Below are 72,089 nucleotides of genomic sequence, written 5' to 3' on the forward strand. Positions count from 1 at the left end.
TGTTGCATTCCAAAACAAAACATATATCAATAAAGTTTCATTTCTTGAGAGAGAAGGTGAATGAGAAATAATTCAGACTACAATATGTATCTACAAAGGAACAGGTTGCAGATATCTTTACGAAGCCTTTTCTTAAAAGATACTTTTTACTATCTTAGAGAGAAGTTAGGGGTAACTACCCCTCCCAACAAGAACTAAGATGCATGGATTTACATCAATCCAGTGAACTTCATAGAGATATCTTGTGATTCAGATTGATGAGTGAGGCTTCTACTCAAGGGGAGTAATCAGTGTTGGTGTTCAGATTTGTGGTGAGGGAATCTTGATTCTTGAACCTTTGTCATTGGTGTTAAAGGGGGAGAGAAGAATGTGAAAAACTCTAGAGAATTTTGAGTTTTGTAATTTGAGTTATTTGAGTTGATCTTCGATGGAGATTGCTGAAGGATAATTTCCTTCTTTGCACTATTTATTTTTCACATTCATATGTTTCCATCAATGCCAAAGGGGGAGATTGTTGGATGTTTCTGAGAGTTTGCTGAAATGATGTGTTGTGATTCATGTCGACATATTCTTTTGTGTATTCCAGTGTTGGAGTTAGATTAAATGAGATGGTTTGGTCAGTGTGTTGTAGTTTAGCTAATGCACTTTAATGGATTTCGAGATAAGTATATCTATTTGATTTAGCATAATTTTCAATGGCTTGCATGATGTTCTAATCAAATTATGAGATCCAATATTGAGATTCATATTCAGTTGAACATGTTATTCAATATTGTAGTTTGTGCTCTGAATTGCTCTGGAATTGCTATATCTTTAGTTGCAGATGTATGGGATGTGTTCTAGATGTAGATGTGTGGCCTCAATTTGATTGGTTTATGATTTGGACGTCTGCAAGTGAATCTTCCATGTTGAAAATCAGGTATGTTGTTGTTCTTGAGCTCCAGTGATGAGATGGTGATGATTCTGGTAATTTGAGTTGTTGTGGTTGTATTGGTGCAACTCACATTGCTTGTGAATATTTTTAGATCATGTTATGTGCATATTAGTGTTGTGTATTGATTGTTGTGTGCTTTACTAAATATTTTCTTGGTTTGATGATGTTCTTCATGTTATGTGACATTTTTGGTGGTTGTAGTGTATTACAGATGATCGAGGCGTAATTACTGGAGGTGTGTATTTGCAGTGTTGATTTGTGTCGAGACTATGTCTTAGGTGACATTGTTTTGGTCCACATATATGTTGTTATAGCATGTGCAAATATTATTTTGTAATTTCTATTGAGGGTTTAGCCAACCTTGAAATATAGGTTGATGTGTTGTATAAATAAATGTAATAATCATGTCAGATTGAGAGTTTGTGATCATTGAGTGAGTGTATGATCAAGTTGTATGTGCGAACAAGTGATTTCATCTTTCATAAGTGTTGTAAAGCAAACTGTGTGCTTAATCGGAACTGTATCCAAGTATATACAGATGTCATTTCCACAGTTCATGTAATTTGGATTGTTGTCCAAATGCTTTTGTAAGTCAGTTAGACTTCTTGTAAGGCAGTGAGTCTTCCCTTAAGATTGTAGCAATTCTGGGCTTCTTGTTTAAGTAGTGAACTCTATGCAATGTTCCTGAATGCATGTTCATTCCCCATTGTAATATTTATTTACTCCTAATAGGGTATTATCTCATTGTGGGTAGGTTCCCGCTATGTTTTTTCCCTTAACTAGTTTTTCCATGTCAAAAATCTTGGTGTTATGTGTGATATTGATGTAGTGTTGTTTCATGTTTTAATTGTTAATTATCAAATCTGATTTGTGGTATAAGTTGCAGAAAGTTTTTGTGCAAATTGATCCACCACCCTCTGAGTTTTCTATTGGTTGCCAACAATTGGTATCAGAGCTAGATTATCTAGAAGAAACTTGACCGCTTGAGGAAGATTCGGGATGGCAACCTTTGCTTTCAAGAAGGACAACCCAAGGTTTGATGCAATGAATTATACTCTCTAGAAGAGTTGGATGCAATGTCATTTAAGATGCATAGGAGAAGAGTACTGGAAGATCACTAAGAATGTATATAATGTTCCACATAATGGTCCTACTACTTCAGATGAAGTTCAAGAAGCAGAATACAACATTAGAGCGAAGGAAGATTTGCTAAGTTTCTTGTCTGATTCTGAGATGATGAATGTAAAGGACTTAGAGACTGCACATGAGATTTGGATAAAACTAGAAACTTTACATGACAGAGATAGTCATGTAAAGATTTCTAAGCTACCAAGCTTGAAGGGTAAATATGAGAACCTAAAGATGAGTCAATATGAGAATATCACCTCTTTTATGTAGAAAGTAAACAAGATTGTGTGGGGAATCATATGTGATAGTGGAGTTATAGAAGGGTCTGAGATTGTTGCCAAGGTACTGAGATCCTTGCCTCTTGCCTATAAACATAAAGCTACTGCTATCGATGAGATCCAAACTATAACAAATATAAGAAGAGACATGTTAATAGGTAAACTTGATGCTTTTGAGTTGAGTGAGTTTGGAGACTCCCTTCCTAAGACTGAATCTGCATTCAAAGCTCTTGTTTTTGGGAAGCAAAGATATGATTCGGGAGAAAGTTCTACAAGATTATCTAGATATGAGAGAGATGAAAGAGATGGAAGATGAAGAAAGGGAGCTTGAGGAGCTTGAAGAACTTATTGCCAGAAGATTGCCTAAAGGTGTCAGTAAGTATGAAGGTAAGTTGCTTCTTAAATGCTTTTCATGTAAAAGATAGGAAATTTTGCATCAAGGTTTCCGAAAAGAGATAGAAATCCTAAGAAGACATTTAGGCCATATAGGCCTAACTATCAGAAGAAGTGTTATTATGTTACTAATGAAGGTGTGACAGATGATGAACATTATTATCAAGGAAGATGATCCTGTGACGACAAATTCTACAAGCTACATTAATGAGGATAAAGCTTTAGTTGCTAAAGTAGAAGAGAAAGATGAATGGGTAATTGATAGTGGTTTCTCTCATCATATGATAGGTGATAAGAGTAATTTTTTTAACTTTGAAAAGTATGATGGTGGTTTAGTAAGATTTGGTGATAATAAATATTGTATAATTCATGGTAGAGGTTCTATTTCTCTTGATGGTAAGCACAATATTGATGATGTGTTGTATGTTGATGGATTAAAGCATAATCTTTTTAGTGTTGGTCAAATGGTTGATAAGGGATACAACTTGCAATTCAAGAATGGCAACTATGAGATCTTGAGTAGCTCTAAAACTAAGATTGCATCAGGAACACATACTAAAGGTAATATCTTTCACTTGAATGCTAGCGGTAAAATTTGTTTGATTTCTCTGATTGATAAAAGTTAGTTATGGCATAAAAGGATGTGTCATGTAAACTTTGATTGCATGGTAAACATAAGTTCTACTAGAGTAGCAAGAGATCTACCAGAGTTTATAAAGCCTTCTAATCTGGTATGTAAGAAATGTCTTTTAGGGAAGCAGACAAGAGTTACAAGAGAAAACAACATAATTATAATGGATTGTTGGATCTTGTGCATATTGATTTGTGTGGTCCTTCTAGAACAAGAAGCTTGTAGGGTGACAAGTATTTCATGTTGTTGATTGATAATTATTCAAGAATGATGTGGGTTACCTTCTTAAAGGAGAAATCTAAAGTGTTGGAGAAGTTCAAGATTTTCAAGACTATGGTTGAGACAAAGATTGGTTTGAAGCCAAAGTGTCTGAGATCTAATAGAGGTGGAGAATTTACCTCCATTAAGTTTAATGCATATAGTGAAGAGCATGGAATCAAGAGACAATTATCTACTCCTAGTACACCACCACAAAATGGTGTTGTGGAAAGAAAGAATAGAACAGCGCAAGAAGCTGCAAGAAACATGATGATTAAAGGAAATGTTTCACATATGTTTTGGAGAGAAGTTGTGAGTACTGTAGTATACACTCTTAACTGAGTAAATGTCAAAGTTGGTATTGGTAAGACTCCTTATGAGTTATGGCTTGGTCATGCTCCTCTTGTTAAACATTTCAAAATTTTTGGTAGTAAATACTATATCAAAAGAGATGAAGATCTTGAAAAGTTTGATGCTAGATGTGATGAAGGAATCTTTCTTGGTTATTCAGCTGAAAGTAAGGCCTATTGGTGTTATAATAAAATATTGAGAAAGATTGTTGAAAGTGCTAATGTGAAGGTTGATGAAGGTAATATGTATCAGATTAGATCTTGTGGATATGATTATGATGATCAAGATTCTAGATCAGATAAAGGAAGAAAAATGCAAACCCAATGTCAAGTTCAGACTACTACAGAAAAGCCCGAGAATGAAGATGTAGATGCTAATGAAGAAAGAGTTAAAGAGCCTAAAATTCTAGAAAATTATAAAACTCTCGGGTATGTAAGGTTGAATCATTCAAAAAATCAGATTATTGTTGACAAGAATAAAGGTGTCATGACTAGGAGAAGATTTTTTGAAGAAATGCAGAATAAATTTGAGATGTCTACGATTGGTGAAATAAAAGTTTTTCTAGGATTGCAAATTAGTCAATTGGATAAAGGTATTTTCTTATCTCAGTCTAAGTATGTGAAGGAACTATTGAAGAAATTTGGTTTTGAGGACTCTAAGCATGTTGGTACACCTTTGGTGACCGAATGTAAGCTAATAAAGGATGACAATTCTCTGAAAGCTAATCAAACCAAATATAGATCTATGATTGGTGGTTTTTTATATTTGAATCATACTAGTTTAGATATATTAAATGTTGTGTGTCATATTGCTAGATTTCAAGATGATCCTAAAGAATCTCATTTTACTACTATAAAAAGGATATTCAAATATTTGAAAGGGACAATTGATTTTGGTTTGTGGTATTCTAAGAATGATTATTTCACTTTGAGTGCTTTTACAAATGCTGATTAAGTAGGTGATGTTGATGACTGGAAGAGTACTAGAGGTGGTGCATTCTTCTTAGGTAAGAAGCTGGTCTCTTAGGTAAGTAAGAAGCAAAATGCTATTTCTTTATCTACTGCAAAAGTTGAATACATCATTTTTTTTGCTAGCAACTATACTCAGGTTTTTTGGATGAAGTAGATGTTGAAGGACATAGGAGTTATTTATGATCATCCTATTGCTATATATTGTGACAATTCAAGTGCTATCAATATTTCAAATAATATGGGGCTACATTCCAAAACAAAGAATATATCAATCAAGTGTCATTTCTTGATAGAGAAGGTGAATGAGAAAAAGTCGGAATGGAATATGTATCTACAAAGGAATAGGTTGCAAATATCTTTACGAAGCCTTTGTGTAAAGATATTTTTGACTATCTTAGAGAGAAGTTAGGGATAATTTCCCCTCCTAATAAGAACTAAGATGCATGTATTTGCATCAATTCAATGAACTTCACATAGATATCTTATGATCTGGATTGATGAGTGAGGCTGCTACTCAAGGGGAGTGGTCAGTGTTGGTGTTCAAATTTGTGGTGAGGGAATACTGATTCCTAGATGGTTGTCATTGATGTCAAAAGGGGAGAGATGCATGTGAAAAACCCTAGAGAATTTTAATTTTTGTAATTTGAGTTATGTAAGCTGATCTTTGATGGGGATTGTTGAGGGATAATTTATTTCTTTGCATTGTTTGCTTTTCACATTCATATGTTACCATCAATGCTAAAGGGGGAGATTGTTGGATGTTGTTGAGATTTTTCTAGAATGATGTGTTGTGATTGATGTCAGTATATTCTTCTGTGTATTCGAGTGTTGCAGTCAGATTAAATGAGTTGGTTTGATCAGCTTGTTATAGTTGAGATGATGCGGTTTAATGGATTTTGAGATAAGTATATTTAGTTGTTTCAACATAATTTTTAGTGGTCCGCGTGATTTTCTAATTGAGTTATGAGTTTTGGTATTGAGATTCATATGCAATTGTTCATGTTATTCGGTATTCTAGTTTGTGCTCTAAATTTCTCTGGAATTTCTATTTTAGTTACAGATGTATGGGATGTGTTCTAGACATAGATGTGTATCCTTAGTTCAAATGGTTCATGATTTGGATGTCCACAAGCGAATATTTCATGTTGATAGTCAGTTATTATGTTGTTCTTGATCTTTGGTGATGAGATGGTGATGATTCTAGTAATTCAAGTTGTGATTTTTGTGGTACAATTCATGGTGCTTGTAAATATTTCTAGATCATGTTCTATGCATATTGGTGGTTTGCATTGATCTATGTGCACATTATTGAAGATTTTCTTGGTCTGATGATGTTCTTTGTGCTTTGCAATATTCTTGGTGGTTGTAGTGTGTTGCAGATGATCAAGGCATAATTGTTGGAGGTGTTGCATGCTTGCAATGTTGATTTGGGTCCAGACTATGTCTTAGCTAACAATGTTTTGGTTTGGATATGTTTTTGTAGTGTGTGAGGATATTATTTTGTAATTTGTATTGAGGGTTTAGTTGACCTTGAAATATAGGTTGATTTCTTGTATAAATAAATGTAATAATCATGTAAGATTGAGAGTCTATGATCCTTGAGTGGGTGTATGATCAAGTTGTATTTGCGAACACATGACTTCATCTTTTAGAAGTGTGAAGGAGACAAGATAAATGTTGTAGAGCAGACTGTGTTCTTAACTAGAACTATATCTAGGCATATGCATATGATATGTCCATAGTTCATGTAATTTGAATTATCATCTAAATTCTTTTTTAGTTTAGTGAGATGTATTGTAAGGTAGTGAGCCTCCCCTTAAGGTTGTAGAATTTCTAGGTTTCTTTTTTGAGAGGTGAGCTCTAGGGAGTACATGCCTGAATGCATGTGCATTATCCATTGTAATATTTCATTTACTCCTAAAAGGGTATTATCTCAATGTGGGTAGGTTCCCACCCTAATTTTTCCATTAAATGGGTTTTCCACATCAAAAATCTTGGTGTTATGTCTGATATTGATGTGGTGTTGTTTCATGTTTTAATTGTTAATTATCAGATCTAATTTGTAGTATAAGTTGCAAAAGGTTTTTGTGCAAACTGATTCATCCCCCCCTCTCAGTTTGTTGTCAGTTGCCAACATAAATGTCATTAATATTTTACTATTTGATCATTTTACATCATTTTGAAATTCAATTTAGAAATGTCACTTTTATGTGGTCGAAGTTAAACAATTTTAATTTTGTTGGTCACTTCCTTTATAAAAGTGTCACACAACATTGTGCTATTACCCTCTGGACAAATTCTATAGTGAGTGCTTCAAAATCTTCATTGTAGTCTGATACTATATTCCTATAGTGTTTTAATCTTCCATTTGTCACAGTATACTACCCTCATACTTGTCTCACCACATGTTGGGCATCACCTTTTACTCTCAACTGTTTGATTCCCATTTCTTTGGCAGCAACTAAACCTAGAAACAGAGCTTCATAATTGGTTGTATTATTAGTATTTTTAAATTCCAATTTATAAGATGAAGAAAAGTGATGACCATTTAGATCAATGTGATCTATTCTATCTCTTGATCTAGAGGAAGAGCAACTACCATCAAAATCCATAGTCCAAAGTCCCTCTTTTAATTCAGCAGAAACAAGATAATCATTCAGATGTTGGGAGGAACTACACATGTAGATACTAGGACCAGTTTCCACATATAAGATTTTTGATCTAGGATCATCTAACTTCATTACAATGAATTTGGCTTTGGGATCTAGTTCCAATATGAATTTTTTGTCATTCATCAGGATTGTAGAAAAGGACTAATCCATCTGAATTTCTCCCCCCAGGTCTTTAGAGAAAATTCAACTCAAGAGCATTGCATAGCTAGTTGTGATGTCTACAATAGAATGGTAAGTTTAAGTCTCTTGGAAGGATATGAAGCAAGGGCTACCTAAGCCTCTTTCACCTAACCTAGTATAGGAATTTGAGAGGAATCCATTAAAAAACACCTACCACCTGTACAAATGAGGGTTAGACCTAGATCTTTGGCCACTTGAGATAGCATTACATTATTGGAGGCCCTAAAATTAATTACACAATTACTCAGCTCAAAACCAATAGTGAATAGTGACACATAAAATAGTTTAGGTTTCAAGAAAGGATCAATTGAGTCCAAAGATTTCAATTCTTGAGAATAATTGAGGCAACTGGTATCAATGTGGTCAAAAGGGTTATCTTCAGAGGCATGAGCAGTTATAGGTTGTGTGGTAGATCTAGGCTTGATGAACTTAACAAGCCTATCTAATTCAAAAGGATTAAACCTAAGGTATTTAGCTTGACAAATTTTTATCTTGGTGTTTTTACATGATTCTACTATATCAAAAGAACTAGGAAAAGCTTCATTTATTGTGGGAGAGGATACTTCATTCATTTTCTTGGCTTGGCTTACTTCTGGTCATATTGAATTGGATGAAGATCCCATTATCATTATGAATTTGGGATGTGTGTTTGCACTATCATTGTTGGACTTGTCCTCTGAGTCTTTCTTTTGTGCATATTTGCTTCTAGTGAGAACGATACAATTTGGATTGTTTATTTCAATGAACAAGTATTCTCCTTTAGTGTGGGACTCATACTCGAGTAAATTGGTATTTTATTCTCCTAAAGGAGTAGGTTCTTCAACTTGATACTCCTCTTGTTTGTTCATGGTGATCATCTATCTTGCTCTACTCATTTTCCGACAAGAAGAACCATCATGATCTCTAGTCAAATATAAATTACATACCATTTGGTTCTCTTTACTTGAAGAAGGGGGATCTTCTATAGCCAATCTCTGAGATGGGATAGCTATACTTAAAGGCTTAGGAGATTATGTTGGCACATCCTAATAGAAATATTGTTGGGATCCCTTATGTATTTGCCTCTTAATAGAAATGATATCATTGGCTAGCCTCTGAGTTATCAGATTGGTAGAACTAACCTCATGTGCTTTACCAATTTGTACTTCTCTTTTCCATTTACCAAAAGTAATTAAGGCATCTTCTATTGAGACAACCATAGTTTGAGTTGCTTCCAAAGTAGCCCAAGGATTTCTCCTAAGGATAAAACTAACCTCAGAGGGAAAACTATTTGTGAAGAAATATTTCAGCAAAGTATCATTTGGTGTTGCATTGGTTGGTATTTGACCTACTGACTTATTAAACTTGGCTAAAAGGTCTCGCATGGATTCATGCATCTCTTTCTTCATGGCAGACAATTGGGCCACCAATATATATTCATTTTGGGCAGTCTTAAACCTTTCTTCAAATTTATTTCTCATAGATTGCCAATTATCAAGTGCACCATCCAGTAGATGATAAAATCAATTAGCAATGTTTTCTGTTAAAGATTCAACAAAGAGCCTCACTGCTACATCCTCATGTTGAACACCTAGGATTGAGAAAGCTCCAAAGAAGGCATGCATGTGTTCATCCACTGTAACTTTTCTGTCACCTTTGAATTTAGGTATAATCTTCCTAGACCCTTTAGGAAGGTCATGCAGAGGTCTCGTCAAATATTGTGGGCCTATCGATGCACCCCATGGGATTGCCATATTTATGGGCTGAGTGGTAGGAAAATTGGTTTGTGTGGGTAGTACAATTACTACTAGAGTGAGAGCTTAACAAGAGTTACTAGGTGATGGAGGTTTAGGATGGGGAGGAGAAGGAGGTCTGCTTAGTTATTTGTCTTTATGAGTTGTGGAAAAGACTAAGAAATTAATAGATTGTAAGAAGTCAAAATCTAGGTCTTGGACACCTTTATTTTTTGTGCTCCTTGTATAACATTTGGAAGCCAGTGTAGAGGTATCAAAGGATAAGTAGATAGAGTCGCCAGATATTAATGATGAATTTGGGGGGTTCGCAATTCTTCTAGTTGGCTCTCTCCTCAAAGGTCTGATAGGAGTAACAACAATAGGATGAAATGGTTCCACAACTCTAACATAAATGACTTTTGGCCTTTCAGTAATTCTTTCTTCTTCATCCAAGACTACCTAGGTTTGTTGATAATCTTCTTCACTTATTCTACACACTCAGGCTAGATTTTGCAATCCTAAAATTATATGATCTTGTGGGTTTTTCCAGTCTAATTGTGGTTGATTAACAAGAATAAAATTCTCATGAGGCAAAAGCATGACTCTTAAGATAAGGCAACGTAAAACACATTAAAATACAAATTTTCTCTTCACTTCCCCAATAGAGTCGCCAAAAAGTTGTTGGTTGATAGATTTTGTTCCCTTTCAAAATATAACTATATGACTCAATGCCCACACAAAGAAAAAATCATCAATCAACAATTGGATAAGTTGCGAGTATTTCTACAACTTTCCTCTAAATTTTGGAGGTATAGCTCCCTCTTATGATATTATTTTGAGATTTTTTGGGGTAAGCTTTTAACTAGAAAGCAAGAAAAGTAGACTTCATAAAAAATAAAGAGGAATAACACAAAATTAAACGTTCATGGTCTTCATAACCAAGTATAAAGATCAATCACCATATGTATTAGAAAGAAATCATTTATTAGTATCTATACAAATATTTATACTAAGAATGATCACTATAAATAGATCTTTAACAACAATTTGCAGAAAATCTGATCTGAATTCACTGCAATGTATAGAATGACTTTTAATCACAACACAAAGTCTTAAATACAAAAGATTCATTCAACATATCAAAGGAATCATTTTGATAAATAATGATGATAGAATCAAGCAAAATTGAAACAACACCAAGTCTTTTTCAAATGGAATTTCCTTTATTTCTAAAACTACAGAATTACTATTAACTTCTAAATACTAGAAAAAAATGTCCTCTTTTTCAAAAAATGGAACCCCTAATTATAGTTCCCCTCTGCTTTAAATTTTTTTACTTAACTAATCAAAATAATGACTTCTTAAAGATAGTCATTTCAAGGAAGTTTAAACTTAAACCATAAATAAACAGTCTACCAAGACCAATAGTTCAAGAGCCCTGAAATGAGAAAAAGACAACTAACTAAAACAAGAAACTAAGAAGAAATGCCTTCATCTACACCTTCATGTTCCATCTCCTTACCATCATCATCTACCTCCTAACTTGTTAATATTGCATCCATTACACTACCCTATGGGTTTACTTTCTTTCTGTAAGTTCTGTAATTGGACAAAACAGGAGACATGTCATCTATCATAGGTTTTGTTGTGGCTTTGACCTTGACCTTGCACTTGGCGATTCTCTAATTTCCTTTGGCAACCTTACCAGTGGCATCTTCTCGGGTTGAAATCAACACTAATATTGCATCTTTGAGGCAGTCCAGTAACTTAGGGCCTGCATTGGTTACAAAGAGACTACCCTCTATTTTTTGATGGAAAGTTGTCTTCACAATCTATTTCTCTAAAAAGCCCTTCCCATCATTGCTAAGTATATTGAAGTTGATGGCATTGAAGACACTTTTCCCTTCAAAGATTCAAATTTTAAACTACTGAAGTAGTAAGATGTGACTCAAGTTCACCAATAGCATGGTGTTTCCATTCCAACATCTCTATCCAAGTAGTGATGTTTCCCATGCTAGAATCTCTGATAATATGCTCTAAAGCCAAAATAACCTATGGCATCTTGCTAACTTCCAACATTTCTAAGAGAGAGGTGAACAACCTACAATTCTCTTTCCTTTTTTTTTGCAATTTGAGTTGATGGACATCTATCATCTGAGTTAGAGTTTCATAACTTATCAGACCATGCTCAATGAATGATGATTTTTTAGCAATCAATTGGCTAGCCCAGCTGTCAACTACCTTAGTGATGATTTGCAAGTGTTTAACAACTTCCAACTTATCAAAGTTGATAAGCTCTATGATAGACAACCCTGAGGATGAACTAGTAACCATACTTTTAGTTGGATAGGTAGTTTTAATAAAAGAAGTAAGCATATCTACATATTGGGCTAGCTCTTGATTTTTCTTCTTTGCAGTTGTTGTTCTTCTCAAGAGAACAATGACAAAATGTTTTGCATGATATATATCTCCCTCCACCATTGCAAGTCCCATGTCAATTATGCTTACATTGAATTCTTCTTTCGTAATCTCTTGTACATTTTTGTTAGCATTAGGATCGACAATCTCTAAAACAAGATGATATGCTTGGGGATCTACAATCATTCTAGCCATACGTCTTGCCTCTTTAGGTTTTGGTGTCTCCCCTAACAAATGCATTATTGTATCAATTCTAATTTCAGTAGTAGGTGAGTATTTATTTTTCTATTTCTTAATTGCTTTCTTAAGCCATGGGGTTGATGAGGTACTCATTAGACTTTTCACATATAGTGTACTAGTAGTGTTGTTAGGTGTCATCAAAGAAACATTAGGGGGAGGATTTTGAGTAGCTTTATCATCAGTCAAGGAAACTAATGAATTATGTTCTCCTAATTGGTATAGAAATTAAGTGTCTTCCTCACTAGAACTGATTTGCAGAGATGTTCTTTTCTTCCTAGGAGGTGTTGCAGTGCCTTCTTCCCAAATAGATTTTTGTTTTTGGTTTTTCTCCAATGAGTCATTATCCGCACCAAATTGTGAGATTGTCCAAGATGCACTAGTTTCCATTATTGTTCTTCCCACTATTCTCAGAGAGGCTTGAGAGGTAGTGTTAGTTTCCTTGGGTGTTCCTTTCTGTGAAGAAGAGCTAGAGCAGCTTTTGATTGTGCGATCAAGTCAAGTCAATGATCTATCTAGAACTTGGGAAGTTTTGTCCTTGATAATTACTTCCTCTTCAATCGTAGGCCATTGAAAGGCAAGTAGGATGACATTCTGATATAAATCATCAATCAAATATGAATTGTCATCTATTATATCTCTAGGAATAGCGGCAACAACATTGAATATTTTCATTTGACTTAGAGTGAGTCGCATAAAACTTCTCTTAAAAATCTCATTTTCATCTACACAGTCTTCCCAAAAATATTTTAGCTTGGGGACATGAGCATAGTGGGTAGCTCCATAGAAATTATTTTTGACATACCCCTTACTATGAAAGTGAGTTCTCATGGGTAGAGTACGAAGGCCAAAATCAGATAAAAGCTTATCGGAGAACCTTGTAGATTCATCAATTTTTTAGGAAAAATGGCACAAGCTCAAGGGAAAAGAATACCCCTTCTTTCTCATTCGTACATACTTGATGTTGACAAAGGTCATCTAATGACACATCTCTAAAAAAACAAGGTAGTTAGAGGCATATCTGGGAAGCTTTAATGGGGCTTTTCAATAACCTTTTACTCTTAAATATGAAAAAATCCTAAATTGTATGTAGAAACTCCCATACATTTGAATTATGATCATAGCCTCTTTTGACATCCTTCTTCCATGGTTTCCATCAATTTCATTAATGACAGTCATGAAAAAGGCATCATGCGCATGAGAGAAATTTCTCATACCCTCTCCCATTTGTAGTTGAGGAAAACAATTATAGACGAGGGCACCATTTGAAAGGTTACCGACCTATCTCAGACCCAACCAAGAAGTTCTTCTAGTGACTATTACATACCAGAGTACTGAGCTCAAATAAAATCACTTGCGATCGCTAAACTTGATCAGTTTCTCATGAAGAGAATCACATACTAACTTTGCCCAATTAATATAGTTTTCATCATCACAAACAACAATGATAAAGTAACACATCCATTCTTCAAAGAATTCTACACCAAGCCTACCCACCACTTGACATAACAGTACAATGATGTCGACAATATCACCCCTAAAAAGATCTTTTTTAATCCAAGAGGGTAATTTAGACTTCCCAGATCGGACAATCTTTAGCCATCCATTGGCAATTGTATCTAGGCACCAATCTGCCTGATTATGAAAATATTCCCATCTTGCTTGAAAAGATATATCCAACTACCCTTTTTTTTCAGGAATATACAGAGCTAGGGAGATGGTATATGTATCTATCTTAGCAAATACATTTTGGTTGACATCTCAAATTTTCTGAGAGTTGGAATGATAATTTTGCACACATGAAAATACCGATAGAGGACATGCAATAACAGAAGGGTAGCTACCAGCCTAAAATAATGCACACTTAATTATTTCTATGTAATGGGAGATTTTTATGAGCTATGCAACCTTTTCTGGAGGTCATGCATTGTTAAAGGACTAATCTTTGTGTCTTTAATAACATCTAATTTATTTTCTATGGGTTGAGGGGTTTTAGGCACCATAGAAGCTGAGTAGAGAAATGCTTGGGCTTCCCAAATAGGATGAAAACTTGAATTGAGATAAAATAAGAAAGAGTTATGATGAAAACAAGTGTTCATGAATGTCGAACTATAAGCTCTACTTATTTTTCCAATAGAAAAATAAGAAGCTTCAACAATTTTAGACATATTGGGTTTATATTTTCAAACCTGGTTTCACATTTTTGCATTGAGTGCCCCTTCAACTCTTTAAAATCTTTGAATACAAAATGCATGAACAAAGTTGGCAGATGTACAAAAACCTACGTAAAGCATTTGGCTGACACCATCAATGGATCACTAGTTTTTGAGCCACTACCATTAGAGCATCGAGTGATCACACCTTTCTAGAAATACTAATCAAGAAGAAAAGTGTGTACAAAAAGAGAAATATTATGTGATCAGTCGATACAAGACTTGTGAGGGACCCATTGAGAAGAGATAGATCAATAGGTAAAGTGGGGCCCCTTTTTGAACATAGACATGCATTCACACCTAAAGGCTTTATCGACTAATTGAGGGTTTTCAAGAGCTACAAAAAATGGAAGGTTTACGTGATGGGATGAACTTCATGATAATAAACATGTCAATGCGTTGATTGTGAAGGGAGGCTAGCACGAGTTAAATAGAAATATCATTCTACTATTTTTTCTATATTTCATCACCTTAACACACTAAAACAAATAAAATATTTTATTTATTATCAATTTGTGTAACTTTTAGTATTTCTCAACCTCCATATATTCAAGTGTATAACAATAATATAAATTGTAACTATTAAGATTCCCAAAGATACTGAGAGGGAGGGTGAATCAGTATCTAACTGGTTAATGGATTTTCTGAACTTATTAAATAAATTGCATTCCAAAATAGTGTACTGGTAAACAAGAATTAACATAGTAAATAAGAAAAATAAACACAACATAGAAAGCACACCATAGCACAAGATTTTTGGTGAGGAAACCTAGTGTGGGAGAAACCTCGGTGAGATTTGTGACCCACAATATTCACTCACTAGCCAATAAATGAATATTACTTACAATAGGTGGTGGCATCACATGCAAGAAGGCTCACTGCCTAGAGCTCACTGCTCAATTACAAAAGAAGTCTCACTGACTTACAAAATGGATTAAGGAAATCCAATGCAATGTACTGCTACAAAAATTATCTTCTATGCCAGGTTCAGTACCAGTTTAAGCTCTTACAACAACCATAAACCTTACTCCAAAATTTGCCTTAATATTCGCTTATCATATCCATCTATGTGTATGATTTACTTACAAAATGATCTTCAAGATCTCATACTTATATATTAGTCTTATTACAATATGCCATGTTGGCTTACAAAAAGATATTACAAATAAATACAATATACAATAAACAAAATCATGTCGGGTAGGGTGTCGGTTGTCATCTTTGTCGCTGGTGGTAAACTATCTACCGATGTAGAGTCTGTCGGTGCCATAGGATTGAAAGGTTTCCATCAATAACAATACCTTCAATCACCTACAATTTCTCATTGGAGTGTGCATTTTCCAACAATCTCCCCCTTTGGCATTGATGGCAACACCCATGAGAAAAATTCAAAATTGTATACAAAATTTGTAGTCCAAAAATCTTACCAAAAACTGTGCCAAAACTGAGTGCTCCCCCTGAGAAGATGATCTCTTTTGTCAATCATTTTTCTCATCTCTACTACTCCCCCTTTGACATCAATGACAAAGGCTATCAAAAATGTCAACTGAGTGTAGTTCTTAGCTGGAACCCTGTAACCGGTTGGTTACAATCTGAAATAGATCTGCTAATGCAAAATTTAGGCTCTAAGTGAACCTTTCACTATCCTTCAATTTTACCTCGGTCCTTTGAATTGTATCGGTGAGGATGTGCATTTTCTCTTCTGGTGTCTTTAGTCCTGGAACAAGTGCCTCTAAGATCTCTTTTCTCAAAGAGATGAGGTTGTCAAGTTCTGGACCAAGTCTGCATTTCAGTTCTTTAGCCTTGAATTTTATTCTCTCCTTTTCTTTTTCAAATTTTTCAAATTTCTCCTCAAAACCTTCTATTTCCTGCTCTATAACTGATATGGGTTCTGATGAACCGATGAAATTATCAACAATATCATTTATTTCTTTCTGTACTTTGTTGATCTCCTTGTCTATATCAACTGTCAAAATATTGGTTTTACATGAGTCCCTATACAACTCTTTAAATTCCATTATTGTTTTGCTAAGTGCCGGTAATAGGGTATATATGTGTCCCATGCACTTCTTTATTATTTCTTTATTCATTTTCTCACTGAATGTTTCCTCATTAATATAATCCACTATTATTAAGTTGTCGGTGATATACTTAGACAATGTGTCTAATTGGCTCAAAGAATCTTTATTGTCCACATTGCACTTGGGTGCAATCAATTTCAATAAAGGAATTGTGTCATCAATAGCCTTGTATGCAAGTACATTGCAATCTGTTATTTTCTTGATGGAATCCAATAGTACCTCTATCACATTTGTCAGTCTGAATTCTATTAAGGAAGAACCAGATGATTGTCCAACTACCTTAACAATCTACATTCCATCGGTGTGAGTAGTCTCTTTGCTTGTGTTGACCTCTGGTAGGTTAGTTTGAGTCTGCATCTCAACTAGCAAAGGCTTGGGTTTCTCAGCAGTTTCCAATGGCACAGTCTCAGTTTGAACCTTTACCTCAACCTTTTTCTCTTTTGGTTTCTCAGTGTGTACCTCAATTTGTTTCTCAGTGCTTTCTACTATTGGTTTCTCTGATGAAGTCTCAATGTTTACTGTCGGTTTCTCAGTATGCACCTCTGAACTATCCATTGCTAGTATCTCAATTGGTTTTTTAGTGTTGTCAGTAACCAATTTCTCTAACTCAGTGGATTTATCAATGTGTGCACCAGTGATATCAATCACCATTCCAATACCCAGGGGATCAACTAATTGTTCAGTTTGTGTCTCAACCCCAATTTCAACATTTCCAACTATATGCTCAACATTTGTTTCCACTGCAATATTCTCAGCTGGTGGCTCAGTTGCCACATCTTTCTTCTCAGTGGTTTCCTTATCAACCACTATATTTACCTCTTGTGTATCAATGTTCATTGTATATAAAACTTTTGAATTAGGATTGGTGTCTTCATGTGTTGTTTTCATACTCTCAACATTATCAGTTACCGGTGTATCAATAGTCTCAACTGGTGGAGTATAAGAAGGAGGTGGGGGCAAGTTGTCTGTCACTTTTATGCTTGGAGGACCTCCTATCTTGCCTTTACCTTTGTCCTTATCCTTTTGGTAAACTCTAAAAGTTTTGGTTCATTTGAGTTCTTCTTGTTTTTCTTTCTCCACAAAGAAGATATCCCATTTATCCATTGTCTCTTTAGAGATTTCATTTACTCTACTAGCCATTAAACCTACATGCTGGTGACTATTGGAAAATGTTGTTCTGTTTGCCTCACTTATTAACTCATCAATTTCTTCTGCTGACTTCACTGGATGAACTGCAAGCAATTTTTCTATCTTTATTTTCTTATCCAATTCCTTAATGGCTAATCTCTTTGCATCAAGTCTCCTATACAAGTCACTCGGTAAATCATCTACAACTTCTATCAAAAATTTCTTGTAAATATCTAAATGTAGAATGATACTATTCTCTATGCTTTCCTTTTCTTCATTAGTAAAAGTATCATACAATTTCCTGACATTAGACAAGTTTCCTTCATTAGTTATTTCATTCAAAAGATTGTCTAAAGGACAGATAACTTGTTTTTCCTTCTTCTTCATTGGTGTCATTTTCCTTGCTAGAGGCCTTACTGCCTGTTGTTTCTTTCTAACTTTCTTTGGTGCAGGAGAGGGTGTCGATGAAGGTTTCCTTTTTCTTTCTACCCTTTTAAACTTTGTCAGTATTTCGCTATTAGAGGAGGTTCAAACTAGTGAGAGATGTGCTTCTAGTTGTATTCCTTCCAAGTCACTTTCCTTAATACCAATGATATTGAAAATGACTTCTTTGATTTCTTTTGCCTATTTTGTTTCTTTTTTGACAGTTTGTTCTCTTTTCTTCCTTCATTTTAGTGTTTGAATATTTCTCTCAATGGTTTCAACATTTCCAAATATTTTCTCTTCAGGTTCTCTAGGGGCTTCAAGTAGGGCTTTAGCATATGTCTCAATAATGTTTTCATCGGCCTCATAACCCATTTCTATTACCCAAATAGTTCTTGGAACCACTGCTTCCATCCAGATTTCATCTTTCTTTATAACAAAACATATATCTTTCTGATATTTGTCAACTATGCCCTGAGACAACCTTTCCCTTGTCTTCATTCTAGCCTTAAATGCATGAAAGTATTCAATTATGTTGTTTTCCTTGTCATCCCCCATGCTGGTAAGGATATCCAATAGTTGTTTGCCTACCTGTATGTCAAAATCAAATTCTTTTCTACCTTTACGGGGAACTTCCTTATTAATGTATAGCATTAGGCATACAAGTAAGTTACCAAATCTAAAAGTACCTTTCTTGTCACCCTTAATTTTCTTTAAGTTGTCAATCAATTCATTCTTTAACCATTCAGATATGTCAATATTAGTGTTACTATTCACCATGTCATAAGCACTCTTGATACATAAACTAGAAATAGAGTTCAATCTATTAGCATGTGTAGTTTTGTATCCCAGTATCATGCCATTGAATCTGACATTGATATCCTTCACATCATTGACTCTTAAGGATTTGCTATCATGGGTTGCACTGGTTAGGGTCATTACAGTGTTGTTTGGAACTTTCTTAGTTTTATCAGGCCTGCTACCAGTGGAAGGTTAGCTAGTCACTGCCCTAACTGCTTCTCTTGTGATTTTGTGGATGGAATCAAGCCAAAATAATTCCCCATGAACTTTTCTCAGTACAATCCTCACAACTTCCTTGGTAAAATTGGGAATGCTAAGTATTTCCACAAAACCTAGGGTTTCAATTATCTTGTGTTCCAGTTTCACAATACCATTTTCATCACAAATAATAGTCCTATACATGTTCATTATTTCATCAACACCAAGTTCCTCAATATGACAATGTATGTATATCCTAGGGTCTTCTGCATAAGAAACTCTTTTGGGTATTTCAGAGAATGCACCTAGGGTATCATCCTACTTCACTACTTTAGGTATGATATTAAATACGGGCCTAGGGCATTTAACCACTTCAACTACAGTAGGGTTTGCAATGAATTCAGGTGCAGAGGAGGAAGCCATTTGATAAATACATTAATCTACCTTTAGGTTTGAATGCTTGAATGATTTTGCTTTACTTCTTGTTGTGGATACCCTCGCTCGGGTTTTTTGTGCTCTTGGGAAATTTGAATGCTCGGTGAGTGAAAAAGAGTGAAAAACACTTGCTTTATAATGCCTTTTCCTTCCACTACCACAATAAATGTTTGTCGGTTAAGTGAAACTTAGCACATCTATCACTAAAGAAGCAATTCATCTTCTTACCATCAACCGAGGGTAAACTAGCATGTTTTTCAATTTGTTTCCATACCCCCAAAAGATTTATTTTCAGTTAAATGAAGAATCTCCTGCTAGTGGAGTGATACTATGTTCTACCAGTGAAGGAATAGTTTCATTAACATTTTGATATGTCTTTCTAATCCATTGTTTTGAAAATTTTTGCTTTACCTCTTCAACTTTCTCTTTGCCTTTCAAACTAGGTCCTTTTTTTATTTGTCGGTGATGCCTTACTTCTATAAAATTCTGCAATATGTCCAATCTTGTTACAAGCATAACAAGTCACATTGTTTTTCTGAATAGCTTTTTCATATCCTATATCAGTATGTGTTCTGCATTGATTAGATAAGTGTCCAAATCTTCCACAAACATAACATCTTACATTCATTCTGCAATTTTCTGAATTATGACCAATTTTGTTGCATTTAGAACATTGACTGGTGGGTGCATTGGTGTTCTAATAGTTTCTAGATCTACACTGATTTTCTCTATGACTATACTTCTTACAGTAAAGCATTTCCCATTAAATTTGTAAGCATTAGGTTATCTTACCGATTTACTGTGATCATGATTGTTTGCAGTACCAGAGCTTTCACCAACTTCAAAGCCAAGTCTATTAGTATCTCCATCAGGTCTCTGATTTTTCAACATGTTATCGAGTTCCTCTGAACTTTTCTTGAATTTTTCTTTGTGTTGATTTGCAGCAGCCAACTCATTTTCCAAGATTCCCTTCTGTCTCATAAGTTTAGTTCTATCATTTTGTGTATGCATCAAATCTGTCTTCAACATGTCATTTTTATGACTGAGTCTTTTGTTTTCATTTATAGCATCATTTGGTCTTCTAATCAAGTCATCTTCATTCTTCTTTCTGTCTTCAATGTCTTTACAAAACCTCATAGTCATATCTTGCATCTCATTCCTCATAGCACTGTTTTCTTGTCTCAACTTGTTCACAAGGTCATTAAGAGTTTCCTTTTCACCATCATCATTTTGCATCTTTTCATAAAGTTCTCTTCTTTTGTTCCTATCAATAGTGAGATTTTCTTGAAGTCCTTGAATGAATTCATGTGCAGTATTCAGATCATCTTCAAGTTTCATATTCTTCAATTTTTTTGCATCATAATTTAAAAGAGTTGTTTCCAATTACTTTCTCAAGTTTTCCATCTGTACCGGTGTCAGAATCTCCCTCAAGTTGTTAGGCTTTTGAAAATAGAGGACCAAGCTCTAATACCAATTGTTAGGATTCCCAAAGATATTGAGAGCGGGGGTGAATCAGTATGTAACCGGTTAATGGATTTTCTAAACTTATTAAATAAATTGCATTCCAAAATAGTGTATCGGTAAAAAAGAATTAATGCAGTAAATAAGAACAATAAACACAACATAGAAAGCACACCATAACACAATATTTTTGGTGAGGAAACCCTTTGTGGAAAAACCTTGGTGGGATTTGTGATTCACAATATTCACTCACTGGCCAATAAATGAATATTACTTACAATAGGTGGTCCCTGCACATGTAGGAAGGCTCACTGCCTAGAGCTCACTGCTCAATTAAAAAAGAAGTCTCACTGACTTATGAAATGGATTAAGTAAATCCAATGTGATGTAGTGCTACAAAAAGCATCTGCTATGCCAGGTTCAGTACCGGTTTAAGCTCTTACAACAACCATAAACCTTACTCCAAAATCTACCTTAATATTCACTCATCATATCCATCTATGTGTATGTCTTACTTACAAAATGACCTTCAAGATCTCATACTTATATATGAGTCTTATTACAATATTCCATGTCAGCTTACAAAAGATATTACAAATAAATACAATATACAATAAACAAAATCTTGTCGGCTAGGGTGCCAGTAGTCATCTTTGTCGTTGCCAATAAACTATCTACCAGTGTAGAATCTGCCGGTGTCAGTGCCTGTCAGTGCCATAGGATTGCAAGGTTTCCATCAATGACAATACCCTCAATCACTTATGATTTCTCATTGGAGTGTGCATTTGCCAACAGTAACATTCATATCTTCAAACACTACCTATGGTAATCCTTCATCAATTTAAGTAAAGGTGCTTGACCTTGCATGATCAAAGTAGCATATAAGTGCATTGTGACAATCAAAATAGGGGTACACTATACATTGGATATGATCTACAATTAGAAAACTATTTATATGTTATAATTTTATTTTACTAGAATGTATTAGGAAAATCCCATCCTTTTAGTAGAGATAGATGTGAAGAAGGTTTTATCTACCTTAATAATTGGTCTAAATTTCCCTACTACATCGTAAGGTTGAATTTTTTGCTAGGTATAAAAACTTGAAGATATTTTGAGACCCTAGTTAATGAAAATCCAGTGTAAAAAAAAAAATTCACCATCCTCAAGTGATCATTTAAAATTATTATTTGGTAGAGAAACATTGTCTCTCCTAGTTTAGATATTGGTGAATTTGTTCAACTTTAGACCTAAAATGAGATATAAATCGACAATTAGAAATGGAAATCGGAATAATATTCAAATATTAATACAAATAAGAGGATGTTTTTGCTAATACAAGGAGGTAACAAGCTCAATGGAAAGCTCAAAATCTAGGCAAGTCATTTGCATAAGATCTTGATCAAAGTAAACTAGTTGGTAAATATGAACAAATGAATGCCTTTAGAGATTTAAGCGATTAATATCAATATAATTTAGATGGATTTGTCGATAACATGGTTATAAATAGTAAGAGAAGTTTTAAATTTAACTATAATATTCCATGGAATCAACAATTTGTAGGAGTAGTAAGATATAAAAGTCATCTCATGAGTTTCACATTGAAAATATGAACACAAATTTTCCCCTACCCTCATGTGTGAGAAACTAAAGGGACACTCTACATAATTCTCATCATTGCATCTCTTAAAAAATTTAAGCTAAAAAAGAATAGGACCCTCCATTCCATGATGTCAAAGCTACTATAGGATTAGAAATAGAACATAGAGAAAGAAGGTTTGATCAACACATGCGCATAATTGGTTGACTCAAATAAATGCAATAGTATTCTCAACTTCTTCAATAGGACTTGCAAATCAACCAAAATTAAAATATTAATCAGCAAGTGAATAGGAGTCAAACCATATCACTAAACATTCAAGATCAACAAGCACAAAATTATAATATAACCAAAATATTCCTAATTAGTAATATTAGCACTGAAAAAATAATTAGGAAAATGTAAGAATACCTCCTAGGATACAAGCTCAAAGCTTGTTTCCAATAAGATGGTCATTAGGAATGGAAAATAGAAGTAGCTATAATTATATAGCATCCCTAACTATCCTTATTTGATTCAAAATGATATTAGAGGAAAAGTGCCAAAATTTCAAGGCCATAGCTTTTTCACTAGTGACAATCACCTAAGATATGTTCCATCAATGTAATTGATGAGTATGAAATAGAGGATGCAAATATCATAATTTAAAAATTTGTGTAGTCACTAGATTAGTGATAAGGAATAATATAGAAGTTGAAGCAATTGTCAGTGAGGAGGGACCTCAAGGAGATCAGTCCAAACTGGTCAGCAAGAGTAAACACAATGGAAACACTCATATATGATGGAGGCAATGTATAACAAATAGTTTTATTGCATGAAAGTGAATTACATCCAACCTGTAACAACTAGGTTACAACATACTGACACACATGCTTGGTAGAATAGGTCTCATCGGGACCTTAAAGTGAAAGATCTATCTATCATCTATCTGATACTTCTTGATTCCTAAATTGATTGATTGCATTATAAAGCATGATTATAAATATATATACCAATCCAAAGGATCGGGTCGGCTCAAAAGGATCAAAACCCAAAGAGAAAGACCTAACGTGCAAAATGAATAAGGTTGGCCTCTACCAAGAGATTTCTCCAGAAAATCCAAAGGGTGAAACACAAAGGTCAGCCACACGCCAAGAAACATCAAGATCAATGCCCAAGGCTCCACAAGATTTGAAATGAGTTCTGATAGATCAATAGAATAGGTCTTGGGCAATCGGTAACAAAGGAATAATCAGTATTAGGAAACTGTCAAGGAAATTGGTAGTGATATCATGTTGGAGAATGCTCCAAATGTGATATAGTTTGAAAGAAAGAAGGATGATCAAGTCTTCAAGTAGAATCCAAATCTATAGGAAACGATGAGCCAAAATCGAGGCACACAGAAAGGAAAAATGAAACTGCAAACAGAAAAGAAAATATTTTTTTGGTTGATGCAAGATTGCTGTGAACCGGGGATGCTCTTGCATCAGAAGCCTTTCAAACAATGACATAAACTCATGGGATGACTTTATGAATTTTTTAGATTATTGACTCTAATTATAGTTGGGATTACTTCATGCACATGGTAAGTGATTTATAGTAAACCAAATAAAATAATATTTATATGAATTTATTGAGCTCTTGATGATAAGTTTTGAGTACCACATGGAGTTTTCTCCATTATTTAATGTTCTGATTAATTAAAAAAAAGGTTTTTGGGACCCGAAACCTTTACATCATAGATAGAGAAAAACCACTAAGAAGAACAGAACAAAAGAGTCCGCAGACAAAAAGACTGGCCAAAAGACCAACGAACAGAAAGAACAGCTTAACAAAAAAACAACAAAGAAACAGGAATGAGCTACACAGCAATTTTCTTTAGCAAATCCTTCACCTTTGTCACCAGTTCGTCATAGGTGGCCCTGACAGCTTTCAAGTCTTCTAGATCCTTGTTTGGTTTCTTTTCCTTCCTCTTGCCTTTGGTGCGGTTTTTGGGACCTTGAGCTTCCCTTGTTCCTTCAGCTTCCAGTTCTAAGTCCTGGATTTCCTTTTCATCATCCATCTTGTTGATGAGGGTGTGGGTGTTGTTGGCCGAGATCTTCATAATACTTAGGCTCTGTTCAGTGATGTTCTTCAAGCACTCCTCAATTTTATCAACTTTGGTGACAGTGTCCGAGAGGGTTTTTTCACTAATGTCTGCAAGGATTTTTCTGTCCAGCATCTCCTTTTCAATCTTCTCAAACCTGGGGTTGAAAGCATCTCTGATGTCTTTAGCTTTGGCGATGGTGTTTTTCAAGTCCTCAATATAGTCAACCATTATATTTCCATCCCCAATATTAATGGTTTCCAGAATCAAGATGTTGTTACAGAGCTTATTGTATTCATCCACAACTTTCTTGTAACCATTAATGAGCCACTCCATAGTTTCCATGAAACCATGCAAACCCTTGGAAGGAAGGCCGGATGAGGGAGCAGCTTTTCCAGGAGTAACCTATTCTTCTTTGGGGATGTGGAGGGTGGAAATTATGTCGGCAGCCCTGAGAATCTCTTCCATAGTCTCCTTTTCGAGGTTGTGCTCAGCTTCCAGGGTCCTTGCTTGCTTGTCAGCTTCTGGTTCCTTGCCAGTCTCCTCTTTTTTCTTGTGCTTTTTTCGGGTCTGGGTATGGATTTTTGTTTTCTTCTTCAGCAGCCCTTTAGGGTTCTCCTTCTCAGAATCATCCGAATCCTCCCCTTCCGAAGAGATGCTAATCAGGGGTTTGATTTGAGGCTTTTTGCCCTTGGATATAGAGGGTCTTGTTTTTCTGTATTTCCTCTTCTTCCCACTTTCATACTCTGAGTCATCAAAACTATCCTCTATATCAGATGAAGAGTCACTATCAGATTCCTCCTCCTCAGAAAAGGCAGAATCAGACATCTCTTCCTCAGAATCCACAGAGGGCTGCATACGAGCAATTTGAGTGGCCTTTAAATGGTCATAAATTAGGACCATTAGACCTTGGTGCATAGCAGTATCACCCAGAGGATTCTCTTTGTAATCCTTAAGGGATGCATTCATCGAACAAAGCAGGAAATAAGGGAAATTAACCTTATTATTATGCCTAAAGTGATTTAACAGAACAAAGTGATACCCATAAACTTTCGTAAACCTACCATCTAGAGTGATATATCACATTAAAACAAAAAGAATCTCCCGCCAAGATTGGCAAAAGCCCTAGGCGGGTAGTAGGTTTTGCTCAACTTTACCAGTCATTTTTTCTCTTTCTCAGTTACCGTGTACCTTTCAATAGCTTCCCTACTGACCTTCCTATCTCTGTAGAAGTTGCAACCTTCCTTGGTGAGGCCCATAGCTTGAGCAATTAAATCTTCATTGATTTCAACCATTTGATCGCCCATTTTTAACATGCCCTTCTTCCAGTTCTTGTAGAAAAGACTGGTTACCATACCATCTCGACCATGGAGTCTCTCCATGAAGTTTGAGAGACCACCTTGCTGCAAAATACCCCAAACCTCTTCCTTCTGTTTCCATTCTTTACAACTACTTGGTTCATATTGCCTCCTATTTCCACCCATGTTGTCGCTACTCACGGCCAAATTTTGAAACTAACAAAGCTGATTAAGCTGAGAGCTTTTCAGAGCTATAACAATTACCTAGAAAGTGTGAGAGTTTATGGCATTGATGTTATAATGAGTGATTTTCTCATTATTAAAATAACTCAAAGTACTCACATCAGAACTTTTCATAATTATCCTGTCCATCAAGAGTCTTTGGAGTGCTTTTATATCATTCATTGCTAATGATTTGTCTGACATCTTTGGGGAGTCCGCTTTCACCTGTCCACATGGTAATTGTCTCACTTTTAACCGCTGCATTGGCAGCCCAGTCAGTAGAGCCATTGGCCTCTCAGTAGATGTGGGAGATATGGCATTTTTTAAAGGTGCTAATAATGTCAATCTATTATTTAATGTTATGAATGTGTAAGTATATTATTTTTTGTTGATGACATGTTACATGTGATATTGGGTTTTATACTATATTGTGGCTAATATTTATAATTGAAAAATGTGTTGATGCTATATATACTATTTAATATCAAAGGAAGGTAAGCAAAGAGGTAAGGTAAGAAATTTAGCTAGCTAAAGGTTAAAAGAACATAAAATATATTCACAACTTAATTAGGGAAAGAGGGAGCTAAAAAAGTCACTTCTATCAAATATAATTGAGAATCTCTCATTGAACCTAAACTCATTAGGGTTGAATACATCTTCCTTTTTAGTGAATTACTTGGAAGTAAGGAGGATTCAAATTTTTAGGAGATAATAGACTTCTTATAGTTCATTCCCATAAATATCACAAGTGAAGATTACTAAATATTCATGCAAACTTTCACTAAGGAGATCAATTTGGATTCCATGTAAGTGAGCTCAAATAAAGCTCTAAGCCCTAATAGATTTCATGTTTCCTTCTTCTAGAAATGTGTTTGTCATTGAAAAATAAGTTGTGGTGGCTTGTGGTGAATCCCAAAGATATAAAGGTGATAAAAGAAATCAATTGTATAAACATCACAATTTCTAATACAAATAAAAAATAATAATAATCAAGCTTAACATTAGCAAATCTTATGATGAAGTAAATGGAGGTTCCTCGTGAAAATCCTAGAAAAAGTTGGCTTCTATGATAATCAAGGAAATGATCTTTAAATGAAGTATAAGTCGAAACTCTTTTGCATGGCTTCTTATTGTTTAAATCCTACATTGCTAACACAATAATATGAAGGAAAATTTCATGGTAAACATTTTATGTTTATAGAAAATATGCTCTCTAATTCAGAGAATAAACATCACTTTGAATGAAATTTGTCTTATACTAGTTAGTTTAATATCTTCAGTCTACCCCATCCTCCTGTCTGGGCTAAGGCTTGGATCAAAAACCTCATCCCTAAAGTTAATATTTTCTTCTAGCTTTTGCTCCAAAATAAAATCCTTATTGCTAATAATTTAAGTAAAAGAGGATTCTTGATTCCAAATAGATGTCACTTATGTCTTAATGATGAAGAATATGTCTCTCACCTTGTGCTTCATTTCCCCTTCACGGTGGAGATTTGGGGTAAGACTTTGCTTAAGTGGAAGAGTGCTTGGGTCTTTCCAGATAAGGTGGAAGATTTATTTGTTCAATGGAGATGTCCCTCTTCCAACTCTTTTATCAAAATCCTTTGATCCCTATTGTTTCCCTATGTCTCCTGGCATGTTTGGAAGGAAAGGAACAACATAATTTTTCGGGAGTCATCTTGCACAGCTGAGATTGTTTTTGACAAGGTGTGTAGATCCATTAGAGACAATATGAAGTTAATTGGCAGTGGCATCTGCTACCTTCCTTCCACTTTTATTTATGAGGAGGATAAGAGGATCTCTATGGAGTGGGGGTTAGAGGATGATATTAGAAAGTTCAAAGCAAAGAAATCAAGAGAAGATGTTATTTGGAATTACCCTCTGGAGGGATGGGTGAAAGTTAATTTCGACTGGGTGACTAAGGGGAACCCTAGGCCAGATAGGAGGGGGGGGATGAGTGGTAAGAGATTCAAAAGGGCATTGTTTAGTTGTGGTGGCCCTTCCTCTGGGTTCCCAAACCAATCACATAGTTGAAGCAATGGTGGCTATGGAAAGACTTAAAATTATTGAGAATTTGCAATTGAAAAAAGTTTGGATAGAGGGGGACTCCTTAAATATTATTAATTGTCTAAAAGGTTTGGATAAGACCTCTTCAAGGTTTGGATAGGTGTGTCATAACCCACACCTATAGGTAAGCTAATAAGGTGGAAGACACTTTTTCCAACATAGGAGTTAAGTTATCGACCCCTATCAAGTGGCAAGGTGAAAGCAATATGTCATTGGAGGCTAAGGAGAAATTGTTTCTTGATCATATCAATAGAAATGTTACTCCCTTATTATCTCATGATGTCCCATAGATCAAGTTGTAACATAAATGATTATTGAGCTGGCGGGAATTTTGTAGGTTATATCAGGTGGACTACCCCGCACTCTTTGTGGTTGATTAATTGCATTTTGTACTTTATCTCTGCATTTCTCTGTTGGTATTGCAAAGTCTTTTTTCTCAAGCGAAGGAGGGATTGATTGAATTGTTGAAGAAATGGGGGGTAATATTAATAGGAATGAGCTAACAAACTGTGAAGGTTGGAAGAAGGAACAAAAAGTGTGGAGAAGATTGCAGAAAGGAGGGTTTACAAGGTATATGGAGAAATTACATGGTAAAAAGGACCATGTTTCCAAGCTCTTTGTTAAAGGATGGAACAAAAAGAAAGCCACTCTGTTTGGGTAGATGGTGAAGTTGGATGAGAACTTGGTTGCGGAGGTCACATGGTTGTCGATGGAGGGTGCTAACTTCTTCAGGGATAGATTTTTTTTTGAAAATGTGGTGAAAATGTTTCCTAAGGGTGATGATGAAAAGGAGAGGCTAGTCAAGTAGGATAGAACTTACTTTGTTCCCAAGCAAGTAAAAAGTTTCTGGTGTAAAATGTTGAAAGTGATAGTGGAATTTGTTATGGTTGATGGGAGGTTTACTAGAGTCTTTAGCTACCATTTTGTGTTACTCAATCATTTTAGATATGGGAATAAGATTTATATTCCTTATTATCCAGTTTCATCCCTATATGATTGTCTGGCTAACCACATTAAGAGCCCTAAGTCAATCCCTTTGACTCATCAGGGATTAATCCTTCCAATTTATGAGCATTTTGAAGCCAGGGTTAATAGGGTGCAGGCCAGGGTGGAAGATAAAGAAGGGGATTATACCCCTAGTGATGGTTATGATGACTCTAATTTTGAGGTTAAGGTCATCACCTCTACTCCTCCTAAGAAGAGGGTTAGAATCCTCAAGAAGAACACTTATGTTTCATCAGGGGAGGATACCTCTAGTTATAAGGTGAAGCCCAAGGGGAAGGGTAAGAAGATAATTTTATCCGATTCTGATATGGGGGATGATATGCCTCCTTAAAATTCTAAAAAATCAAGACTCAGAACAGATGGACTTGGACTCCCAGGATTTACAAGACGAGCCTAAATTGATGCTCGATATTTTGGGCACTATTAGAAGATCCTTAGTTGATCTGTATCATTTCCAATGTTGTGTGCTCCATGAAATTAAGACTCTTCATCTTAAGCAGAGAACTACCTTAGCTAAGCTGGAAGGGGTTGAAGGGATTGTGGAGAAAGAGGGTCAAGTGAGAATAAAGGAAAAGGGGAAAGGATGTGCTTATAAGAGAAAGGAGGGTGCCCTGTGGAAATAATATGAAAAATAATGATGTTGGAGTGCCTCAAGAAAAATGGGGAGGCTATTGAGCTTTTTAAGGAAAGATATGATGAAAAGTTTGGGGAGATTAACTTGAAAAATGCAGAAAATTGTGGTTGCACTCAGGAAGATAGTGGAGAATAGTGTGGAAATGTTGAGAGTGTCTACTACCAATATGTTGATGATGGTGTATAGATTGGAGAAGATGCATAATGATAGGAACTTTGTGGATCTAGAGAAGGATGTTGGGGTTTCCAGCTCCAAGGATTTCCCTCACACTTTGAGGACCAAACAAAGCACCAAGGCTATGGAGGCCCCTTTGCCTTAGGATCTTCTCGACCTCAAGGAATATACAAAGACCATGATAATGTTGGAGAAAGAGGCTACTGATGGCCTCAATATTTTCATGTAACTGGTCTTGGTATCTTTTTGTTGCTATGTTCATAAGCACCTCGCTGGATTTTCGCTGGTCTTTTCTTTAGTTGTTGTGTCTTTGTTGTCTTTATCTATTGCAGCCTATTCTGTTTCTTTGTTGAAATTCTTGGTCTAGTTTCTTTCATGCTCTATCTTTGGCTTCTGATGTAAGGGGTTTTGGATCCCGTCAAAACTTGTTTTTTCTTAATCAAAAATATCTTCAATTTTCACGTGTTGCTATCGATTGTTGGCCTAGCCTTAGCAGTATATATGGGACTAATAAAAAAATTAATCTTGATGTTTGTACAATCATTATAATTTTTGTGAGCATTCCTTGGAATCATTTACAAATTAATTCCTATGTTGGAGTGATACTTCCCACACATTTGGTTTAGCTCAAGAGGGTTTTGGCCTTTTTTTGTTAGATGCAACTCACTCCTTAGCTATATGATAGTCATTTGTTTCACTATTTCTCTCCTTTCTAAGCTCTTTGTGGTACTAAAAACTCACAATGGAGTTGCTAATTCACCTTGGTGGTGAATTATAGTAGATGGCCATCCTTGTGGAGATCAATAAAGCTAGATTTAGGAAAAAAATCTTCTTCCAAGGTGGCAATATCTTGGCTGTCATTTTAGAAGTTATTGGTATGGATCTCATCAAAGGATTTATCTGACAAGATATTAACATTGGCATCTCTTTCATGTTTGTGTGTAATATCCATACCCTCATTACTGTCAAGGAACTTACCAAGGCCATAATACAATATTACATTCGAAATAAGAGTATGATAGCATGGAAGCAATTATTGACAATATTGCTTGTATCAATACTATTCCTCTCAAAAGATTTGAATGCTATAGATCTATTTCGATTGATATTCTTTGTCACATTAAGACTAGATTCATGATATTAAATAAAAAATTAAAATATTTAAGGTTCTCAAATATTGTTTTGGCACACCATGAACCTAAGAAGACATCCTCATCTTGCAAAGGGAATGGACATTACGGAAAGAACAAGGGAAACCAAAATAGGAATATTGTGAATGTGAAATGTCAGCTCAAAGGTTGGAGTGGGCCCAACATACCGAAGCAGTCAAAGCTTTGAAGAGATGATCAACAAGAGTCTTTCTGACATCTTCTCCCCTGAAACTGAAGAACACATGATACCTGTTATTACTTTAGAGGCTAAGTTTAGTTGTGGGAGGCCTGTATTGCTCCATCTTAGAACAAGGTCTGACAGAATTAAGGGCTTACTAATGACATAAAATTAAAAAAAAAAAAAAAGAGGATCTAAACTAAAAATAGAGGACTTACTAATGACAGAAAAGAAAAGAAAGAATATAGAGGATTTAACCTAAGATCTCAGAGCTCGATCTAAAGAGGGTAGAAAGAGAACATAGAAAAGAGAGGATTCAAACCAAAAGCTCAGATCTAGTACTCAACCACACAAAAGTTTTGACAACAATCACACACATTACCTACCATATGTAGAGTGAAAGTAACAGACAACATTGATGCGATCCTGACTACTTTTCATAAAGGAACTTTTGTTGGATTATGACAACAATAAAACAAGGAAACAAGAAAACAAATCATATCTCACTTTTTTAGAAAGAAAATAGTTTTATCTTTTAAAAGGAAATTTCTAATTTCTTTAAAGAAATAAAACAAGTATTTCTATGTTAAGTGATGATTTTTATCTTGAAGATATTATTTATATCTTGGCTGCCTTGAAGGCAAAGTAAGAGTTGAGGATTGCAGATGTTATAGTAAATTGCAAGAGCAATTTTTGGGATTTTTATAATTGCAAGAGTAATTATGATAGTAGCAACTGTGAAGCTTGTAATTGTTTTCTTTGAGCAATAAAATTATCGATACCTTGCCCTGTGGATGTTTCCTTGATGTTTTGTCAATTTTTTACCACGAAAATCAGCTTCTTATGTGTTGTTCTATTTTTCATTTAATTCTTTGTATTATTTATTTGCAACTAATTTGTGCTACAATATTTTAATCTTCTGGGTGTATGCTTTTGCTTCAATAATAAGTGTTATCAGAGAAATTATTTTTGCAATGACTGTATTAGGATTTTGTGTTGAGTTTTGCAACATCAAATGTGGAAGATTTTGAATGCAATGTTTGAGGTGGAGAAATTTAATGGAAAGAATAGCATTGAGCTATGGAAGCTTAAGATGCATGATTTGTTAGTGCAGTAGGGATTGCACAAGGCATTGGTAGGAAAGCCAAAGAAACCTATAGATATGTCTCATGAAGACTGAGAAGATCTAGATATGAGAGCTCTTAGCACAATTCAGTTGTGTTTGCCAGATAAGGTTCTTTTCAATATTGTTGGAGAGGTAACAACAACAAGTTTGTGGAGCAAGATGAAGATTCTTTACATGACAAAATATTTGATGAATTGAATCTAATTGAAGAGGCAACTATATAGTTTGTAAATGAGGGAAGGTATAGAAATTGTTGATCTTTTAAATGTTTTCAATACTCTTATTTGTCAATTAACTAGTATGGGTGTAGAAATCAAAGAGGAAGACAAGACAATTACACTATTGTGTTTGTTACCTGAATCCTTGAATCACTTAGTCACTTCTATTAGAATTAGCACAACTAACACCCTTGAATTTGATTATATTGCTAGGGCTTTATTGTCTCAAGAGGTGCCGAGATTGTCTAATACACAAATCTCCACACCAAAAGCAATGGTGGCTAGAGGATAGTCCATATAAAAAGGCAAAAGGGTTAGAGGAAGATGTTGGTATTGCAGTAATCGAGACATCTCAAGAAATATTGTTGGAAGTGGAAAGAAGATAATAATGAATCCAAAAATAAAACAAATTTTGCTAAGACAAATTCATGTATGGCTGATGAAGTTTTGTCTATTTGTGATATCTTACAAAATTATGAGGGATGGTTGTTTGATTCTGGTGCTTCTAATCGCATGTGTCCACATAGGAGTTGGTTTTCTACTTACCAACCTATTGATGGTATTGTTCTTATGGGAAATAATACTTCTTGTAGGACTGTTGGTATTGGAAGAATTAAAATTAAAATGTTTGATGGTGTTGTAAATATGTTAATAGGGTTAAGACATGTACCAGAACTGAAAAAGAATTTAGTTTCTTTGGTAGTTTTGGATTCTGATGGTTATAACTTCTCCAATCAAGGTGGAGTATAGAAAGTGTCAAAGGACAGTTTAGTTGTCATGGATGCTACAAAATTTGGAAATATTTACGGGCTAAAAGGGAGTACTAAGTTAAATAAAGAGAAATGGTAGTATTTGATGAGTCTACTTGTTTATGGCAACTAGGTCATATGAGTGTGGAATGGTTAAGGATACTGTTAGAGAAGTTGAGGTGGATTTTGGCTTCTCTTGGCTTGCAGGAAAGGTTGTGAGTGGGCATGAATATGTATCAGGTAAATTATTGTCAAGATGGAGATTGTTGGATTGTGACAACAATAAAACAATAAAATAAGGAAAAAAACAAGAAAACAAAACATAGCTCAGTTTTTTAGAAAGAAAATGGTTTTATGTTTTTAAAGGAAATTTCTAATTTCTTTAAAGGAATAAAATAATTTTTTTCTATGTTAAGTGATGATTGTTATCTTGAAGATATTATTTATATCTTGGTTGCCTTGAAGGGAAAGTAAGAGTTGAGGATTGCAAATTTTATTGTAAATTGCAAGAGTAATTGTTGGGATTTGTATAATTGCAAGAGCAATTATGATAACAACAACTATGAATCTTGTAATTGTTTTCTTTGAGCAATAAAATTACTGATACATTGCCCAGTGGATGTTTCCTTGATGTTTTGTCAAGGTTTTACCATGTAAATCAACTTCTTATGTGTTGTTCTATTTTTCATTTAATTCTCTGTACTATTTCTTTGCAACTAATTTGTGTTGGAATATTTTAATCTTTTGGGTTTATGCTTCTGCTTCCATAACAACTTTTAACTTTTATTCTTTTATTCTTTTCTTCGTGCCCACTCTTATTACTATTTTTCTTATTCGGTCCACTTCATTACATTTTTCTTGTTCACATTGTGTGCGAAGTTGTGTAGTCTTTACCTATTTCAACTAGATCTGTAGGCTAAGGAGCTAGAGATTCAACTGGGTAAACTAGTTCACCTAACAAAACTGGGTCAACTCCACTGCTTCAATGAGGTAGACTGCCCATTCTAGAACCGGTTCTTTCCTTGGGTCTCAATGCCCATCTGAAAATGAATCTGCTAATAGGCTATGGATTTGGAGCTAAATCTATCACTATTTTTTTATTAGATTAAGTGTGTGTTCAATGATTATGTTCATAGTCTTCTAAAAAATTAAAGACCACCTAATTTTTGTGTGAAATTTGAAATTTAATTGTATTTTAAGTAAAATTTATTTAAATATAAACATTTAACTTAATCTTATAATATTTTAAATTAGTCAATCATATATTTTTAATTAATTTTTATTTTTTTTAAGTTATCTTTTGTTTATTACGTAGACATTAAATTTAACAAGCATCGTTGATATCAAATTATTATTTTGCTCACAATTGATGTTCAAGATTGTTTTTAATGGCTCATTTCTATTGTAATATTTATTTAACTCTAGCAAGCCCAATAAGATGACATACTATACCAATATAATTGTTTGTATAAGTAGTCCATGGTCTCATAATAATACTTTTGGAGTTAATTATTTTATAACCACTAAAATATGGTTTGTATTTCTCATCACAAGTGATTGAAATAATTGGAATGAGTTGTGGGTCATTTTTGTCTAAAATGAGTTCAATATAATTATAGAACTTAATGGTCCAACAAAGAAGTAGTAGATTAGGTGGCTAGCTCTCATTTTTGTAGATGATAGCAATGACTTTGCCAAACACACTATTCATAACTTGATTTTTAACCAACAAATTTGAGTATTATTTTGTACATTATCTAACACAAAACAACACATTCGTTGCTATATTTTTCAATAGATAATAATTCTATTTATGACAAATACATGAGAGATAATAAAAAACTAGAAAATGATAAAGAATTTTAATATTCAATATTATGGAGCATATTTATAAAGAAAAATATATAAATGTATAGGTCTCTAGGATGTATGAATCAACAAGATGGCATGTGGAAGACGTATAAGTTTAACTCCCAATCACTCTCAATCAAGTGGTGAGTTAACTCAAAATAACTACGATAGATGGCACATAACTACAACCAATCAAAGATTGAAGAGACACTATAGCACTTGAGTACCAAAAGCTTATACATATCATTACTAGCCACCTAGATGAAGGAAATTAAATATTCCTAATATCCTAAGTAAACTTAATTATCTAAATACAATATTCAACTTAGAATGAGTATTTTTCTATGACAAATGAAGGATATATACACCAACACTTGCCTCTAATTCATCATTTCAATTTAAACTTGGATTGACCCTTGTTTGCACAATAATACATCACATTAAATAATTGTGATGATTAATTCAACATTTGTTTGTTAATGTATTACAACCAATTCATTTATTGCACAAAAAAATGAGATGACCATTGGATTGTTTATTGATTGTTAGCAGAAAGGAGAGTGTTTATGTGTAGCATCAAGAGTTACCAATTCATCAACTATTTGAACTTGAAAAGTGTTATAGAAGTTGGCTTTATGGGGTCAACCTTTCTTGAGATGTGTTTTAAAATGGGAACTTTTATAGTATCTCTCTAGTTTTGTGACATAGTTAGTGATGTATATGAGCATTATATGGAAAAATAAAATGGGTTGTCAATGTTAGAATATTCGGGTATTTACTTGATTAATTAAACAATATTTGTTTAATTATTTAGGTTCCCTTTACCTCTTTTACACTTAAGCTAACTTTAAGTGCATATAATTAATTATTTTTATTAATTATTATGTGCAAACCTAGGTTTTCCCTTTTAGGGTTTCTTGACCTATTAAAGGTCAAGTTCTTTCTTTTCATTGTATGAAGAAGGATTATTATTGATAATACATTTTGGAGATTATTGAGCTCTCATCTTTTGGAGCATATTTTTCCTGTGTATTCTTTCCTTCTATGATTTGCTTCATTGCTTCTCCTTGTAACAGGTTTTTAGCTTGCAGAGATTATTTGGACTCCTGTGGTGTTGTATTTTCTCAACTCCTATATGGTATCAGAGCTTCAAATCTGCAACTACCTATTCTTGTTTTGAGAATTTTTGCTTTGGAAGCACATCTGGGGTTTCAAGATTTTTTTATGTACCTAGGGTTTGACCTTTTTTCTGAGCACTTTGGGCCTAAACAGACCTCACCATTGTGCTCAAAAGGCCTGAAAACCCCTATGGTCATATAAAATTTGACCTATTTTGGTTCTTGAGCCTCTAGGAGCAATTATTTTCTCAGATCCAGGTTGTACGACCCTGGCATGCAGATCGAGAAAAAAATTTGAAAAAAAATAAATTATTTTTTGTCTTTTTACAGCATGTAGGCCAAAATTTGCTTTTAAAAAAAATTCTTTCAAAAAAGCAAAAAAAAAAAAAAAAAGAGTTTGTTTCATTTTAAGAAAAAATTTTTTTTTGGGAAAAAGTCTTTTGTGGGTACCACAAGGTACCGAACTGATAGGCCTATCAGACCTGTCAGTCCGACCTCTACGGCCCCCGTCGACAGCCCCTTCGGCCCCCACCAGCCCTTGAAACTCCCGGCCCCTGTCGGCCCGGCCACCTGCCGGCTCCCGACCCCTGCTGGCGGCCCCTTCGGCCCCCTGCAGGCCCCACAACTGTCGCTTGCAGCCCCTCGCTCCCCAGATGCCACCTCTCAGCCCCCGTCAACCCCACAACCGCCACCTATGGCCCCCGTCGCCCAGTCCCCTGCCGTCAGCCCTCCCCGGCCTCCTTCGCCGCCCGACTGCCTAGCTAGCTCCACCGCCTGCCAGAAACTGCTGCCCGGACTTAGCCGCCCAGCCACCGAGAAGCCACCGGAGCACCGCTCCCTAGCTACCGGACCACCCACTGGCCACTAGACCCCTTTTTTAGCTTTTTCAAGGGGGGGGGGGTTTGGTTTTTTGGCCCTATCTTGGACATACGGAGTCATTTTTTCAAAAATGAATAGGCGTCAGAAAGCTGGTTCCGAGACCGACCTCATGGTGTTGGTAATTTTTTCCAATTTTTCTATTTGACTATGTTCTTTTGTAGTCAAAGTGAGGTCTCTCTTTTGCACTCTAGGAGACGTAGAATGAGCATCCGACCTCTATTTTTTGAAAACTTTATATTTTCAGAAAGCGTGTGCTATGTACTTTCCAAAAATATGATTTTTATTTCCAGATTCTACTCCATGCATATTTTATTTAGTTTTTTTCTTTTCAGCACTCTGGTGGATATCGTGGTTGTTTCAGGTCCTGGGATCTCTTCTTTGAGTAGGGTGTCTCTATTTTGGTTCACATTTCTTTTTCCAGTCTTCTTATCATTGTAGCTTGTATTTATGCAAACACACTAAGATAAAGTGCCATCATGCATTGTTTACTTGGAATCTTGCATATCTTGTGTCTTGTTGTACATGCACTATTGATCAAGTGCCATGAGGGGGTTGATGTTTGCCTATTGTTTTCCATCTTCCTTTGTCAAGTGAGTGTTCCTTCCACGACATTCGCCTCATGATGATGTGTCTCAGTACCTTTGATGTTCTTGGTTCTTTGTCATGCAGTTGTTTTTGGTTGTCATTTTCAGTGTTCCTGTCCCTCTCCCTCTTTCACATTATGGGGAGGTTTATCCTGTTGGTTCTAATGCTTCCATGGTTCGATTTATCACCTCTTCAGGCTTTGGTTTCTCATGCCATCTGTATTTTTGAATTCAGTTGTTTTTTCCTTGTTTGCCTCCTGATTCGAGTAGTGTCATTTGAGGGCACTCATGCAGATTACAGTCTTCTCTACTTGGTCATGTTCTAGTTTAGTGGATGTTCTTCAGATCAGCAGTTATTCTTTGACAGAGTTTGCAGGTTCTTCATGCTTTAGTGATATTCTTTTTCATCTCTTTTTGGAGTAGAGTTTTGTTCCCACATGGTTTTCTCTATTTCTCCAGTTCATAGAGATTTCATTGTATTTGGGTACCTAATCAGCCCTTGTTGCCGGGACCCATCTTTATTGCTTTCAGTAGCTGTTCTAGGTTTTAGATTCTCCCTAAGTCTAGCTTAAGGGGGGGTGTTAGAGTATTTGGGTATTTACTTGATTAATTAAACAATATTTGTTTAATTATTTAAGTTTCCTTTACCTCTTTTACACTTAAGCTAACTTTAGGTGCATATAATTAATTATTTTTATTAATTATTATGTGCAAACCTAGGTTTTCCCTTTTATAGTTTCTTGACCTATTAAAGGTTGAGTTCTTTCTTTTCATTATATGAAGAAGGATTATTATTGACAATACATTTTGGAGATTATTGAGCTCTCATCTTTTGGAGCATATTTTTCCTGTGTATTCTTTCCTTTTGTGATTTGCTTCATTGCTTTTCCTTGTAATAGGTTTTTCAGCTTGCAGAGATTATTTGGGCTCCTGTGGTGTTGTATTTTCTCAACTCCTATAGCCAATTGACATTTGCATGCTAAATCAGAGCAATTTTTGGGATGTAATTTTTTATCCTATCATTGTTTTTGGAAGTCATGTATGTGTAAAAATGCTTTCATTTGTAGATAAAGTTTGTGTCACCCATAAATTCTAAAGATCTTTGCAATGATTAACCATTGATGAACCTTGCCTTTGCAAGCATGATTATTTGTTAAATTTTGTGTGATGTTGAACATGTAATTCTATGTAGGAATACATCTGATGTTAGTCTCATTAATTTTTTCAAGGTCAACTTAGTCATTTCTCTCTTTTCTAAATTGTCACTTTTAAGATGCTCAATCTTGCTATAGAGAGAGATTGTTAAAAGAGTCGACCAACAAGAATCCTTCTCACATCTTGTCCCTTGAAACTCCAAAACACATGATACCTCTTATTGCTTTGTGAAGAAACTTAGATTTCAATACCTTGATTTTGTAATCAATTATTTTCATCTCATGAGCCAATTCCCTCTTTGATTAATAACAACTTGTTAGCTAATTCTCTCATTGATTAATTAATTATATTTTTTGCTTGATTAATTTCATCATTTTCTCATTTACACCTTTTTGATGAATTTGTTAGTTTCTAATTTAATTCAAATATATATAATTGATTAAAATAAATAAATGATAAGTTAAGATAGTCAACTAGTCAATCAAGTGAGTTAACTAATCAATTCAATTACTTGAGTAGTTAAGTCAATTAACTAATCAAACAAATTAAGTAATTCTAAATCAAACTTACATTTTTTAAAATGATCAAATTAATCTTGACCATTCATTTTTCACTAAAAATAACATATAAATTCACTCTTCTTCCTCAAATTTAATTATATTGAAATCGCTAGAAAAAACATCATAATTAATCATTCAAGTTTGTTAATTTTAAACCAAACTCAAGTCTCTAAAAGTGATCAATTCAATATTGGTCATTCATTCTTTCACTCAAAAATATATAAACACACACTTCTTCCTTATGAAATCATGTTGAACAAATCAATTAAGTCAATTAACTAATCAAACAAACAATTTCATTGTAGAAATAATCTTAAGTCTTTATAATTGATCAATTTAAGGTTAGCAATATTTTTTATTATTGTAAATCAAAAGAAAAGTAGGGGAATCATACCAATAGCTGTTATAGCTAGCTTCACACACTCTAAGATTCTAAACATTACATCAAATTTTGATGACTTTTTTTTGTTTTATTCTTATACGACTTAAGTGTTTATGACTATTGTTTTGGCTTTTGGGTAGTTACGATGAACATGAGGGATTCGTTATGTGTGCAATGGTAAAAAATGGTCATTTTGAGTTGATATTTAATGCATATTTTGTGTTGCCCTATTATTCATTTGCTTTGACCACCACAAAATTTGCACAATTGATCTAACACTTATATACAAATGCCCTAATAATCGTTTGTTATTGATACTAATAAAATTGTGCAATTTCTCTTATTTTTGGTATTTCAATAAACAAATATTAGCCCACTAGATAAATTTCTAATATGTTTTTAATTAACAAAATTAGATAAACAGTCATTGACCTATTCAACCCAAAATCTTCGATCTTGAACTCAACCATACAAATATTTTAACTCTTATCACACATTGCGAATGAAAGCCATTGTTGACTTAAAAAAAATTAACTTAACTGACATGGCAAGCTCGCCCTCTTTTATTTTGCTTTTAAAACTTGGTTCTCTTTGGTCTAAGATTCTTTTATTATTGTTACATAATTATGATAGTTGATGACTACTGAATGGTCAACCTGTCATGCAATTTGGTAGAAAAGGTAGGAAGAAGAATTTTTAAATAGAAATAAATATTCTCTTTTACAATAATTGAGTGTTGTATGGTCAGTCTATAGTGCAATATCATCCCCCCATCTTCTCTGCCTCATTTGGATTAAAATTTTGTATTACCAAGATCATTGTAATGAATGTGCACATTGCACAAACAAAATATGTTGTAGCATTGTAGGTATGCCAACATCATTTTAGATGATGAGGTGGATTTTTCCTTGGGTGGCAAAGGAATTTTGTATTTATGAAATAAGTGCAAGGTTAACAACTTTCTTTTCCATTATTTATCAACAATTGAATGATATTTTTAAAGATTGAAAGTCTTAATCTTTAGGTTTTTTTCTCTAAATTTAATGGTGGATCAATCTATTTGTTTGAATGTTTAATTTTGAAACTTTATCTTTTATTTTAATGTTTTGGATATAATTTAATAGAGTATTTTTAAGTTCTATCATTACAATATTTTATAAAATATGTTTTTGATTAAGGTAAACTAGTTTTATAGGGACCTAAAACCCAAAGTTATACAACCAAAGAATGGTCACAAAACAGACCAAAACCAATAGCTAACTAGTAGACAAAACAAGGGTCGAGCCCACAAAGTAAAAAAACTACAAAAAAACAAGCTAAGCACAAAACAAAACACCAACACCCTGCTGGAAAGAGTGCACCAATTCTGGGTTCTTTTGGATCATCTCCCAATTTATGTCTTCAAGCTCATCCATTATGAACCTAGAGGTACACTGCTCTTGATTCTTGCTTCTGGTTCTAGCATATGGGATAGATGTAGTCTGAGAACTAGTATGTTGCACACTCGAATCCTTTAATTTCTTCTTCTGTTTAGTTTGCAAAGGCAGAATGTTGGATAAAGGTCAAGCTTTGTGATCAACAATCATCCCATTAACCTTCTTGAGGCCCTCTGCATTGCTATTCATGGCTTCTTTACTAATGTTCACTAATTTACTCAAGTTACCTTTTATTTCTTCCATGCTTGATTCCAGATAACTAATTCTACTCTCATGGTTGGTCTTCATAGTCTTCACATCTTCAATTAATTTTCATGTCATCTGGATCAACTTATCTATTTTACTTGGCTCTAGGTTATCCATAAATGTATCAATGATACCCTTGATACCCTCTTTCAGCATGTTAATTTCCTTACCAACCCATAGGAAGCAATTCTCTTGCCCACTAATAGAATTCTTGATAAGATTTTCCAGTTTTGAATCAATAGTGGTCATCCCCTATTTTCCTTGGTCAACATTAATAGGGATTTCAAGATTAATTTCCTATTCCTTTCCCTTGTCATCACCAAACTTCCCAACTTAGTTTTTTTTTAAATTTTGGCAGGTCAGAATCCTACAGTTTGGCTCTAAGAATCTTATATTTACTAGCCACCCATCTAGGATGTTTGTTCCTCCTACTACTGCCAGTCCCAGGGGTCATGTGAGCGGGATCCTCCACTTGAGTGGGACAGTAGTCAGGGTCTTCCAAAATCTTTGTATCTCTCCAATCCATGGCCATTCCACTCTCTCCTCCCTCCATATCAATATATAGAAGTACCTGGACCTCAGGGTTGGTGGATGACATGGGGTTTTGATAGTTGGGGAAGGCTTAACCTCATTAGCCTTAGCATAGTCCATGATAAGAATAATTAATCCTTCATGTAACGAAGGATTAACTAGATTCTAGGCATCGTTAGCCAGACTTTTCTCTAGGGAAGAAAGAAAATAAAAGAGAATGGAAATCCTATTACCATGCCTAAAATGATTAAGAATCATGAAATGATAAGAAAATATACTAGCAAAGAGACCATCAAGGGTAATGTACCTCATAATTACTTCCACCATGTCCACCCATAAGGTCTGCAAATCTTTCCTATTATACCCATCGTCCATCATCTTGCAAACCTCATCTCTTTCACTTTTCTTATCAAAGAAGATAGCTTTAGCCTCCTCAGCTGATTTCCTCTCATGATATAATTTATTTCCTTCCATTTGCATGCCCGTGATATTCACAATGAATGTCTCATCAATTCTAAAATCCACCCCAAAAACAGTGAGAATGCCCTTATTCGACCCGTTTACAAAATCTTTCATCTTTTTGGGACCATTCTCATGGAGTCTCTTAAGATAGGGAAGAAGACCCCCATTAGAGATTTCATTCCAGAGATCCATATTCTTCTTCCATTTTTTATAAGTTGTTGGTTCCATTCTATTTTTGTCCCAACCCATCCAATCTCCATCTCTACAATTCTAGGTATACACAACAAACCAAACCCACAAAATGCAGAACCAGGCACTGAAGAAGGATCTAGAAACTCTGAAATTGGGATCCAAAAACAAATCCCACCAAAACACACCATTCAAAAGACTACCTATCATCATTAATGAGTAATGAATGGTCAATACTAGTGGCATCTTTTCTCGTCAGATCACACAAGTGTTTTAGGAAAGTTCCCCTTTCCGTCCACCACTGAGCCTCCATGCAATCTACACTAAAATTTTCCACATGGTTCACCGCCATATTAGCTTCCCTATACAAGTGGGAGACTTTGAAATCATCTAGTTTATCAATCATGATGTGGCACTCCTCAATTGGGCATTTGATCATCCATCTAGGATCAAATTCCTTGTTAATACATTTAATGATATTCATGGAGCCACTCTCTAGACAGAATTTCCTGAAGCATTCCTGATTTCCATGTGTAGTCCAATGTAAGTAGCATTAGCCTCGACGAGGTGGTTTGTATTGGTACCCAAAGGGAGCACCACCATCGTGATAAGCTTACCACTGTGGTTCTGAGAAACTCCCCCATAACCAATCAGCTCAAGGTTATCCTTGGCCACCCCATCATCATTGATTTTGATCCACCTGCTAGGAGGGGGGGTCCAAACAAGATTGTTCCTAGCTTGCTTTAACTTACCCATAAGAACATAAATGTCCTAGTTGATATGCCACCTTTTAATAATATCCTAATTCTATGACGGGGTAATAATGGGAGGGTCACCCTTACGTGAAGGGCAACAATATTAAAAAAATCTTTGATACCATTTTTAATCCTGCGAGCAATTAACAAGGCAGAAGACTCAATATCCCTGAAGATTTGATTGTTTCTTTCCTTCCATAGTCCCCATGCTAAATGAGGTAACATAAAGCTCCATAAAATTTTGAGGGAGGAGATATCTGAAGGAAAAATCCATTGGGCCCAACAATCATGAGTATTACTATGCAAGCACCACCAGATACCCCAAAGTTCAAAAAAATATGCCCAAACATCTCGGGAAAAGGAACAATGGAGCAAAAAATGGGAGACATCTTCAACATCTTCCTTGCACAAGAAACATCTATTAGGAATAGCCATTTCCCTTTTACACAAATTATCAATTGAGAGAACTTTATCCTACATTAAAAGCCAAAAGAAAATATTAATCTTGGGAATTAGCAGCTTGTTCCAGATGCAAGACCAGAAAGGAGCAGGAGAGAAGGATCTCATGAGAAGATGAAATGCATTAGAGATACAGAACCCTCCTAAAGAAGATCCACTCCAACCCATAGATTCCTCCATAAAGAAGAAGGGGATATGAATAAAGGAGAGCCAAGTGTTGGAAATTGACACTCTATTGGTTGGTTTCATTATGTTGTCATTGATGGCAACATGATTTTGGGTTACGACTTCATATGGAGTACCAGTAGGCACTTCACAGACTCTACACTGGCACCGGTAGGATAAAAGATTTCTTTCGTCATCGACAATGTAGGCTGACATGGTATGGTAAAGGTCATCGGTATTAGAGGCCAACACATCTTGGATCTGGCATTGGCAACTTATTTTAATGCTTATTTATTTATGTTATATGGCTGGCATGTAAATGTGATATTTATATATCCTTGTAAGAAGACATAAGGCACAAATTTTGTATAGGGTATATAGGGGAGATTGATTAGATCATTTTGAAATAGAATAAGATTAGATATGTGAAATGGATATATGGATGCAATGTAATGCAAAATATATCAGAGAGACTATGTATGTGAGGAATTCATTGCAAGGATTACTATGGTACTAAGGATTAGGGTTTTAACAGGAACAAACAGAGCTTAAACCAGAACTGTATTCTAGCATAGAAGATGCTATATTAAGCAGTTCATACTTCTCTGGATTGTTTTATGGATTGTTATGTAGCCAGTGAGGCTCCTATTGTGATGAGCAGTGTGGTCTAGGTTGTAAGCCTTCCTACAAGTGCAAGCCCATTATATATTGTATATCTCTTCATATGGCCAGTGAATTGATATTGTTGATCACAAATCCCATTGTTGTTTTTCCTCTTTGAGGTTTTCCATGTATAAATTTGTGTGTTATGTTTCTCATTTATGTGTTTGGCTTATTGGTGTTGGGATCTGAGAACACTAAGAGGGGGGGTGAATCAGTGTTCTACTAGAATGAATAGTTTTTATCTTTCTAAACCATGCATGTATGTACTGGTAAACAAATAAGCATACAACAAGAAGAAAATAAACCATCCACATAAATGAACACCATAACACATAGAATTTATACATGGAAAACCTGAATGAGGAAAAAACACGATGGGATTTGTGACCCACAATATCAATTCACTGGCCATATGAAAAGATATTACATAAAATAGGGGCCTGCACTTGCACGAAGGCACATTGCCTAGAGAATATTGCTCATCACTAAAGAGCCTCATTGACTAAAAGCTTTCTACCAAAGTAAATTACTAAAAATGAACTCAAGAGTGCATCTGCTATGCCAGATAGAGTTCTGGTTTTGGTTTTGCTCTGTACTCATTCACAAACTTGAACTATTATCGGTATTACTTCTCCTCCAAGAATGCTTTCCAAGCTATCTATAGATCATTGCATGATATAATGTTTGCATACAAAAATTATCTCCATACATATATTTTGCATCTCATAGTTCTACTATACCTATATATGTCTATTACAACACCATCATAATCATCCTATTAAATTGACCTAGTAGATTGACTTATATACCTATTACATGATATGTCTTATGTCGTCTTACAATGCATTTACAAAAGATATTCAATGTCGACCTCGATAATAATTACAAATTGATTTACAAAATAAATCTTCCTTGATGTCGAATTCCTTGAAGTATTGATGCTAGTGTCGGTGTCGATGTAGTGCTTAATGCTTCTGATGTTGGTATCTACTAGTATATGCCTCCTAGTGCCAGTTTGTGACTTCCATCAGATCTTGTTGCCATCAATGACAGGAAAATGAATCCAATGAGTGTTAATTTCCAACAATCTCCCCCTTTGGCATTGATGGCAACACTCATGTGAAAAATGGATTCCTTGCCGGTGTGCTCCCCCTAAGAAATATACTCCATACTCCATCTGATAATATTTTCTCTAATATTTTTCATATATGTACATACTCCCCCTTTGACATTAATGACAAAGACCAGTGAAAGAATAAAATAAAGAAAGAATATTGTTAGTGTCACTCGAGGTTAGCCATCTTTAGGATTTCTGGGTATGCCTTTTGTAGCAACTGAAGATACATGTCCCAGCCTGATTTGAAAGTCTCAGATACTAGTGCAAGTCCACTAAGTAAGTGGGCAAGTGATTCCTTCTCCTAGGTATCTACCGATGTAGGTTTTGCTAGCATATCCATGCATTCTTTCTTGTGAACACCCAATGAATCGAGCCTAGGGCTTACCAATCCTCTTAATTTCTTGCTCTCCTTATTATTTTATCTTTCTCTTTCTCAAAATAAAAAAACTTGGTTCTCCAAGGACAAAATTTGTCCGTCAACAAATGTAGTTAGTGCAGTAAATCCATCAAAAGAGTTAGCAATATTAGCCATTTTGTCATATAACTATTTCAATCTACCATCTACATTAGCTGTAAGATTTCCTAAATTACAACATACTTTGTAGACATTAGTACATTATTTTAAACAAATTTCAATGGGAATAAGCTTGTCTTCTATTTTCTTCTTCCCAATTTCTATGAGTTGATCAAAAGATGCTCTTTTAGCTGCAGAGAAACTGTCCAAAGCCTGTTGGTCTACAATTTGTCTCAGAGATTGAAAATTATTTGATATGTACTCTCTTAAAGTCTTGAGTTTACCGAAAGGGCTTGCTCCATCCTCAATCTGACAGTCAGGCATTATTTTGTGTAGTACAGAGACCGATTGATTAATTAACCCTTTGTCTATAGTTCCTTCCTTTAGCAATTTATGAGTGGCCATCATCATTAATTCTATTGGGCTTAACTTAGAGACTAATTTCTTCTCGACCTGAGAAGTGTCAATTGCCAAAAATCTTGTCGGGGAATCAATTTTACCTATCAGTATACCCCAAAGTTTCTCTTCTTTGCTGGTACCAAGACCGGTGATAGCTATCTTGATCTGCATACCTATCAGTATGTCATGAGCCCATTACTTCTTTCCTAAACTAGGTAGCTCATTCAGGAAGTAAAGCATTAAAGAAATAATCAAGTTTCCATATTTGAAGGTGCCTTTCTTGATTCCTTTGATCTTAGTAAGGTTTAGCATTAATTCATTCCTCATCCATTCACATAAGTCATAATTCACATTTTTCCTTAGCATTTGATATGCGGCATGAATGTATGAACTTGCAATAGAATTCAATCGATTGGATTGAGTTACCTTGTATCCTATGATCATGCATGCAAACTTTATGTCTATGTTGATTATTGTGCTTATCCTCATTGATCTACTATTGGATGTAGCACCAATGAGTTTTTTGACCTCTGCATTGGAAATTTTCTTGCTAGGTTCTTGTCTGACCTTGGGTAACCCGGTGATAGCTTGAATAGCTTCCTTTGTTATCATGTAGGGTTTGTATAACCAAATGAATTCATTGTGAATCCTACTCAGAACGTATCTAGTCATCTCATCCTTAAATTCTGGTATGTACAGAATACCAGTTAACCCTAGATCCTCAATTGCCTTGAATTCTGGTTTGATCATTCTTGTGTCTCCCAGTATCACTAATTGATACATTTTTTTGATGTCTTTGATGCCCAAATCCTCAAGAGTGTAGTGAATGTATGCCCTCACATCTTCAACATACATTACTCCATCAATAACCCTAGAAAATTCTCTCACAGAGTCTTCCTTCTTGGCAATTTCGATATCTTCCTTAAAGACTGGACTTAACCTATCCTTGACTTAGACAACAATGGGATTTGCAATAAAAGTAGGTGCTGAAGATCTAGATGCCATGTCAAGAAATACCTGAAAGTGAATGTCAGTGGATGATTGAGTGCTTTAGATATTTTGCTCGAAATCCTCTCTCAATGCTTTGTTCGCTCTTAATTCTCCTTCACTTCGCTCTGATTGCTTGAATTCTTGGTGAGTGAAAATTAATTCACTTACCCTCTTTTAACAACAAATAAAACAATAATTTCCTATAATAAATGCTTCACCAACAGTCCTACAGATGTCGATTTTATAGTTATGTGTCGGGGTAACCTTTATCGATGATGAACGCATTTCTCTAGATTTCTTTCTAGATCTTCTTAGATCTCTTCTGGGGTAATATGCAAAATTTAACAATGACTTTTCCAACCCCTAAGGCTTATGCCTCAGTTATGGGTGGAATTTCTTGCTAGTGGAGGAATACTCTATTCTACTGGTGGATTTGCCAGTATAGATCCATCTCCACTTTGTTCTTCAGATTTTCTAACCCATCTCTTGGTGTGATCTTGTTGTATTTCATCTATCTTCTATTTTCCTTTCTGATTGTCTTTATCATTATTAGTCGGTTGAGTCTTGCTTCTACAATACTTAGCAATATGACCTATTTTATTGCATGCATAGCATGTAATATTGTTCTTCTGAATTGCTTTGACATATCTAGTATTATTATTTCTTGACCTACAATGATTAGCAAAATGTTCAAACTTTCCATATGCATGACATTTAACATTCATTCTACAATCTTCCGATCTATGACCATATTTCTTGCATTGACTGGGAACATAATTGTAGCTTTGATTTGCCTTATCTACATTGTTTAGCCATATGCCCAAATTTATCACAAACAAAACATCTACCATTGAATTTGTAAGCATTAGATTGCCTTACCGGTTTCCTCTATTCTGATGAGTTCTGCATACCGGTTGTCTGATCTTGATTTGCAGTACTAGAGCTTTCTCCTTGTGTAAATCCAAGTCTGCTGGAATCATGTCTTTGTCTTTTCAATAAGTCATCCAACTATGAAGAACTGATCCTAAAATTTTCTTTGTACTCACTTATAGTAGTCAGATCATCTCTCAGAGTGGTTATTTATCTTTCAAGTTCTTGTTCTTTATTTTGGGAGTGTGCTAAATCAGTTCCCAATAGATTATTCTCATGAGTCAATCTTCCACATTCATAAAACTTGTTCTTTAGAGATAAAAAAAGATTATCTTCCTTCTTCTTTCTGTCCTCAATATCTTTTGATAACCTCATGGTCAGATCTTGCATCTCATTTTTCATGAGCATGTTTGTTTGACTTAGTTTTTGACATTGTTCCTTAAGAGAAATTTTCTCCTCATCATCCGGTTGTTGCAAAAGTTCTTTTCTCTTGGCTTGAGCATATGATAACCTTTCTTGTAGGATAAGAATGAATTCATTTGCAGAATTCAACTCTTCTTGCAATTTCAAGTTCTTCATCCTTCTAGCATCATAATCCTCAAGAGCCATCTCAAGTTGTTTCTCCATAGCCATGTTCAAAGATTTCAGTTTCAGGATCTTCCTCAAACTATTAAATTTCTTCTAAGGTACTAGGCTCTGATACCAGTTGTTGGGATCTTAGAACACTAAGAGGGGGGTGAATTAGTGTTATGTCAGAATGAACAGTTTTTAGCTTTCTAAACAATGCATGTATGTACCAATAAACAAATAAGCATACAAAAAGATGCAAATAAACCATCCACATAAATGAACACCATAACACATAGAATTTATATGTGGAAAACCTCAATGAGGAAAAACCACAGTGGGATTTGTGACCCACAATATCAGTTCACTAGCCATATGAAAATATATTACATAAAATAGGGGCATACACTTGCAGGAAGGCATACTGCTCATCACTAAAGAGCCTCACTGACTACAAGCTTTCTGCCAAAGTAAATTACTAAAAATGAATTCAAGAGTGCATCTGCTATGCCAGATAGAGTTTTGGTTCTGGTTCTTCTCTATACTAGTTCATAAACTTGAATTATTACCGATATTACTTCTCCTCCAAGAATGTTTTCCAAGCTATCTGTAGATTATTGCAAGATATAATGTTTGCATACAAAAATGATCTCCATATATATATTTCGCATCTCATAGTTCTGCTATACCTATATATGTCTATTACAACACCATCATAATCATCCTATTAAATTGACCTAGAAGACTGACTTATATACCTATTACATGATATGCCTTATGTTGGCTTACAATGCATTTACAAAAGATATTCAATGTCGGCCTCAACAATAATTACAAAATGATTTACAAAATAAATATTCCTTGATGTCGGCTTCCTTGAAGTATTGATGTTGGTGTCGGTGTTGGTGTAGGCCTGAATTCTTCTGATGCTGGTATATGCTTCCTAGTGCCAGTTTGTGACTTCCATCAAAGCTTGTCACCATCAATGACAATAAAATGAATCCAATGAGTGTCAATTACCAACAATAGGTTGCATTACTTCTTTCCATTTTGTTTATATTAGTATACCAATTGGTGTATGTATGTTTTGTTAAGGCTAAAATCTACTATTCTGGTATAGCACTGATTCACCCCCCCTTGTCAGTTTTATTTGTTTCCAACAATTGGTATTGGAGCCTGGTGCCTCAGAGAAATTTTAACATCTTGAGGAAGATCCTAAAACTAGAATCATTGAATATGGCTTTGGAGAAGTAGCTTGAGATGGCACTTGATTATTATGATGCTAAAAGAATAAAGAACTTAAAGCTACAAGATGAGTTGAATTCTTCTAAAGAATTTATTCTTGTCCTACAAGAGAGACTCTCATCTGTTCAAGCTATGAGGAAGGAACTTTTGCAAAATTAGGATGATGAAGAAAAGAATGCACTTAAGGAACAATGCCAGAAATTGAGTCAGGAGAACATGGTTATGAAGAATGAAATGCAAGCTATGACTATGAGGATGTTTAAGGAGATTGAGGACAAAAAGAGAAAGGAAGAAAATCTTGTTGTATCCCTGAAGAACAAATTTGAAGAATGTGTTATGTTGGTTCATGAAAATGAGATATTAAGGTCTAATTTGGTACAATCTCAAAACAATGAGCAAGACCTTGAGAGACAAATGTCAATACTAAGAGATGACTTTGTTGGCATTGCACACTCTAATGGTAATTGAAGGTGATTGAAGGTGTTCTCATTGATGGCAACCTTGCAACCTTGTGGATACCTTCAGGCAATATTGTGGCATTCATCTAGTAAACCACCGATAGGCACAACCACCGGCACGCACCGACACTGACACTGACAGACACTTCACTGGCAGTGACAATAATGTATACTGGCACCCCAGACGACAGGAACAAGCTTTTGTTTATTATAATTAATTATATATATCTTTTGTAAAGCTGACATGGCATATTGTAATAAGACTCATATATGTATGAGATATTGTAAATCATTTTGATATAGATAGAGGATGGATATGATGGACATGGTAGAAGTGATAAGTGAATATTAAGGTAGATTTTGTATAAGGTTATGGTTATAATATGAGCTTAAACTAGTACTGAACTTGGCATATCAGATGCTTAATTGTAGGAGTACATTATATTGGATTCTCATAATCCATTTTGTAAGTCAGTGAGACTTCCATTTTATATTTGAGTAGTGAGCTCTAGGCAGTTGGCCTTCCTACATGTGCAGGCACCACATTGTAACTAATATCCATTCATTGGCTAGTGAGTGAATATTGTGGGTCACAAACCCACCAAGGTTTTTCCCATACCGGGTTTCCTCATTAAGAAATCTTGTTTTATGGTGTGCTTTCTATGTTGTATTTATTGTTCCTATTTACTGCATTAATTCTTATTTACCAGTACACTGTTTTGGAATGCAAAATACTTAATAGGGTCAAATATTCTATAAACCAATTAGATACTGATTTAGCCCCCCTCTCAGTATCTTTGGGACTATCATTAATCCTAATAGAATTAACTACTGCAAGTGAGTACAAAGAAAAATTCAAGATCAGATCACCACAGCTTGATGATTTATTGAAGAGACAAAGGCAGATTGGAGATTCCAATGGACTTGGATTTTAGCAAGGACAGAGTTCTAGTATTTCTAATGAAGATCAAAACCATAAGGCACCAGTAAGGAAATTCAATGCTTATAAATTCAATGGTAGATGTTTTGTTTGCAATAGATTTGGTCACATGGCTAGGCAATGTAGAAACAGAGAAAATCAAAACCCTGATTCTGCTCCTGGTAAATGTTCTAAATGCAATAAAATTGGTCATAAGATAGAAGATTTCAGAATGAATGTAAAATAGTATGCTTGTGGAAAATTTGGACATATGGCTAACCAGTGCAGGTCAAGCAATTTCACCAATTTTAGCAAGGCAGTTCAAAAGAAAAATGTTACATATTATGCATGCAATGAAGTTGGATATATTGCTAGGTTCTGTAGAAGCAGAAATCCACTGGTTGGCAATGGAGGATCAAATGATAAATGCAAAGAGAAGGTTATTGAAATCTGGTAAGATCATACTTAGAGATGGGTTAGAATGACTCAAGAGTAATCATCATATGAGAATGTCCCGCTTACCTATCCTATAGAAGAAGCTGCTCCTGCACTAATAGTGAGCTCATCCGATAACTAAGGAAGATGCCTTAGGGGTAGGAAAATTTCATGAAAGATGATACATATGCCTCTGGAGGAGATTCTGGAAGATGTTCTAGATATTGGAGAGGATTATCTGGCATTGATGTGTAAAGAGTGAGATCCGATATCATTCATCAGAAATCATTCATTTCAACAGAAAATTAGGTTTCTATCGTTGGATAAAAGGTTGATTACACTTCATTTTTAATCACCCAACATTCAAAGCAATTTCAAACGTGATCAGATTTCTTCTTGAGCAATCATGTCGGCATCTAGAAGGCTTTTTTAGAGGTTTTCACCGGCAGCGTTCTAAAGGTATTTATCTTGAATCATGTAATAAAGATCATCTTCTTCTCCTATTTTCATTGCAAATCCAACTGTAGTAGAAGTTAAGGATGACCCTAGGCCAATTTTCAAATGGTATCCACATGTGGCTACCAAGGAAGATTAGGTTGGAGCATTTTCTCATGTTCCGGAGGGAGTGGTATATGTGGAAGATGTTAGGGCCTATATTTATTATTATATAGAGGACCTAGGCACTTTGGAGATCAAGGGGATGTATATGAATGAACTCATGGGAGAATCTGGTAAGATCAAACTGGCATATAAACACATCAAAGATCTATGGTTTACTGATATTCTGGATATTCTGAAGTTCAAGGATGAGATTGTTAGATATGTACTAAGCAAAATACATGGGGAATTCATATGGTTGGACCGACCCTACAAAATCACTAAGGAAGCCATCTACGCAAATATTGGTTTTCCATTGGTAGGGCAACATCTGGATAAGAAATTATCAAATGACTTCGTAAGGAAGATCACCAATGCCACATCAGACAAGAAATCGATGAAGGTGAGTGATGGGGAGGGATTCTTAATTAGAGTTCCACCTTGGTCAATAGTAAGTATATTGATATATTAGTGGGCTCCTTTCACTCTTCATGGGTCATTTAAAAAACCAAAACACTCAAACTCCCTAGGAGAGCTCCCTATCAAGTTGTGCTCAATAGTTGCTTCAAGCATGGTTAAGATTCATGGGGCAAATCCAACCTCTAAGCTATGAAATCCTCTAAAATATACTTGTAGGGGTTGAAGTAGGTATTCTAAAGGTTTTTCTATGCCATTCAACTCGTTCATCAATTGGCCTACCATCATTTCTTCATCGTTCCCTCTTTCTCCTATTTTTTAGGGCTAGTAGCCATAGAGCCCCAATTAGCTCTACCTTACTGATTTTTGAGGAAATGTTCAAAAATAACTCAAAGAACCTTCCAACCTCTTTTGTGATCTGAGTACCCTTTTTGATGAACTTTTGAATCCATTAGGTGAGATAGTCAAGTTTGTCTGTACTGGTACAAAACCCAAAAAATGGCATTTATAGAGGGTTTTAGGACTTTGCAGTCTTCTCCAATGGGTTTGTTGTCTTCTCTACTATGTCACACCTCCAACCTTTTACATAAAATCTTTCACACATTAATTTTTCATGCCAAACACTTGGCATCCCCACAACTAGTCATCCCTGCAAGCATATGCAACATTTCAATCATCTTCCTAATAGTGCTATGACTGAGCTCGCCTAGGAAATGATGACAAATTGCTTTTTAACAACTTCTAGGACAATACAAAATCTATTTAAACTGTACAAGGGTACCATGGATTGATTCCCAAGTGTTATTGAGAAAAACTCAAGGGATTTCAAGTTAGAACCATAATTGGGCTCTAAAAAACCCTTGCTTGGGCTGAGAGCAATGCAAATTCAATTACACACTTCAAACCTGCACTAAAATTAATGACAAACAATTTTTGAGCACTAAAATTTAATACACAAAAACATCATGAAAGAACCGTAGTAGAACCAATCCATTATGTATGAATTGCTCCTCAAAAATTGAGAAAATGCAAGGTAAAATCTGGAAAATTTCTTCACAATCTATTAAAACTTTCTCAAGGATTTTTCCAACCCATTTACAATCACTCTCAGAGAATTATATATTCCATATGGATCCTAACCAACTCTTCATCAGTTTCCTAACCACCGATGTGCTAAAAGGTGCAAAAGTTGCTCAAAAGTTGCAAAATGTTGTCGAGCAACAATGACAGCTTTTACTAAAATGTCCATTTTTACATTTTATGCATTATCACTCATCCTAAATCTCCTAGGATGAATAAATAAAATTTAAATGACATGCCTAAATGCCTCATGAATCTTTCCAAGATATTTTACATCAAAATGCAAATTTATGCCATTTTAGGCTTACAAGGGCTCATAGACCAAATTTGAGCAAACAAATAACCTAGTTGACAATCATCCTTCAAATGCATATCCAACACACATGTGGACCTTTGATTAGTTCTTTATTCACAAACCTAATCCAAAATATAGACTATCACACCAAAATCTATAAAATGCACTAAAAACTAGGTGCTCCTGCACCATACTCCCCCAATGAGAAAGAAGTCAAGTGACTCCTTGAGGCAACAAAGAAAGGGGAATTCCAAACTTAGAAAAGTCTATTTTAGGTACCCAACTAGTCTCAGATAATAGAAGTTTCTACCATTTGATCAAGTGCTCACGGTGTACCTTGTCTTCTCGAGAACTCTAGAATCTAACACTTTCTCAGCCTGTGGCATGGTTGCAGGTGGTAAGGGTAGGTCTCAAGTTCTTGAGAGACCTCTGAGACTCTAATACATTCCTCTGGAAGTGTACCTTTATACTACACCAAATCTGCAACATTGAAGATGGGAGATAAAGCCATATCTCCGAGTAGGTCTAGTTTGTAAGCATTGTTTCCATATTTTTCCAAGACCTTACAAGGTCCAATCCTCCTCATTTGAAGTTTACTATGGATACCTTTATAAAGTCTTTCCTTGTTCAAATGAATTATGACTAAGTCACAAACAACAAATTGAATATCTCTCCTCTTTTCATCCACTTTTTCTTTAATCCTTTGAGAGGTGTCTAGTAGGACTGTCCTAACCTGCTCATGAATCTCTTGCATGGATTGAGCCATGTCCATAGCATGTCCACTCTGATGTCCCATCTTCCCAACATCTCTGAGGTCCAACACACCTCTAGCATGAAGGCCATAAACTATCTCAAAATGTCTCTTGCCGGTTTATCTATTCACATTGTCATTGTAAGCAAACTCATCTTGATGGATTATTTGATCCCAAGCTTGTCCATACTCCTTTGTCAAACACATAAAAAGGTTTCCAAGTGTTCTATTAACCACCTCTATTTGGCCATTCATTTGGGGATGGTAGGCTGAACTGAAAGACAAGTTAGTACCCAATCTTTGTCATAAAGTCTTCCAAAAATGACCAATAAATTTTGCATCTCTACCTTATACTATACTGATAGGTAAGCCATGAATCCTAATGACTTCATTGAAAAAAAAATAAGCAATATGAATAGCATCATGATCCACCTTACATGGAATAAAATGGGCCATTTTTCTAAATATATCTACTGTGTGTGAAAAAGGGTCTATAGCTGTAAGCACAACACTTCAATTAAGTCATTATATGCATGGTTAGTAATCAATAATCAATAAGTAAAAAACCATAACAAAGCAACTAATTGCCTTCTAAAAGATGCAAGTATAAGATTGCTCTCAGATTTTTATAAGAAATACCAGTGACTAGACTACACCAAGACGAAGGATTTAATCTATATGATATTAACTATATGGATGCAAAATTGATGAATAATTCAAGCAAATAACGAATTCAAGCAATATGGATTCAAGCAGTGATGGATGCAAATAATCTAAAAAGCACAATGATCTTCAATGACTCTAGAGTGAAATTAGCATGATAATAATCTCCAAGCGTGTTCTCAAAAATCTTTGGGGTAAATTGGAATGAGAGCTGAAGACTGAATTTATAGAGAATTACAAAAGAAAAAGCTCAATTTAGGATTAATTGAAAATAATTGAGAAATCAGGTTTAGTTAACCTTGAGATAGATTCCAATTATAGTTTAATTGAAATGCATTCAAATTAGAAGTCCAAGTTGCATTGGAAATAATAATAAATTAATTCCATGCATTTGTGAATAGATAATTCTTTTATTTATTCAAGAAAAGAGTCTTTTCAATGCAACCGAACTTCTTTTTCTCAAAAGCTTTGAGTTATAATTTTAGAGAACAATTCAATAATTCAATTTAATTGCTTTTATGATTTCAAGTTCTAAATTTAGAAAAAGAAATAATATCTCAAGTTTGATTTCTCCCTCAATTCAATTCTTTTTATTTAATTTCAATTCAACTCTTGCTTTGTAATTAATTCCTCTTTTGTAGTAAATTAATTTCTTTTGCATGATTAAATGGCAATTTTATTAATTAATTAAATATGCAAGGATATTTAATAAATTAAAATAGGATAATTGATCAAATGATATTCTTGGAAATGATTCAATTAATTAAATGAATATTTAATTAATATTGAGTAATTGATTTGCCATGTGATATTTGATGATTAAAGAATTAATAATGTGCTCAAGATTGATTTAATTGCCTTTGGTTAGGACCTTGGTGATGTTGTTGAGATTAGGGGCTCATTGTCTAGATGACCATTTTTAGGGTATTACATTTGCCCCTCTTTGAATTAATCTGCGAGCAACGCATTGGTTCAAAGAATGTGTGATGTCTAGAAGATGCCAGTTCTGAACTTGAATGATCACGAACTAGATGAAGAGCAAGGTGTTTAGCTTGATTCGAAGCGACAAAGTTGAATGAAGTCTGATTAAAGTGATACCAATCTTGAACTTGATTGAACTAAGGAATGATAGAAACAAAAGATACCAAACTTGAACTTGATTGATCAAGAAGTGGATCTTACTGATCTAGAACTTGATTGAACTTAGATGTAGTGAGTGATGATAAAAATCGATCTTGAACTTGATTGATCAAGACATGATGAAGATAAACTATCTAGCTTGATCAAGAAACGAATACTGAACCCCTGCTTAGATTGAGTGTGATCAAAGATACTCTTTAAACTTTTGATTGTGTTTAAATGAATAATTAGTTTGATGTAAAGCGATGAAACTAATTAACGTTAAGAGATTGATTCAAATGAAAGAAAAATATCAACTTGATTTGAAGCGATGAAACTAATATGCCCCTAGTGATTGATTCAGATTTAGATGATCGAGAGATCTGAATTTGATGTGAAGTGATGAAGTTGAGATGCTCCTTAGCAGTAAGAATTGATTTTCTTTAGTTGAAAATTTTTTTCTCAACTTTTGATGAAGATTTGAAAAAAAATGTTCTTGACATGCGAGATGTGAGGTCATAAGGTCGTAAGTATGCCCCCTCAAGAATGAAATAAAAATAATAGCGAGGGTACTTGATCATAGGAAATTATGTAGCGAAAATATGTTATTTGAGCACAAATTGATTGTGAGGAATATTTGAAGAATTGACATTGATTGATGAAAATTTGAGCACAGAGTTGATCGTAAAGTTGATGTGTAGAATTGAAATTGATATTTAGCATTGAAATTCAGTGCAATTGGAAGAAAGAATAAGCATTTGATGAAAAGAGCGCTAAGTGATCCAAATTATGAAATTGACTAGCAAAATGATCTTGAATTTCAATTTCTATCCCGAAAATGGAATCAGAGTGGGTGAATTAGCTAAGGGTACAATTTTCATGTCCATTGGAGCAAATTGAAAAATTAGGTTTTTGGCTATTTATGAGATGAAAGTGTCATTTTCAAATCATTTTAACCCTCCAAGTTTGAAAATTCAAAAAGCCTTGTGCAAAGAAAATGGTGGTCCCTACTCATCAATATCAATTCAAGCGCCAGAGATGTCATAATCGACCCTGAAACTATGAGCCAGCAGTAAGTGATCGATCTTAAGCCTCTTTATGTTTTCAATTTTGAATTTTTTTGCTCATTTTTCAACTTTTTTGCATGTTTGTGGTCGGGTTTCATTTTTTATCGTGCGAGGCAGGATTCTATCTCGTATGAGTAACTGTTAAAATTTCTTTGGTTGTTTGAAGTCATTAGAATTTTCATCGGTCCCTACCCTTGTATCATACGACAGGTTTGTAAAAAGACCATTTTGTCGTGCGAAGTCAAATAATTTGTCATTTTGGGTTGTTTTATCGTACGATAGCTATTCTCAACTCATACGAAATACTACTTCTCTATGTTTTGTCATTCAAGAGACACTGAGCATTTTTGAAGGTCTAAACATGAAAATTTGATTTTTCATCTGACTTAGTTGGATTTGCTTGATGTTTTACTTCTCTTGTAGGCTCATTTGGAATGTTTTCTGATGCTTCATTGTTGGGTTTTTTTGTAGGTTCGATTATCTCCTGTGCTCTTTAGATGCATTTATCCTCCTACTATGGCATTAGTTAAACATTTATCTAAGGTTAGTAGACTCATATTGATGTTGTGGTTTGACTCATCTTCTTGGTTTACCAGATATCTGTATGAATCACGGTATGCTCACAGCGTTGGTAGAGCATTTCCATTTAGAGCATAACATGTTTCCTTTGCTGGTGGGGGAGTTGACTATCACTCTCAAGGATGTATATAGGATCCTATGTATCCCTTTTGCTGGGGATAAGATGGATTACGATTCAGGGGACCTTCCAGGATTACAAGCAGTGAGGCATGTCTTCAGTGATACTAACATTTTGACCCGTTCCATTAGTTGGGACATATTGATGAGCAGATATAGCAAGGAGTTTCCTCTGGCATGTGTTCTAGCAGGATTTATAGGCTTTTTTCTGATGCCAGATACAAGGCAGTAGGGTTTCTAGTGTGGTTGGGGCAGGATGTTGATGATATTGATGGAGACCCCTCAAAGGCTTGGCTGGGGTTCTTGCTTGCTGGCTCACATGAATCACGAGATGCATGAGATCGTATATAGAGATGGTCGGAGCATGGCTATAGGTGTATATATTTTACAAGTTTAGGCTTGGGAGCATCTTCCCATTTGTCAGCCTATTTCAGATGATAGTAGAGAGCTCGGGCAACCGATTATATACAGGTATGTCGGTTATATTACATAGCCCCATCTGGGCAAGATAGATTTTTTGCGGTGATAGTTAGACAATTTGATATCCATAGTGTGGAGACCATATAGAGGTTTGGAGCCATGGGATGATTGGTGGCTAGTCCGCAGGGACCTTTTTGTCACGCATCCACTTATTGGGAGATCATAGACCATTGTGGAGCGGTTCATCATTTCTCGAGTGATGAGGCAATATGGCCAGCCTCAAGGGATCTCGCAAGAGTATACAATGTATGCACATTACGTAGATGAGGAGAGACAGGGATGGTCTCTATGGTTATCTTATGCCCTAGCTATGCAGGAGCTAACTGGTCTACAATGCCTCAAATGGGATTATATGGATGATGTAGCAGATGTAGGGGTATTGCCCCAGTACAAAGAGTGGTTCTAGTAGCATCCTTACTGATCCAGGTGAGCAGGTGCCATGCATTGAGGATATTAAGGATGATTCTCATGCACAGGTATAGGGACAAGGTCCGAGACAGGGACAGAGAGTTGAGGCTTCGAGGCGAACAAGTGGTGATCCTGGTGCTAGTAATAGCAGGGTTCTAGCTGAGGGTGGACAATAGAGGGGTGATGGTGGATCCCTTGGGAGAGTAGGAGTGAGATTGGGTGGAGATGAGGAGGAGCGAGAAGCTTTGAGATAGGTCCAGCAGTGGTGAGAGGAGTAGGGTGGTACTAGAGGTGGAGATGGGGGTGGAAATCCAACGAGAGAGCAAGGGACAAACACAAGATGGTCGATGAGAGCACATCTTGCAGAGCTGCAGTCACAACTGATAGTGGCTCAGACTAAGCTGGCGGAGTGAGATCGTCAGCTTACAGAGCTAAGAGCAAAGTGCGATCGTCAATTCGCAGTGATGAGAGTAGAGTGAGACACCCTCCAATAGGAGGTTTTACATTAGAACAACAGGGTATCCTACTATGTCGCAGCATATAGCGTGGTAGTTCTAGTAGCATAGTAGGTGATTCTTTATTCTTAGTATATGACATGTTCTAAGGGAGCTTGGGCACCTTGACAGGATCCTAGTCATCAAGCTCCTCCTCCTCCACCAGGCGATAAGGGAGAGGCCCAAAGCTAGATATTCTTTTTGTAGCTCAGATATATTTTTTGTAGACACACCCATTTTTTTGTAGCCTATATGATTCTTGCTCCAATGGGAGTTTGTATATGTCATTCGACATCATTTTGTACCTTTAGACTTGACATGATATATATATATATATATATATATATACGAGATCTAATTTGACTTCATCATTCTTGTGTTGATTCGTTTATGAGATGTCTTTTATATGCTTTTTTCTATATGTATGAATTTCTTTTCAATATGAATATATGTAATGCAAATGATTATGGATGTCTATTTTTGTTTCTTTTCATATGCAAATAAATGAATGTGCAACTAAGTAATGAATAATGCAATTTTTTTTTTCATTTTTCTATGCAGTAAGATGAATGCAAATGAGTGAATAATGAAATGTATGAATCTATATTAAATGTTATGCATGCAGCTAACATCTCAAAAACACAAGTACTCAATCAAAAATATGATGATAAATAGGCCACTTACCATAAGAAATGATGATGCTTCCAGCTCTCATTTAGCAGATAAAGAGATTATTACCATAAAGAAATCACTCTAAATTCACAAAAATGCAGAATGATATGCAAAATGATATGCAAAATGCAACCTAAACCTAGTCACTAGATTTAAAATACTTAAGATTCATCACTAAGCATAACGAACACAACAAGAAGGTTAGAGTTCCTTTCTTTTTTAATGTGCAATATGTATTATCTTGTCCGCAATGACCCTTTTTTTGGTCATATCCTTGGACAGATTTCACAGGGACCCAAATTGCATCATAAAGAAATTCCCTCAAAATAAACAAATGATATGGACCTCCCTATATCATACAAATAAGCGGAGTCGAGGTATGTGAGGTGATTTCACCTTGTTGTGAAGGCTCTTATCACAGGCACCCAGCTAATTTATATGTTTCTAGCTCATTGGGATCCTTCCAACAAGCAGAAAACAAAGAAAATATTATGCCCCCAATCCTTGTTCCTCTTAGTCATAGTAGACTTCCTCAAGTTACTCAGAGGGATAATAATTGAAAACCAATATAAAAGACAACACACAAAGAAAATTTTCATTCATAGCTCAAACTATTTAGTGATTGTTTTCCGTTATGTTGTTTTGCTTGTTTACTCAGTGATAAAAACTCTTTGGTAGTTAGGAGACAGGTGACTAACTCGGAGTGGACGACCAGGATTAACTGATGGAAAGATGACTTGTTTGACACTGCTTAGGATAGGTAAATTACTCTATCAAGTAGCCTAAGACTAGGATGTTGATTAGTTTCAAGTCATGAGGGTTACAACAAACCAGGATGTCATGAAAGTGACTCAAAAATATGTACAAGCGAAAGCAAAAGATTCATGAAAGCGGGAAATGCCAACATTGCATTGATAGATGGAGTGCTTGAGTACAAGAGGCGTCTATTTGCTAGGTTTTCACCTGCTTGGCAGAGATTCACTTCTTTTTTTACCAAAATGGTCTGATTACCAGGTTTTCACCAGGGCATTTTCTCTCTTTATATTTCTTTTTCTTTTTCTTTTTCTGATTTTTCTGATTTTTTTTTCAAGACTTTTTTCAAATTTTTAGGATTTTTTTTAGGACTTTTTCAGCTATACAAGTTGGTGGCATAGAAAATGCTAAGCAAAGAATTTCTTCAAGTGGATGGTGTTAATTGGTTCACAGAGCTATTCTCCTTCTGAATTTGAGAGTTGATAGGCACCAGAGCTGAATACTGTAGTAACAATATAGAGACCTGACCAATTGGGTTCAAACTTCCCTTTATTGTCTTGAAACTACTGATTTTAAGGATTTTATCTCAAAACTAGGTCACCAACCTGAAATTCTCTTTGTCAAAATTTCTTGTTATATCCTCTGGACATTCTCTTCTGATACACTCTGAGATGATCAAATGCCACTTACCGATGCTCATCTAGCAATTCAAGTTCTTGCAATCTAGATATTCTATGATCTTCATCAGTAACAAGATCTTGCAAAGAAACTCTTAGAGATGGTTTTTCTACTTCAATAGGTAGTACTACTTTGGACCCATACACCAAAGAGAAAGGTGTAGTCCTAGTAGGTGTTCTAATACTTGTTTTGTAAGCCCATAGTGTAGGATTGAGCAGTAGATGCCAATCCTTCCTAGATTTGTTCACTGTTCTATGCAAGATAGTCAGTAAGTTTTTGTTAGACGCCTTAGCTTGTCCATTACCTTGAGGGTAATATACCGATGACCAATGTTGCCTTATTTTGAATTTCTCACAAAGCTCATCCAAATATTTATTCTTAAACTATCCTCCATTATTAGTCACAATGGATGAAGGTATCCCATACCTTGAAATGATATAGTTTAGGATGAACAAGGCGACTTATTTATCGGTTGCTTTGATGAGAAAAACCACCTCTACCCACTTGGTGAAATACTTAGTGGCCGTTATGATGAATTTATGTCTGTTGGATGATGCAAGATATATCTGACCAATGAGATCAAAAGCCAATTACTGAAAAGGATAGTGTGTAATAAATGGTATGGGGTCCCTTGCTGGGGAATGTATGATATTTCCATGAAGATGACATTTCTCACAAGTCTTAGCAAATTTTATGGCATCTTTTTCCATGTCTAGCTAGTAGTAGCCAGCCCGTAGTAGTTTCTAAGCTAAAGTAAGGCCATTCAAATGAGATCCACAAATACCTTCATGGACTTCTAATAATGCGCATTTAGATTCTTCAGTTTCTAGACATCTAAGCAATGTATCATCTAAACCTCATCTAAATAAATTGTTAGCTATGATAACATACCGTGAAGTGTTCCAGGTTAGGTTTCTTTTCTCATTTTGGGTAAGATTTCTAGGGATAATTTTGTCACATAGATAGGAATAGATGTGGTTGTATCAGGATGAGTCATGTCCAATAATAGAATAGACTATTTGGGTCTCAAGAGAGTCATAAGCAGGTTAATATAACTCTTCCACCAAGAAATCAAAGTGAAAATTGGACTCCTGTAACTCAGGTATAGATGCCAAGGTGGCCATAGCATCTGTTGCTTTGTTTGTAGATCTAGGAATCTGTTGGAATGATACAAAAGCAAAACACTTCTTAAGATCATCAACCATCCTCTTTTAAGGCATCAATTTCTCATCTCGAGACTAATATGTATCGTTCATTTGATTAACCACTAGCTGAGAATCTCCATAGATATACAATTCTGCAACCTTCCATTCAATAGCTAGTTTTATCCCATTCACCAGAGCTTCATATTTTGCAATATTGTTTGTGCAAGGGAACAAAATCTTATAAGACTTTGGGATTGAATACTTCTAAGGAGTAATGAATAATATGCCAACACTTGAACCATTTTGAGTAAAGGACCCATCAAAGAACATTTTCCAAGGTTGTTGAGTAAGATGCATTATAGATTCATCTGGAAACTCTATGTGTAGTGGCTGAGAGTCTTCAAGTGGAGCTTTAGCAAGTTGATCAGAAATTACATGTCCTTTTATGATTTTGTGTTCCACATTTTCAATGACAAACTCTGTAAGGATCATGACCCATTTCACCAATCTTCCTGTAAGTGTTGCCTTATTGAGAAGATACTTGAGTGTATCAATTTTGGCCACCAACTTGACTGAATGTGCTAGCATGTAGTGTCTCAATTTTTGTGATGCAAAGACTAACGCCAAACATAATTTTTCTATTATAGTGTAGTTCATTTCATAAGACACCAATGTCCTACTAATGTAATAAATAGCTCGTTCCTTTTTATTGTCATCCTATTGTGCCAGAAGTGCCCTCAGTGGTGAATCAGTTGTTGATATATATAAAATTAGGTGTTTACCCTAAATCGGTGGCATCAATATCGGTGGATTCGACAGGTACTCTTTGATTTGCTGAAGATGTTGTTCATACTGCTGATCCCAGTTGTAAATTACTCCTTTTCTCAATACCTTTGTGAAAGGTTTGTCTGCTAGCTGAGAAATGAATCGTCTAATGGATTGGAGACGTCCCTGTAGACTTCTCATTTGACTGATGTTCTTCGGAGGCAGCATTTCCATTATGGCTTGGACCTTCTCAAGATCAACCTCAATTCACTTCTTTGAAATGATGTAGCCAAGTAGTTTACCAGATGTCACTCTGAATCCATACTTCTTTGGATTTAACCAGAGTTTTAACTTTTCCATTCTATCGAGTATAGGACCCAACTCTTGAATATGTGTTGATCTTTTCATAGTCTTCACTAAGGTGTCATCAACATAATCTTCCATATTCTTATGAATCATATCATGAAAAATGGTTGTAACTGCTCTCTGATAGGTCACTCCTGCATTCTTTAGCCCAAATGGCATGACATTCCAGCAAAAGGTTCCCCATGCATAGGTGAAAGCTATATTTTCTTGATCTCCAGGAGCTATTTTGATTTGATTATATCTGGAGAATCCATCCATTAGTGAGTACATTTCATACCCAGCAGTCATGTCAACTATCATATCAATGTTTGGCAATGGAAAGCCATCCTTCAGACAAGCTTTGTTAAGATCTCTAAAGTTTGTGCAAACTCTGATAGACTTGTCTGCCTTTGACATAGGTACTATGTTTGAAATCCATTCTACATAATCTATATCTCTAATGAATCCAGCTTTTAGTAGTTTTTGTAGCTCAACCTTGACTAGCAGCGCATATCAGAGTACGTCCATGCAAAGTTTATTTTCTTTTCTAAGAATAACTAAGTGAACTCCTTCAATTATTCTACTGATAGTGATTGAGCTACATGAATGATGTGTGGTGTCTCTTGACTCCCAATGTTCACTGGCTGAGTTGGCTCAATCAATATGAAGGACCTTTCCTGGAAATGACTTGGCAGTATATCAAGTATCTCACCTTCAGGCACCTCAGAGAGGTTTTCACCTTTAGGTACGTCCTTTATTTTCTCTTTTTTAGATTCTAATACCACCACAATGTGATTTTCCCCATTAGATCTTTTATTTATTTATTTCTTGTTTTTGTGACTAAGTTACTTGATATCCACTTCAGTCATATTTTCACTCTATTCACTAGTGGAAGAGTCTATAGGTTCGACTGCATTGAGATAATAGGCTAATGTATAGTCATTGGCAAAAGTAGGTATATTCATGGGCTATTTTTGTAAAGAACAATCAATGAATTCGAGATGTACTAAGGATAAATTTTGGATAGGTTCAAGAGAATTCACGGTATTGGTATCATAGCGGTAGATCGAAAAGTTGAGTTCCAGAAAAATACCTTGCATAAGTGTCTTGAGACCAGGAAGAGTCAGATCATGATTATTAAAGTTCACATTAATATTTAGTTGATCTAATCTAGTAGACATACTTGTAACATCGTTCACTATGCCAGACTAGACGTCATATCATGGTTTGATAGCGATAAAATCAGTAGACAGATTTTCATTATTTGTATCAGCTGATTAAGAATTTGATGCTGAGTAGATATTGTCTTGAATAGGACTATCATCAAAGTCATCAGGTGATGTTTCCAAGTCTTCTTCAAGTGATTTAGTAAGTGTATGTATGGTATCAACATCAACATATTTAATACTGCAAGTTTCTTCATGTTGTGGTTCATTTGTCATTTGTATCTAACACACCTATTGACATGATCTTGATGTTTCTGTGATTTGTTGTCGTCGACTCCATTCAGCTTCCTCTAGATTGATAACTGGTTCTTGTTCTGTAGCTTCCAACTCTTCTTGTGTAGTAATATACATGATTTGTTCTATTTTAGGATAGGGGTACATAGATGAGAAGCTTTCTGGTTTTCTTCCTTCTTTCAGTCCTTGTTCATAATTTGCTTGTCTCTTTTGTCTAATTTCCTATATTTCTTTCTCTAGTTTTATGTGCATCAACTCTTGAGTATCATCTATGACACCGCTAGAATCTTCTGGAGTTTTTGTAGTGGATGTGTCTGAGAGGTGGTTAGGACCCCATTCATACTCATTTGAATCAGTCTCTGAATCATCTACTTGCTGCCTGCCAGTATACGTGACTGGAACTTTTAGTGGTGCAAACAATTCTCTGATTATTACTACTTCATCTCTTATATCCTTAGGGACCTCAACTTCATGTATTATTGTAGTTGATACCATTGAAGCTTGAGCACTAACTATTTCTTCTTTCTTGATTGCTGATTCCTCCTTCTCTTTTCTACACTCTACTTTTGTTTGTTGAGTGTCTGCTTCATGTAATGTTGAAGGCAATATCCTTTTCTACCATTTAGACTTAGAAAATGTTTTTGGTCTTATGTCTTTTTCGGATTGTATCCCAGTCCAGCCTTATCATTTGTGGATTTGGTTTGTAGCTGAATTGGTTCAGTAATACCTTACTTTTGTTTACCTAGAGGACCAGTACCTGAGTACCCCATGTGTTTAATCATTTTGTAGCTAGGACCATATTGGTTTGAGGAAATCTCACAATGTCATACCCCCTTATTTTGACTATCTTCCTTAAAGAGCCAGTTAAGAACACCATCCTCTTCTAGTTCATCCACCAAGGAGGTAGAAGAGTGTACAAAGAGCCCATCATATATGGTATTCGGAGATGAAGTTTGTGTTCTCATAGCCTCTGATGGCTTGCCCAACTATTTTGGTGATGGAGGGAGAAAAACTAATGAAAGTACTGGTTCTATCTTGTAGCCATCCATGCCGGTATTTGTAATCTTCAATCTCTTTTCTAAGTCTTTCATTTGTTTCTGGATCTGAATTTGGAGAGGCTTCCCTATTATGAGACACAAAAGTATCTACACCTTTTGTCAAAGCATTATAGATGACATTTGTATCAGCAGGAATACTGACTTCAGCTTCGTTATAAGGAAACTTTAAGTATTGATGGTATGTTGATGGTACTACCTTCATTTCATGAATCCATGGCCTGCTTAGTAATATATTATATGACAAAGGAATATCAAGTACTTGGAAAAGGACATCTCTTTCTACAAGTCTCACTCTGATAGGTAATGATACTAGACCTTTAGAAGTCCTTTCTTCCTCATCATAGGATTTTATTGTTATTTTCTTGCCAAGATCAATGACATTTTCAAAGAATCTTAGTTGCGTAAGCAGATTGTAAGTACAGATATTCAACCCCGCACCTCCATCTATCAAAACACATTTGACTTTGTGTTTATGGATTGTGGCTTCAATATGCAATGGCTAGTTATGTGGATGGTTTAGTGAGTTGTCATCTTCTTTAGGGAAGGTCAAATAGTGAGGTGAAGTCAGATGACCCACCATAGACTGAAACCGATCAATGTCTAAATCTTTTGGAATGTTGGTGGTGAGCAATGATTTGTCTAGGATCTCTTTGTGAGCAGATGAGAGTTTTAGCAATTCAAAGATTGAGATTTGAGCATTTGTCCTTTTTAATTTCTCTACAATGCTATATCCAGAAGATGATGATGAAGTTAACCTTTTAAATTTGTCCAAGGTTGATTCTTTTTATTTGTTTGACAAGGCTAGTGGGTTTGACGTTGCTTGAGCTAGGTTGGAAGAACTAGCTCCTTGGAGGGTGACTTTCTTTTGAGAATGGGCGAGAGCTCTTGCATATAATGATTCATTTGGTTTATCTTGGACTATAATCACATTGCAATATTCTGAGTGGGAAGGCTCAATCATGTTGATAATGTTGTCTTGACTGGTATAAGTATAATTTACCTTGGCACCTCCTTTGGTCTTTGAAGAATCACCTTTTTCGTAAATAGGAAAAGGGTCCTTAAATGCTTTATGATCTGCATTAGTTAGGTGATTCCCAACAACAAATTTACCAGTGTCTATGAGATCTTGAATCTCATGTTTTAGTTTCATGCAATTTTTTATGTTATGACCTTTATTCTGATGGAAGTCACGGTATTCATTTTCTCTCCACCATCTTGGTTTGACATCTGGATCATATGGTCTAGAGTTATCTAGTAGGGTTATCAAGTTGTTTGCCAACAAAGTTTTGAAAGTGGATTCATATGATTCTTCAAGAGGAGTAAAATCATGCTTAGGTTTGGAAAGCCAAGGCTTTTCTTTGAACCATTCCTTTGCTTTCTTTGGCGGATTTTCTGTTGTAGCCTCAGCAGCTTAAAGTGCTTGTGTACAACTAGCCAAGTTGAATATTGTGGGTTTTGAGTTGTTTTTAACAGTGTCTACTACTCCATCATTAACAACATTCTTGTTGTTGTCTTTGCCAAATTTCCAATACTTGTTCTTCTCTTTTGAGCTAGATCCTAGTTGTGTTTCTTTCCAAGGCATGATATCCCCCTTCTTTATGAGCACATCTTCCTTTTGAATGACATTATCTACCATTTTGTTAAATGATGGGTGTACTTGCATTTGTATGCTATATTTTAGTTTGGGGACCAAGTTATTGACAAATATATCCATTTTATCAGAGTCTGGGATAGGTCGTGGATACCTAGAGAACATCTTTCTCCAGCATTGGAGGAAAGTAAGAAGAGGTTCCCTTGTTTTCTATTTAGTATTGCAAAGATCGATCATAGTCATAGGATGTTGAATGTTGTATGAGTATTGTTGTAAAAATAGTTGGATTAGTTCTTCAAACATTTTTATTCCTTTGGGTAGACTTGAGAACCATTCCATTGCTTGACCCCCTAAACTCCTTGGGAAAAGGTGCATGAAGTACGTTTGATTGTGCATGAACTCCATACAGGTAGCACAAAACTCTCTGACATGATCTTGGGGATCTGAGGTACCATCATATTTGTCAAACTTTGGGATCTCCACTCATGAGGGAAATGGAGGCATGCATAGATTCTTGTCAAATGAAAAGGGACATATTGTTTCCAGAGAATATTGTTTTGGGGACTTGTCCTTATTTTTCAATTCTGTGACCTCCATTCGTAAGGCTTGTAATTGTTTGTGTACCATGAGTATAGGTGATTCTTTCTTTTTAGTAAAGAGCGTCTAAACATCATATCCAGTAGGAAGTTTGGCACCTTGCTTTGCTAGTTCTAAGAAATATTCTTCCTTCTCTTGGGTCATGATAGCTTTCATCATTTTTCTAAAGTCTTTGTCCCTTTGACAGTCATGAATTTCTTTTTCTGGAGGTTCAATGTCCTCATTAGTCTCACTTGATGATGAGGAATCATTATCATTTTCGGGAATGTTATTATCGTCCTTGTTTCCATCATTGTATTCTGTCTCATATATAGTGAGAGATTTAGGCTCATCAAAAATTGGTCCGTCTAATGATGATGGTATGTTAGTGAATGGATCCCCTTCGTAAAATGGATTGTCGGTGTATGAAAAGGGTATTCCTTTGCCTTTGGCTTCTTTCTTATGATAACTCCTGGTTTGTGTAGGCATTTTTAAGGATTAGTGCAACCTAAAGTTCTTTGTGATGCAGAGGTCAAGATCAATTTCAGAGCTAGTTGTTCTGTTTAGAGTATTGTTTGGGGGAAACAACTGAGATTCAGTCTGGTTTCAAGAATGATCTATCTTGTATAAGACATTTATCTAAGTTGATTCTAAGAGTAGTGTAAGATTTAGTCTGGCTTTAGGAATGATCTATCCTGTATAAGACGTTATCTAAGTGACTAAAATTTGATAGGTAGTTGATTGAACTAGCTGAAAGATGATCGACCAAATCATGCAACGTAAATGGCAGAGGTACATTGTCTTGATCTGTTTATGCTTAGGATGATGATAACTAGTATTATGTTCGTTGTAGACTATTTCTAGGCAAGTTTGACTATTCTATTCTGACAAAACAATAGACTCGTACAACAAGATTTTCTGAGCTAGACGATAATTTAGCAGCTATAGGATGACAAAAGTTTTGTTTCGTACGAGTTTCTGCCTTGTACCATATAAGAGATGGGTATGTGCAGGACAAAAAAATACTCAGAGTAGTTGTGTTTTGTACGACATTGGATATAGAGCCAAACAACAGATAAAGACTCGTACAACACAGGATCAGGTCTAGGATGACAAATTAGAAGAATCGTATGACACAAGATCAGGTGCAGCATGATAAATTATCAGACTCGTATGACTATTCTCAAGACAGAGCCTAGAAATTTTGAGTTTTTTTAATTGCTGAGTATGATAAGTGAGTATGACCAATTATGAGATGGATTGATTTTGGACCAGGATAGACTAGTTTTGAACATAATTTCGACTTAGGATGGACTAGTTTCTGACATGGATAGAGTTTTGACATAGGATGGACTAGTTTCTGACATGGATAGAGTTTCAACTTAGGATGGACTAGTTTCTGACACGGGTAGAGTTTCGACTTAGGATGGACTAGTTTCTGACACAGATAGAGTTTTGACTTAGGATGAACTAGTTTCTGACACAGACAGAGTTTCTAATCACTAAGTTGGTTTCTTGTCTTCTCCAATTTTGGTATTTTGGTTTTTGTTTCAAGGATGAAAACATAGAAAACAAGTAGTATGTATTGTGACTCCAATCACAACATGCAAACCCTAAGGAATTTGGTGAGGAAAGAAAACCTTTTCTTTTAGACTCAGGTACACACCCAATAGCTAATCAAAATATGGTCGCTGAGTCTCACACAATGGATTCTCAATGCTATATTATCTGACTCCAAATGCTAATGGGGGCACAAAATGACAAGTATCTTGGGAGAGTTACTATCTCTCTTGCACAAAGATTATCTCCCTTTCAGAGGTGAACTCGGTAGCTTCTAATTTTAATTGGAACTAGTTAGGGATCTGTTCAACATGTCATGGTATAAACTCAATTAAGAGGTCTCCCAGCCTTGAAAACCAAGGTTTAATATACCCAAAGGTATGGAGGAGAGCTATTCCTGAGAACTTTCATTGACTTGATTTTCATCAAATCACATTTATTTTATAGTGGGTTGGAGTACTTGGCATTTAGCCATTCCCACTTAGGTCATTCCCCTCTCACCAGTTGTAACGGCTTTAAGAGTTTTTCAACCCCTCAGGAGGGCAGGCTCGCTAAAGATGTACAAATCTCAAACAAAGAAAAAGCCTCAAGGGTCTGGATTTTTTATTGTTTATAAAAAGACAAGAGCATACTCTTCTACCTCTTAGAATCTTCTAAAAAAATGAAAGACATATTTTTTCTTTAACCAGATAGCAAGTTAGGTTCCTAAAAATGAATTTAAAGAATACACGATGTTTAGTCGATTCTCCTTAGGCAACCTGCAAAGACAATAAATCAATAGTCATATTGTCTTTGTGTGACAAGCATATTATTTGACAAGCATTCTACAAAAATTGATTAGGCTGTGAAAAATTATAAGATAGACAGATAAATAGTCAGGGTCAGTCGTAAGAATAATCAATAAAAATCATGAAAATTTGCCTCTTTTTAAAATTTTTTACAAGAAAATACAAAGTCATACGACAGAATGAAAACTCGTACGATACAGGATCCCAACCCATACAAGACATGATTCCAATTTGTACGATACCTTTAGTTTGTCATTTCAGCCTATGGGAAATGTCGTACGAGATGCATAGA

This window comes from Cryptomeria japonica, chromosome 8 (genome assembly GCF_030272615.1).
Source record: "Cryptomeria japonica chromosome 8, Sugi_1.0, whole genome shotgun sequence".
NCBI classification, from domain to species: domain Eukaryota; kingdom Viridiplantae; phylum Streptophyta; class Pinopsida; order Cupressales; family Cupressaceae; genus Cryptomeria; species Cryptomeria japonica.